This window comes from Anolis sagrei, chromosome 1 (assembly GCF_037176765.1).
Source record: "Anolis sagrei isolate rAnoSag1 chromosome 1, rAnoSag1.mat, whole genome shotgun sequence".
Classification (NCBI taxonomy): Eukaryota; Metazoa; Chordata; class Lepidosauria; order Squamata; family Dactyloidae; genus Anolis; species Anolis sagrei.
In genome coordinates, this window is record NC_090021.1 from 117,514,871 (window position 1) to 117,586,959 (window position 72,089).

Here is a 72,089-nt window from a genome sequence, read left to right on the forward strand (position 1 = left end):
CCACAAAAGGGCTTATAAATTAACAGAGCTCTAAGATTATTCATTTCTAATGCCAACTATAAGTGTATCATACAACCATTCAATTATCCACTGTGGGCAGCTGGCATAATAATACAATTCAGTGTTTGGCATTCCTAAAGCTCTTCTACTTTTCATCAAGCTACAGAATAAGTTATTTAATCCAAGTCTTTTTCTCTTCTTAAAGAACAGTTCTAAATAATGTCTGCAATGCACTTGGCTTTTGATTGGTAATGTTTGAAATGACATCAAAATTTGAGATTATTATAATTTTAACTACAACAGAACACCTAGATAAATATTTATGTATTTCATCTTTCTTCTGAATTTTTCCTCTGTTACACATTTTTTGATTGTACATACACACACAATCATATTTATGGCTTTAATCCAATTAAGACATTTTCATATCCTCCATTGAAAACTGGGACCCATGTGGTCAAGCAACATCAAAGTGTAGTCAAAATGGGAAAAAATATTAGTTGAGTCTCCCTTTTCCAGAAATGTGAAATCTGAAAGATACTATCAACCTAAACTTTTTGCTCTCATTGCCACTTCCATCCCTGAAGAAAAAAAGTGTTTTGGAAATATACTATTTAACTATAAGCACTGTTTTTTAAATCCATTAATTAATTACAGTTAATTAAGTCCTGGTGTTAGAAGTGTCATGTTAGAAGCAATCCCAGTTTCGGTCACTAGGTGGCAGTTCTCACTAAAGTAGTACATGCAGTCTGGCAGAAGGTGTTTTTAGACAAGGCATTTGCTGTGGAATTATACTGCCTCATTTATATAAGTTTATGGGATGTCCAGACAATATCATCTTCAGTTTGCAGTTCTCTCATGTTTTTCATTTGTTTGTCTCACCTGTTGCATTACAAAACCCTGTTTTTTTTAAAGATACTGTGCATTTTTTAACTGTACACACCCAGAGGACGTCTTTTTCAAGCCTGTTGTGAGGCAACCTCTCCCTCAAAGGCATGGAGCTTGAAAATTTCTCTGTTGAGGGACTTTAGTGATGCAAAAGTATAGGAGGAGTGCTTAGGTTTTCCAGCAACAATGACTTCACACACCTCCAGCAGAGAAAATTGTATAACCACTCAAAAGCTTCAGTGTTATGCGACTAAGGGCTATTCTAACCTATGTGAAGCTAGGTACTTTCTCTAAATCTCTCCAATGTCCTTAAATACAAAGGAGCCAATTCAATAAAACTATTTAAATTTAAATCTCATACTACTTTTATTTTTCAATTTTCCTTGAATTCTTTCTACTTTTATTATATCACTTCTCAGTATTATCTAATATGCCTATATCTCCTAGCACTTTGATTGAATTCATTCATTATTCTACTTTGTTAGCTTCAGATTTCCCTCCCATTCACATAGGTTTAAATCTCACTGAACTCAAGAAAACATATTCCTGGGTAGACATGTATAGAACTGCACAATTAGCCTGTAATTCTGTATGGGTATGAAGGATATTCCTTTCAACTCAAGGGGGGTTACTTCTGAGAAGATATCCATAAGTTCACTCTGTTAAAACATTTATATCTTTCCTTTTAATTTTGAGACATTCACACCAAAGCTTCCAAGAGTAAAACATTAAAATACTATGACATACAAAACTCAAAATCAATACACTATCAGGATTGTATAGCTTGAAACAACTGCAATAGCAACAGGACAGAGAAGCAACAATGTTGCTTCTGTGCTTTTATTCATTCGAAGCACAGAAAGTAAAGCTTTTAAATCTTGGCACACAAGCAAAGATCCCTCAGTGGATGTTCTGCTGCTAGGCACTGACCAGGATAGATTACAAAACATCAGCCACCAGTGTCTTAACCTGGAAAGAACATTATTTTAAGGATTATTTATCAATTACCTTTGAACATGATCTTAATGAACATCTGGGAACAAGTGGTTATTTGAGTTTGGCATGGGAAAAAGAGTGAAAGAAAGAAGATGAGTGTAAACTCCTTAGGATTTGCAGTTCATGGGTGCTTGACTCTCAAAAGAAACAATAACTAGAAGCTAGGAGCCACTGGTGGCACAGTGGGTTAAACCTCTGTGCCGGAAGGACTGAAGAACAACAGATCTCAAGTTCGAATCTGGGGAAGAGCGCGGATGAGCTCCAGCTCCTCATGCAGGGACATGAGAAAAGCCTCCCACAAGGATGGTAAAAACATTAAAAAAACCAAAAATATCCCCTGGGCAACATCCTTGCAGATGGACAATTCTCTCACATCAGAAGCGACTTGCAGTTTCTCAAGTCACTCCTGACATGACAAAAAAAAAAACCTTAAAAAACCTAGAAGCTTCCATCTTCTCCTAAGATGGAAGAAATCATGTGGTCAAAACCAGGAGTTAATTTCTGTGGCAACTGAATTGAAAGCTCAGTTCTGGTCCTCAAATCAAATTTATGAAGGAAGCATACATCCAGAGGCTCTCTTGTGCATTAATTCTAAAAATATGTTCTCTCCTCAAAGATACCATTTTCATACCTGGCTTCAGTTGGTGGATCTCAATGTCCTAATAACATGTAAAGTGGATCCTGGAAGATTGAACCAGTCAGTTTGCTCTTTCTTTAAATATTCCAATTGTTATACACACTTTTTATTTATTTATTTATTGCTTAAGGACATCATGAACCACATTCCAGAAATGACTAGTTTGTCCAAAAAAAAAAAAAATGGGCAGAGGTACCATATGGAGAAAATGGAGCCATTCCAGTACACAGTTTCCACCAAGTTCAACCCAGAGCTCAAAAATGTTACTTTTACACTTCAACTTTTTAAAGATCTGAGTCAAATATACATCACCAGATACACTTACCACTTCCCTCATTGGAAGATAGACAGATGATGCACATCCTTCCCAGCTTCTCCCTCCTCACTGATCCAGGCAGCTAAGGGGAAAAATACACATTCCTTCATCTGCATATAATTCATGCAGAACACTTTCATCCCTATTGTGGAATACTCCTCTAGGCAGAACCTCTGTCAAGAACTGGCTCTGTTTGCTTTCAGCTTCTATGAACAGGAGAAGTGAGGTGGGACAGAACAGACAGAGCTGCTGGTATGAAGAGCATTCCTCACATCAGTGACTCAGTCAGGAGCTGCTTACCAACATCTTCTTCCTTTCCCAGGGAGTAAGGAATAAAGGGAGAATGTGAGTCTTCAGGAAGAGGAAGAAACTTTCCAGAGGCCTCTCACAAGCCAGATGCTGAGAACTACTGGGTAGCACTGTAGGGCGAAGACAGAGGGATAACTGTTCTTCCTACATTTCTACCTAACTGACAAGTATGTGTGTGTGTGTACGTGTGTGTGTGTTGGGGGGGGGGGTTGAAACGTCATGAGAGGGAGTTGCACATGGGTGACAGCTTTGCGCCAGGGTTTCCTTTTTCTTTCCGGAAGGCCAGGTGAAGTGGATTGCTTCACCTGACCTTTATGATAAGGTATTGCATAAAGAGTTATTTCAGGCCAAATGCTAAATGTCCTAGAACTTTTTTCACAAATGGACCCTGGCCTGTCATGCCTTTTCTTGAAATGTCTTATTGCTCAGGGAAATGAGGAACAGAAGATTATGTAAGAAATGTTGCAGTGGCAGGAGGGAGATCGTGAATGGAGATGCAGAACCAAGGACTAAATGCTGAGTCCAGGAGCCTTCCTAAAGAGTCATCATGCACATGTTACAACTTGTGTGGGAAGAAGCTTTAGGAAAAGGGAGAGCCAGCAGGGAGATTTCTGTTTAACAAGTATTTCAACCATATCCTTATCTTCCCTGCGTAATCCATGAGCTTTTTTGTAAGCTCTCGCCACAGTATTTCCTTACTACTTTAGACACACAGAGGAAGGCTGAAGAAAATGCTGCTAAAGAAAGACAGCTGTTGTTAAATTTGTTTTTTCCCCAAAAATTCCAAGAAAACAAAGCACATGGACTATAGTGCTTTCAGATGGACTCTTTCTGAACAATGAAGCAAATGGCTTTCATTTTAAAACTAACAGTTCTGATTTTCTGCCTTATATTCTGTTTAAAAAGAAAGATTGATTATTTTAATTCTCAAAACCAATTGCTAGGTAATACTTTTCCATATCATTGTTACTTCTAAATATTTTCTCCATTCATGAAAAAGTCTTGTTTTCAGGTGGGAAAATATTAGCACATGCTCTGAGTTTAATGCCACTGCATCAGTTGTCTACTATATATATTTGACCAACTGCTACTGAATTTCCTGCAACAAGATTTTAAAGAGTATAATGGTTGTAAAATTCACACACCAGAAACCAGAATTATTTTTATTAATACTTTGAAATGAGCAAATAAAAGATGTGAATTACACAAAACAATTGATTAAAAACTAGTAACTAAGTATTTTATCCAACATAAAGATGGAAGAATGCATAACATTTCTGGGGTTTGAAGGCTGTGTTTTATTATTTGATTTTTAAAATTTATTGAATACCTCAAGATTTCCTAAGAGTACACATCACAGATTACACCATAGTTTATGTTCTCTTGCTTTTGATAATATCGGAAGGATGGAAAGATCCAACAATTGCTATATAATGAGATCCTCTGATATTTAGTGTCATTGAAATATTCTGAAAGTGGAGTGGCCATGTTTGGTGGCCCAGCAACAAATTCGTCCCCCTGGACCTGATGAAAGAGACAACCATCCCTGAAAATAAAAGGAGAAGTGACCAAAAGTCCACTTTTGCTTTTCAAGAAAGTGCAGTTTTTTAGAAGTTGCAGTAGGTGTGTGTGAGAGCATGTACTTGTTTTAAAGGTTGATCATATTTTTGAAGCTTTCCAGAATTGCAATTTGTTTTTATTTTTAGGATTTTTCTTTTTGCTAGTTGGGGTTATTTGGGGTTACATGAGTCACAAATTCACTTGAGGAGACAGATGGGTCAGCACACATGAACTAAACTAAGCCCCCATCTACACATGCTGTGAAATCCAGAATGATTTTGAGGGGCTAGAAATCACACACTCCTGATGCCTGCTGCAACATGCATTCACACAAAAAAACACATGTCAAAAAAGTCATGAGATCAGTGATAAAACATGCTGCAACTGATCCGTGTATGGACAATGCATAGTAGAATTTTGGTAGCAGCGTGTACATCACTTGTATAAACAGTGCCACTGATAGAAAATTCAGGTGCAGGGTGATTAAAATGCTGATACAAAGGACAGACCTCACTACATGCCTTTGGCATGGCCACCCCCACTCTTTTGTTTGAGTCATGCTTCCTGGGCAAGTGCACCCACACCATGACAGGTCAGAGTATCTGGAAATAGATGCATGACCTGCTGATGTACCTGCTTAACTACTGATAAGTCCATAGGGGTGAAGGAGGTAGGAGGGGGAGCTGCCAGATGGTGGCAATGGCCCAACATGTTAACATGAATGTTGGAAGTGGAAAGGGTCAGTGAGGCCCCTTTCACACTGCCCCTATATCCCAGGATCTGATCCTAGATTATTTTCTTATCCCAGATTATCTGGAAGTGGAGATTCATGTAATCCAGTTTAAAGCACAAAATCTGGGATCAGATACTAGGATATAGGGCAGTGCAGAAGGGGCCTGAGGTGCAGCAGTAGTCCCATATAATGGAAGGAAATAAACTACCAAGGGCAGCTCTGTGTGATGGCAGTGGCTATGAGAAGAGGTGGAGATGGGAGGCAAATCATAGCATCATTGAATTGGAAGAAACCTCATGGGCCATCCAGTCCAACCCCCCCCCCCCCCCCCCGAAGAAGCAGGAAAATCGCATTCAAAGCATGCCCAGATCAGAGAATTCAAAAGAATAAAAAATGTGGTGAGGTCATGAAAGATAGTGAAGGTAGGAATGGGTCTGGGACAAGATGGACTGAGACTTAATGGAGAGGAAGGAATTGACAATGCAAGGAAAAAGCAATACAGAAGGGGAAGTAAGGAAGAGACTCCTGAAAAGACAGATTAGGGCCCTTTCTACACTGCCCTATATCCCAGGATCTGATCCCAGATTAACTGTTTTAAACTGGATTATATGAGTCTCCACTGCCAAATAATATAGGATAAGAAAATAATCTGGAATTGGATCCTGGGATATATGGGTAATGTGGAAGGGGCCTAAGAGAAAAAGGTGGTGGAAATAACCTCCTTAGTTTTCCCTCTGCAGTGTCACATCCAACTAAATTCATTCACCACCATCCTCCATCCCTCTTGTTCATCCCCATCTGGCTGAAGGGAAAGAGAGGAAAGGAGGCTGGGAGATAGAAAGGTGGGAAACAAGCCACACAAATTATATCCAGTTTTCAGCTGAAGCAGAGCATGAGATGTGAAGACCTAACAAAGAAGACCAACCTCAGCTCAACCTTCTCATGCTGGCTGAAAATGATTTGAACTCTAATGAGACAACACATTACAGACACAGGTGTACACTGAGCAACTTTTTGATGTAGCCTGGACACAATGGTGTTGCAATGTGCCCCCACCCTACAAAGGCACTAGGAGTAAGCTTTGGGCACTCAAAGGCATTTTTGCCTCTTAAGAATACTGAGCTGACCCTCCTGACTGAACACTGATTCTGAAACTAGGAACAGGTTGAATTAAGAAATATAGGTCAGTTCTGGCAACATTTTTGTAGTCTTTCTTCCATGTTCTTTGTTCCTTTTCCCCCTAAGGGTTTCACTTCCTATTTCTCCATGCCTCATCTTGGTTAACATTTGTAGGCAATGTTCAATCTGATGTCCTTATAAATAAGTGAAGAGTCCAATCCTGTACAATGTCTACTCAGAAGTCACCCCCAAGGAATTCAATGGAAATGCAACACTCTAAGGTCCTTGTGCAGCAGACTCAATACTCTTTAAAGTCAAACTGTCTTGCTGGATAATTGTGGAGTTCCCCCTCCCTTGACTATATACAAGTATAAAGCATTTCTAGCTGTAAAATGACCCTGGCTAACCTTGTTAGCAATTTTTCTGATATCTTGTTTTTCCTTGCAGGGTTACTTCTTGGGCCTAAAGGCAATAAAGATTTCTTTTCCTATGCAGCAATACAATATTCACTATTAAATTCAAATTGGCCCAAGGCAAAACTATTTAATGGAACATTGAAATCAATGGCATTTTCACCTGATTTAAAATTGGCCCTGGGAGTCAAATCTGTTCAGCATTATACAGTAGGCTATTAGCTCCAAGGGTACTGGATGTCAATCAACCTCTTCAAAGTCTGGCTGTTATTTTGGAATTATAGAAGAAAATTCAATTCAATACTCATAGTCTAATCTATACGGAAAGTGTACAACTGCAATACATTTTTACACCAGCTTGGCATTTCATTTCGCTTTACTGGATTCCCCCTCGCACATACATTTTTAAATTATTAAAATTAGATATAAGCCTATATTCTACACTGGTGACTTAGAGTACACCTATATTGTGTAGAATCAATGCAGTTTGGGCCCATTTAAACATGGCTATCATGTCCCCTTTCAGCTTTGTTTTCTCCAAGCTAAACATACCCAATTCCCTAAGCTGATCCTCATAGGACTTGGTTTCCAAACCTACAGGGTGAGGCAACATAACTTCCTTTTTTCAAAACTTAATAAAACCCATTGTATGAATCAGAAATTTTTATTTTATTTTTATAATGTAGGTGCATACCTAAAGTTTTGTTTTACGTAGTTTTGAAGATCAAATTAGGTAGGTGACGTCCCCCATTCTCCATTCTCCATACACTGAGTAAACAGATTTCTGGTGTTTGTCATGACTCTTGCCAGCATAGCAGGCATTATGTTGGCAATTTCTTCCTGGATGTTGGTCCTCAAATCTTGTAGGGTCCTTGGACAGTTCACATAAACAAAAAACCCATAGAAAATAATCACAAGGGACCAAACCTGGAGAGTGGGGTTCGGCCACTCCAAATTCACTCAAAAAGTAGACCTCAATGGCAAAAGCACGCTCCTCACTGTTTCAACGCATGATGGAGACTGAACTGTGTCAGGACAAAACGTTATACTCCTGCCTCTCGAACAAGACCACTAGCGCTCCGCTACGTCTTCAACCGACTGAATGGCGTGCATTTTAAAAAAGGAAGTTATGCTGCCTCACCCTGTATTATCATTTTGATCACCCTCCTATTGATATGTTCCAGCTTTTCAATATATTTCTGGAATTGTATTATCCAGAAATATTCCAGATAAGGAATATTTTGTCTTTCCTCTAAAACTGTGACTCAAAGTAGCAATTCTTTTGGAAAAAAAGACACAAACTACCCTCCCGCCCAAATTAGAATATTAAAACATAATCCAATAAATTGTAAAATAAACACACAAATGCATTATATGTGATTAAAAACTGCATAATTAAAACATATCACTAAAAAAAGTACAGCATCTTCCCTATGGAAGCTTTTTTCCTTAGCAGGTGTGCAGTTGCCCAAATCCCATCTGAATAATGAGCTCTTTGCCCATTGGGAGAAGGAGAATAAGAAGGATAGTCTAGCTTTCCCTGGAGGATAGCTCCACAACATAAGAGCAACCACGAAGAAGGCTGACTGTACTTGGTTCCCCATCTCTTTGTTTATCCTTCTTAGTGGTGCATCTACACTGATGAAATAATGCAGTTTTATTTCACTGTTATTGTAATGGCTCTATCCTATGAAATCATGAGAACTGGAATTTTGTAAGGGCGTTAGTCTTCTCTGCCAAAGAACGCTGGTGCCTCATCAGACTACAACTTCCAGGATTCCATTAGCTTTGAGTCATTGCAGTTAAAGTGGTGCCAAACTGCATTAATTCTACCGTGACGTATACACTTGCTCGTATAGCTAATGGTGTATGTGTGTGTATATTTTAAAGTCGTCTGTCAATTTATGGTGATCATAGGGTTTTCTTTGCCAATGAATATTCAGAGATGCTTTTGCCAGTTCCTCCCTTGAAATATAGCCTACAGCACCTAGTATGCCAGTGGTTCTCAAACTGTGGGTCCCCAGGTGTTTTGGCCTAAAACTCTCAGAAATTCCAGCCAGTTTACCAGCTGTTAGGATTTCTGGAAGTTGAAGGCCAAAACATCTGGGGGCCCACAGGTTGAGAACCACTGTAATATGGCATCAGGCTCAATTTCCTTCTCTCCATATAGGAAATTCACTCTAATCAGCTCTTTATGGATCACCTTTGTTCAAATATCAGCTTCCATATCAAGTAACATAGGCCCCTTCCACACAGCTGTATAAAATCCACATTGAATAGGATTATGTGGCAGATAATCCAATTCAAAGCAGATATTGTAGATTATCTGCCTTGATATTCTGGGTTATATGGCTGTGTGGAAGGGTCCATGGACATTTTCCATTTTTAGGGCTGGTTGATTTATTCCTCAGTTGTGAATTTTTACAGAGCCTACATGGCCAAAACTGGATTCAAAATTCTTGTTTAAATAGGCCTTGGCCTGATCCTGAAAGACAGGATTATGTTCCTATAAAACTTCCTACTCATACTTTCCATAACCTGTTGGGACAGTTGCTATTTTCATCACCCTCTTTATCTTTTCCTTACAGTTGTGCCACTGTAGATGCAGATATGTCAAGAGCTAGGTAAAATGACTTGACTTGTGTCAAGAGAGGGCTTGTTTCATTTCCTAGGTGTCAGGACAAATGGCATTTAAAAAATGGACTCTCTGCCTACAATGCTACTTCAAAGGCCGCATACGGGGAAAAAATTACATTGGAGGGCAAGACCTTGGCGTTCTTTAACACAGTTCCTGATCTGAAATCTTGACGAGATAGCTATTTGCCAAAATTACTCTCTTGAAGTGTAAGGAATAAGTGCTTTGCTCTTTGGTCAAGAAGAAATTGTTAAGTCTTTTTATGCATGCTTAAAGCCCCACTGAAAAGCTGCTCAGAGAAAGAAGTGTAGCTGAATGCAACTGTTGGGTTTGACTACCTTATTAGTAAAAAATGTAACTAACCAGTTAGTCGCAATTAATTTGTCTCCCCAAACACATTGCATCACAACTGGGTTTTTTCTTTGCTTCTTTTGTCATGCAATTAAATGCTAAAGAACATTCATGTGTTCATGCAGTGTCTTCTGCCAAATGAAAACCAGTTGTGTTTTGAACATGATTGTCCTGCTCCTTAGCAGGATGGACTGGATGCCCCACGAGGTCTCTTCCAACTCTATGATTCTATGATTCTATGTGTTTTAAATGATTCTGTGATTCTATGTGTTTTAAATGAAAGGTTTGGGTTAATTTTGAGAAATGGGAAACTAAAAGTTAAGATTTAAAAGATAAATAAGACACCCCCAGTTAAGAGTTTCCCTTTCAAAAACCTGCCTAAATAATAATGGAGAGCAAGGATGAGGCCATGGAGGCCATGGAAGGACATTCAAGAGGATGGGAGCTGCCACTGAGGAACCTTCCACCAGCCATATAACCCAGAATATCAATGCAAAAATCCCACAATATCTGCTTTGAACTAGGTTATCTGAGTCCACACTGCCATATATTCCAGTTCAAAGCAGATAACTTGAGATTTTATTCAGCTATGTGGAAGGGGCCTGAGAAGGCTCTCTCTCGTGTCCTCACCAAGGAATCCTGTGATGGTGGCAGGACCGAGCCCCATCTACACTGCCATATAGTGTAGTTTTGAAAGTATAGATTCACATAATTCAATGCAGTTAAACTGCATTACATTAGTCTACACTGACCATATAATGGAGCTTCAAACTGTGTTATATTGCAGTGTAGAAGGGGCCCAAGAGAAAGCCTTCTCCTGCAGATCTTAGAGTTCCAAGCAGATTTATATTAGCTTTACCAATCTGATGCTTGCACAACAGAGTTGGATTAAAACGTTTAGACACCTGAAGCTATTAAGAGATTTTGGTCCCCTACATATACTGTACCTAAATCAGAATATACCATACAATAAAATTATTTTTCAAAATGAACGAAAATAAAAATATAATTTCTATTTTTGTAAATGTCCACTTGATTTGTGTTTGAAAGGTTTTCTCCTGCTTTTCTAAGTGCAAAGTATTTTTGGGGAACCTGGTTCAGTTTTGCTCCATATGGTCCATAATAAATCCAACTGCAGAAAATTTCCATGATGTCCTCCTTCTCTTGATGCCCTGAGCACATGCTTATTTTGCTTAATGGTTAAACCTGCCATGCCATACAAACAACACAAATGTCAATTTATACAGATTTAACCAATAGAAGTTATGGCCGTTTCCTGCCAATTAATGGGTGAGTTGTTATTATGGTAGATTTTGCTCTGACAGCTGGTCTTCTGTAAAATACAGGAAACTACTAATGGAAGGAACCACATTGCACTGCATTATATGAGTCTACACCGGCCATATAATGCAGCTTCAAACTACATTATATGGCAATGTAGATGGGTCCAAGATCCTACTGAAATCTTGCTTTAAACCAGGACTGAGAAAAATGTAGTCCTTGAGATGTGGTTGAATGCAACTCCCAGCAGCTCTATTCCTTTCTATAGATTATGGGAGTTGCAGGCTAATAACATCCAAAGGGCCAAAGGATCTTCCATTCTCACCTGGATCAAAACAATGTTATTTTATCATATTCATTTTCAACTTCTCATTAGTGTGACCTTGAAAAAAGATCCTTCTTGAGCTGCACCCTTGGTTCAAGGGGGCAGCTTTGGGTAGAAAGTAGCCTAAGGCTTGCAATAAGACACTGTGCTGAGTAATATGAGGAAAAGGAAAAGCAGGTCCACTGGGCGTGCTTTCCCTTCACGATAGAGCTTAAATAAATGCCAGGGGAGTTGTGCTTAATTAAACTGTGAACAAAAGCTGAGAACCATTTGCTGCATATATTAAAATCAATGTGTTAAGGATATTATGGCAGTGCAGGTTGAGTGTCACAGTGCTGTAGTTCAGAGACTACCATAACATTCCCCAGATGAGCTCTCATTCTATTGATACTGAAATGTTAGTTCCCAGCCACAGGCAAAGCATTCAGCTGCCAATAAGAGGCTGTGACTTAGGAAGTTTCAAAATACCTTTTAACTTGAAATCCATAACTACTTAACAGCAATTATATGATGTAAAAATAAAAATACATAGCCTGTACTTTATTTATTAATACTTACATCTGATTGGCCCAGGGGAAAGTTTTTTCTTTAAAAAATAGATAATATAAGTATTAGAATTTCATAAAAGCAAATTTTGAAGCAAAAGGAAACATACAAGCTGAATCCCATTGGTTAGACCCAAATAGAGTAGACCCACTGAATCAATTGCCAAGTCTCAGTGAATTCCATTGATTCACTGAGTCTACTCAAGATGGGATTAACAATTGGATTTATGATACAGGCTTGGAGCATTGCTCTTTCAGGACTTCTCTATGCTAGTTGTATACCTTGCATCAGACAAGAAGTCACTCCTGGATGTTCAGATGGTGACCAGGGACTTTCCATTCATGACATGGGTTAAAACCAGACTCTGGAGCAAAACTTTGGCATTAGTGTGGATATCTTGACTGGGTCTAATCCAAAATGGTCTACTGTCCACACCAGCCATCTTCTTTTCCCTGTGCTTCAGAGTGCAGGGAAAGAGAGCACAGATCAGGTTTGTGTCACTCTTGTATTGCTGCACCAAACATCAGCAAAGGGACTCAGCAATGGCCAGAAGCTCTCCAGATCTGTGGCAGCCTGGCAGTGGCAAGGTAAGGTGACAGTCCAGTGGGGCTGAAGTACTGGGTGGTCTTGACTCTGCTACAGGGTGGAAATGGGGCCAATCTAGACTACTGCTGCTTTGGACTGGCCTTGGATTAAGTTGCTTGTGTAGATGAACCCTCAGCTTCCATGGAAAGAAATGTCAAATCCACTCCAAACAAATATTGTCAGGATATTATAGTGTCAAAAATAAATCAAAACCAGCTTGAAGGAGTAGAACAACAAGAATGACAAGACACCAAAACTCTCTGGTTCTAACTATTTTGACCAGTGCTGTGAGTAGGTTGGACTTAAAACAGTGCCGGAGCTTTGGTCAAAGTTATTGTTTGTTGTCTTTTGTCTTCCTGCTTAGTTTCAGGGCTCATTTCACTTGGGAGATGATGGTAGGTATTCTGGGATATAACCCCAAATAGAAAGTTTGTCTTTAAACATCCAACCTCCCAGATGGTTTTTATTTCAAAATTTTATCTTCTTGTGTGCATGTATTCAAATAATGTGCACAAAAGAAAGAGGCATTTACTTGAATAATAGTCACAAATATGTTTTAGTCACTAGAAAATATAGGCAAAATTTCATTCAATTTCATACAATAGAAAATACAGATCATTCCAATGGAGGAAAGTAGTTTAAAAAAAGCATCACAACACAATAGAGAACTGAGACAGGACAATAAAGCTCCTGAGATTCTGAGAAAGACAGGGAACAAAAGTCAGGACACTCAGATTTTCATCTCCCTCTTTTTAGGTGCCTCGATTTCTTTGTAAAATTTGCAGCAACAAATTGAGTTCTCGCCATGCCTTTTGATAGACCATAGATTTGTTAGAACTCTTTTTACAAGCACACAGGCAGCTTTTATTTAGACATCTACAGTAGATAAATTTCTCTGAAATGTCTTAGAGGAAATATAATCTAAAATCTCCTCCAGCTATAGTACTTGTCTCCTTTTTATTAACATACTCTCAGACTTTTCAAAGTATTTTCTTCTAGCAGTGTTAATGCTCCAAGCAGATGGAATCCTCAGTTTAAAATTCTACTTGGGTATCATCCTAGATGAGGATATGTTGGTTATGGTCTGTACCCAGATCCACAAAGAGGTGTTATTAAACATTGTGTTTAGTGCTACACATTCTGTGTTAATGGGCTTTTATTGCTGGATTCTAAAGTTGCATTGTATTATGTTTAATGTATCTATGATGGGATCACATTCTTCTCTGGGATTTAGAGAACATGTTTTGCATGTTGATTAAGATACAACACGGTTCATTCTGCTGAATTATATAACATGTACCATTCAAAACAAAGGCTGGCTAAAGTATAGATTCTTTCTATTTTTCAAGGGGTAAGAAACTATGTGGTATTGTCCTTTGAATGCTGGAAGAAGAGTCTGGGAAGCCAGGGTTTGAATCAGCCAGATAGTCAGTTGATGTCCTTGGATAATTCACCCTCTTTCAGTCTAAGAGGAAGTCAGTAGCAAACCTCCTATGAAGAAATATTGTCAAGGAAACATTTATTTAAGATTGAAAACATGATGCGATTTTTTGAGTGTTAGACTATAAACCTCATCAGACAGAGGTTCTCAAGCTGGGTGACAATGGGGGGATTTGCCATGCAGTGTGGTGAATCAGTTGGGCAGTGGGGGGGGGGATCATTGCCCTGTGCCCCTCATCACCTGCTGTGCCGCTTTCTCCATCATATGGGCGAAAATGTTGCCACCCAGCTTCCCCCCATTCTTTCCAATGAGAACACAGAAAGCTTCCCATATTCACTGGGAAGTGTCCTAGCACACTGCCACAACACTTCCTCTATGGAGCTTCACTGGAAATGTGTGATGGCATACAGTGGGCTCTCTCGAGGAAGCATCTTGGAAGTGTCCTAGGATGCTTCCAAAAGACCATGTGATGAAGTGGTTAGATTCTAGCCATGGAAACTGACTGGATGACCTTGAGCAAAACATACTCTCTCGAGTATGCAATGGCAAACTTCTTTTGATTAAGCATTGCCAAGAAAACCCTTTGATACAGTAGCCATAGGTTGGAGTCAATTTGAAGACACATAGACAATAAAAACAAATGTTCATGCTCCCACACAAAGGCAAATGTGAAATAGAATCCACTGGTGTGTCCTGTGAAATAGTAAATGTAGAGATGGTGGAGTAACATATTGAGTCTTCAACCCTTGTCTTGTCTTTATAAGAGTTTTCTGCACAAAGGGTGAAAACTATTTATATAGATCACCTTTCACTCAATAAACTCAAAGTGGTGTACATGTAGTAATTATTTTTCTTATTCAAATAAAAATCATGTGAAAAAGGTTACAGGAGGATGCAGCGAGCTTCATAGTTCAGTGAAAGTTGTTGTATATACTTATGTATAAGTCATCCTCATGTATATATTGAAGGAAGGTTAGAGGCCCAAAATTATAGATTTTGATAAGATCTATAGAATGGTTAAGGAAATCTTTGCATGCTTTAGATGAAAGTGGAGGAATATGAGTAAACTATTTTCTACAAGTTTCAAATAAGCAATTCAGTAGACTGAGATCATTTCATATAAGTTCCTCTTGGTAATCAATTAGAGGTGTGGCTATTTGGGGAGTTGGGGGATGAGGGCATTCCTTCCTCAAGTAAGAACCCAGGATCCCACAAATAAATGTTTAAATTGCTAGCATTGGAATAACATACATACAACTCCAGTTTAAGCCTTAGAAATATGCACAGTTTGGAAACTAATAGGAAGGTACTAAGGGAAGGTGAGCATAGGAAACAAAAAAGTTCCAGATGTGAACGGTTTTCAACATCTCACTCTCTGCTATCTTGGAAATTTTATTGGAGGTTAGAATTCTTATTTTGGGGATGGGGCAATGCCATGATATTGTTTTCTTCCTTGTAGCTACACCTCTGTGTCATCCAAGAAGCTCAAGATTGCATTCCCTATCCCACCATTTAATGCTTACAGCAACACCATGTGTGTTACTTAGACTAATGGTCAGCTAAGAAATAGCAAGCAGTGACAGAAGGTGACCTGAACTCACTCCATTGATTTAATGGTTAAGTGGATATACAACAGAGCTTGCAATGTTACTTTAAAAAGAATGGCTACAATGACACACTGAAACCATCATGTTATAGATGAAATTGAAACCATCCAATCACTGGTCAGTTATGGATAGCTTCAGAATGTCACTGTATTCATTCTTCTGAAAGTAGCTGCGCCCGGCTCTGGTGTACAATCAAGACTGGAGGACCATTTTTCATTTGCTTCACAGAAATGCCATTGTGGGAGCATCGTCCCATCTCTCACCAGTAATTCTGTTTGTCAAAAGATAGGTTAAAGAAGTCAGAAATGATCAAAGCAGCCAAATGGCTTCAAGTATCTTGGAGCAGTGCTGGTGACCAGTGTTGTCATTAAACCTAGAGATACAATAATAGAGAAGGCTTCCCAACACTACTGTATGGCAGCAGCAACTTACTGTAACATTTGTTTTTCCATTTTTGAAATCTCATATAAAAAATCAAGGTTGGCATGCTTTGAATCAAAGCTCCCTTTGTGCTTGACATCATGATTTGCCCTTATGGTTTCTGAGCTCCAGAATGCCTCAAGCCAAGCCCTGTTAATAGCTAAAACATAAATGAATAGAAAAGGACATCTCTTGCTAATGGGACAAACAGGGATTAGAAAGAGTGAATCAGGTATGCTCCTTCTCTCACCTAAACCTTTTACAGAACTGGACTGATACAAAGAATTGGGGAAAAATAAAAGGAAAGACTGCATTAACTGGCATCCTGTTAATTTATGTATTTATTTACTTCCTATATTTATACCCCATCCTTCTTCCCCCGAAGGGGGACTCAGGGCTGCCTAACAAAAGCATCATATGATGCTAGCATCATAAAAACAACCACAGTGCAATCAAAATATTAAAAACTAAAACAACAATTAAAACAATTAATTAAGACACATCCATTAAAATCAAAATCCAAAAACCAGTCCGGGTTAATTCATTGCCATAAATTGTGTGATCTTCTTCCACTTACTGCTCACTGATCAAACGCTTGGTCCCATAACCAGGTCTTGATTTTCCTTCTAAAAGACAAGAGGGAGGTGGCCAATCTGATATCTCTAGGGAAGGCGTTCCATAGGTGGGGGGCCACTGCTGAGAAGGCCCTGTCTCTCATCTCCATCAACCGTGTTTGTGATAGTAGTGGGATCGAGAGCAGGGCCTCTCCTGAAGATCTTAAACTTCATGATGGTTCATGGCAAGAGATACGTTGGGACAAGTAATCTGGGCCAGAACCGTTTAGGGCTTCAAAGGTTAAAACCAGCACTTTGAATTGTGCTCAGAAACTGATTGGTATCCAGTGGAGTTGGCGTAACAAAGGAGTTGTATGTTCCCTGTATGTCGCTTTGGTGAGCAACCTGGCTGCCAACCGTTGGACTAGTTGAAGCTTCTAGGCAGTCTTCAAAGGCAGCCCCACGTAGAGTGCATTGCAGTAGTCTATTCGACATGTAACAAGAGTGTTAAAGATATATACAGACATATCTGGCAATGTACTTTCATTTTTTTAAAGGTGATGCATAGTGGATTCATGCATCAGAAGGATGCATGATGTGAGACTTTGGTTCATGTGGTAGACCATTAAATTCCACAAAGTAGTATGTGGATGTACATTGCTTTTTGCATTGTGCATTGCAATAGTGGGTTGTCAGTCATATACATTGACTATGTTGTGCTATATTGGTAAAAAGTATAGGGGTTGTGTAATGTAATTCCACTGGCAGATATTTAGGTAACATTGAAATGATGTAGGATCACATGCATTATTTCCCATGAACAGTGCAAGAAGGAGCAGAAAAAAGAGAACCACCTGGCATTGTGGTTCTCTTTTTTTCTGCTCCTTCCCTCTTTCTCCTCCCTTCCTCTTTCTTGCTTTTCCCTTTACTTTCCCCAGAGAGTGTCAAGCATTCTGAGTAGTAAATCTCCAGCAAACCTGGAAACCTGTTAGAAAAAAGGAGGAATCATTTCTGTTAAGCAAAAGGGAATGAATTATTGATCAGAAAAGCTAAGCAAGATTATTTTGGTAATCCAGAATCCCACAGCCAGCATCCTTCTTCAAAGGTGGCATCCAAAAAAGAAACATTTTCTACATAAAATGATCAGACATATAATAACATTGACACTTTTCTTAGTTCTAGGGTACCACATATTTCTTCTTACTATCTTGCAATGAGTGTAGGAGAAAAAAATGGAGTGAGTGAGATCTGCTCCCTTTCATATCAACTGGATTTATAGATCCATCCCAAGCTGTAATCTGAATTTTGAAGGAACTGTCCTAGGTTCAGGTTCAGAACCTGTATTGGTGATAGGATTGAGCACCTTGGATAGTTCTGATAAAGTTACAACAAGTAGACCACGGAGTGGATTCACTATTCTGCTAACATGAAAGCCAACAGCTGCTAGTACAGGACATGGAGGACATCTCACAGTGACCTCTTCAAAACTGGCAGCAACTCAAAGCACAGAGTTGGACATTGTTTCAAAGTATTGCAAACTCTTTGTTGCCCAGTAAAAACAATTTATCTTCTGTATTAACCATGAAGCTACTTCATCTGTAACCAACCCAAATTATTTGTCAATCTTTGCAACTCTATCTGGTTTAGGTACATTTTGACAATTATTCTAAGTATAACGTATACAGTGTGTTTTTTATTTTATATATTGTGTAATAATGCCATTTGAGTTATTGTTGTAGACTTTGAGTTACATGTGGTTTGTAAATATTCATAAAAGAACAATAAACCAAGGATACCACTCCTTGAGGCTGGCTATCAAATTGGTAGAAGCTGCTACAGGAAATTGGCCATTGCCAGAACCACCAGGTTTTAGTGTTTTTATCAGATGTCTCTGTTGAGTAATCCCTTCATATATGGACATAGGAGAGCATCTCTGTGGATGGGTAAACTCAGCTCAATCTCTATTTTGTTAAAAAAAATGAGGAATGCCATAATAAAAGATGATCAGTATTGAAAATCTCTGTATTAAAATGTGTATTTTGTCCATTAGTTCTTCTTACTCAGCCTTATAAAGTATTTTTTTTTTACATTTCCTGATTCTCATTCTCTGTGCATATGGGCAAGTTGCCTGGGCACTGCTAAAAACATAGGTTTAATATTCAATTGCACTGTTTGGAATTGGAAGGAAGGGTGGATAAACTCCTATTTCAAGTGGCCTTCTCCTTCACATAGGCATGATGCCCTCAACATAGTCAATGTCTCCTTTTCAAAGAAGTAGCTCTGTTTGTCTCTGGCAGCATGAAAAAGAGAAAGGGAAGGAGAAAAGGGAATGTAGCAGCCTCTTTAGGACTAACTGGTTTTTATTTTTGCATTACTTTTTGTGAATAAAAACTCACTTCTGTTGCAGAGACAATAAATAATTCATGTATCCTTCAGCATTCATGAAAAGTACTCATTCAACATGAAGTATTTTGGCCACATAATGAAAAGACAGGAAAGCTTAGAGAAGACAATGATGCTGGGGAAAATGGAGGGAAACAGAGGGGCCAACCATGGGCAAGATGGATGGATGGTATCCTTGAAGTAACTGGCTTGACCTTGAAGGAGCTGGGGGTGGTAACGGCTGACAGGGTGCTCTGGCATGGGGAGGAAAGTGTAGTTTGGGTGGCTGTGATGGAGTTAGCTGCACTTTTCTTCCTTTTCCCATGTGGTGGCAGAAAGGGTGATGGGGCAATGTGTGTTGCCAACGTTTCTGCCATCTGATGAAGAGAGGGAAAAGGTGCCAAAGCATCTTTTCCCATCCCCTCCATGTGATGTTGGGAGGAGGGAGGTTGCACGGAGTGCCACGAGCCACTCCACGCACCTTTCCTTTTGCCAGTGATTGCTGGTGCAATGGCATGGTCCAAAAGGGTCATGTGAAGAGGTCTAGAGTAACACTGGAGGACCTAGAAATTTCTACAAAAACTTTTAAATCAAATCCATGGATACTCAAATCTGTAACAGTCAAAACCAGACATGTGGAGGGATGACTGAGTAACAGGGTTACACAGTCTGAGTGAACCCAAGTGTCCTCTCTTTTTATTTATTTACCTTATTTTTATCCTGCCTTTCTCTACCCCAAGGGGGACTCAATACTTGTCAGTGTTCTCAGGGATGCTTCTCCCCTGCTACCTCTAATCTTCCTACTAGTCTTCTCTCAGTTTTCCTTCAAAATGAAACAAGAACAGATTAGCACATTGAGTAACATTAGTGTCTTAGAATGAAGTTCCTATAACAAAACTTTCCATTTGTTTCTATAAGCCATTGGTGCATTGCTCCTTAACGAGAATCTCTAACAGCTGTTCACACTATATATCATAATGCTCGCACAACTGTTATTGCGACATTGTATATCACATGTCATTCATATAAAAGTGCCTGTGGCCTCCTTCTTCCAATGTGATTCCTATCTGGACATCAACCCGTAGAGTTTTATGTCCATTTTTTAGTGGATCTCTGCACTGGCATCTTTTTCTGTGTTCAATTTTCTCTAGTGTTTTTGCCTTACTGTCTCGTTGGTATGGACTTTCTACCATATAAAGAATCTCTTTTTTCTTACATGGAAGTGCTAATTTCCTAAGCACCTGTACTCTCCAGATGTCTTTCTGTCATTCCCCGTATGATCACAATACCTGTGTGGTTCCAGTTTGTTGAACGTCATCCTTACCATTCTTTTATATGAATTCTTTTGTACGTTTTTTTAATTTGTTTTAATGACCCACCTGGCATTCTCATTTACTCAGAATTCCAGCACTGGCTATTTGCCTAGGAGTCTTATCTCTGTATAAACAATACTTTGGCGGACTGCCTGTACCTATAAAGCCATGCAATGTAACTCAAACAAGCTGAAATGGTCAGCTAACTAAACCACAACATTGGACAATGCCAGATTTCTCATAACACCACCTTACTATATTTTAAGTACCTATAAAGTCTGCCTCATTGAGATGCAGAAGTGACTTCAGTTTTTTGAAGGCTTTGACAGCGGTGTACAGGTGTGGACAACTTTGTCCAAACTGACAAGGTTTAAAATAGTATCTTGGCAACACTGCAGCTAAAATCCTACATGTGTGTCTATAGCCCATGAAATTCTGTGTCTTTCCACTGCCTGATATCTATCGAATTCTAGGAAGGAATCCTGTTGCTGTCACTTACTGCTTACCATTGAGGAAGAGATCCTCTTAAACTCTTTTGCCATTAGGACTGCTGACCGATAGGTCTATGGTTCCAATCTGGGGAGAGTGGGTTGAGCTCCCTCTGTCAGCTCCAGGTCCCCATGTGGGAACATGAGAGAAGCCTCCCACAAGGATGATAGAGCATGAAACATCTGGGCATCCCCTGGGCAACATTCTTGCAGACGACCAACTATCTCACATCAGAAGCGACTGGCAGTATCTCAAGTCACTCCTGACACAAAGGTTGTTGTTGTTGTTGTTGTTGTTGTTGTTACTGCCACCCATGGTGTCTAGAACAACCAAAGGCTGCCTCACTAATTGAGAAAGATTCCTGATATGCTGGCCCTCCAAAACAAGGATAGAAAATATTTCCTTTTTCCTACATTCATCACCCCCCAAAAGTCTCAAGTTCTCTCTGTTAAATTTATGAAGGCCTTTGTAGATTTTAATACGCTCCAAGCAAGAACAACATTCTGAACCCTCTGCTGTATCCAAATTCAATAGGCACAGTGATTTCCAATATGAAAAGGATAGTGTTGTACCTGCCTTTAATAAAGCTGATAAAGAGAAGCAGTAGGTCAGGCAAAAAAGGAGAAAGAAACTCAGACACGTCTGACTTTGCAAGGATTCAAGATTATTTTTAAAGCGCTCAAGGCTTTGTAGTAAAATGTAGCAGAAAACTTGTCTTCTCCCTACATTTGTTTTTTCCCCTTGCATTCCCCCTTCCATTTCACCCCGACGAATTTATGAAGAAATTTGTAAAATTTTGGAAGTGCTTTTTAATAAAATGAATCAAATAAATATCCCACTTGTCTGTAGAAGAGATCTCAAAATGACTTCTCATTTCTGCACTGGAGCCTACCTGAGCTTTGCATCTTTCTTCCCTAAGAGACATTTTCTCTCAAAATGGAAATTTCAAAAAATGTGTCAAGAACATACAACCGCTGGCATTCACACTCCTTCTCCACCTTCAATAACTGCTTTTCTCCCTCCGGTCTTTCCCCTTCTTCTCCTCTATAGGGGAAAAACAAAATAAACTTCAAGATCCATATTTATGCTTGCTGCTCATCTCAGGCTGCCATGGCTGGCATTACATTTGGGATAAAGTAAAATACAAATGACAGTTCCTGATTGCTAATTTACTTCCGGTGGAGCAAGATATAAAGCCAAACATATCTTTCTGTCATAGCTGTCAGTGGTTAGGGAAAAAATTGTGGAGACAAGTGGGTAAGCAAGGAGAAGGGAAAAGACTTTCTGCACCAACTCTGAGGTCTAAAATGAGAAGAAACACTTAAGTTACACCCTCCTTTCTGTGGCCTAAGACAGGCAGTTTTTTTTGTTAAAGGGTGGCTGCTCAACATGGACATTGATGGGACTTTGAAGCCAAAACAAGATTGCTACAAAAATCTATACAATATATGTGTGAAAGTGCACTTTATTACTGGTTTCTTCAGTGGCCGTGGTGGGCAGGGATTCATTGCTGAGGCTTAGATTGCTTAGACCAAAGGGACATTGTGGGGCAAGATGAATCCTTTGAACAAATACTGCCTCTGATTTGCTTTTTCTCCCATGAAGGCCTCTATTATAAGGCAGCATTCATGCAATTATTTTGCATGAAGTTGATTTTAAATGCCAAATTGTGAACGTTATGTGGAACAGATTTTAATCCTACCTTGTTTTGATGTCTGAAAGGGAGCAGCGCTGCCATTTAAAAAAAGAAATAGAAAGGAGATTCTTTCAAAGCATTTACTGGATAGACACAATCTGTCTCGGGGAATTGGAAGGGAATGTATTTTTAAAGCAGGCTGTACAGATACTTTAATGTAGTATTTCAGAATGGAGAATACTAAATAAAACAATGTTCATAGCTTCTATCCTCCTCGAAACAAATCCATATAAGCTAATATATTAACATATACTTGAAAACTTTTGATAAATATGTGTCTGTTTAAGAGCAATCCTACATGCCAATAAAATGCTGATTTAAAATGTATCAGACTCAATTAGGTTAAGGGGGAAAGAGGAATATTTTTACAACACAGAGGTCACGAGGATGGTAAAATCATATGAATAATCAAAGCAGTGTATCAGAATTAGATTTCTTGTAGCCTTTTCCTTTATTCAGTAATAATATTGTGTTTTGTTTGCAATGCATATCCTACTCATTGGTATATTAATAAAGCAACAACAACAACAACAACAACAACAACAACAATGATTTTGGCAGCCCAAGAACAAGTCATTAAAACAAATGCCATCAAAGCCAGAATTGAAAAGTCGACACAGGTCCCAAGTGTAGACTCTGCAAGAAAGTAGATGAAACAATAGATCACATCCTCAGCTGCTGCAAGAAGATCATGCAGACAGACTACAAGCAGAGGCATAACACCATTGCTCAGATGATCCATTGGAACTTGTGCCACAAATACCATCTTCCTGTGACAAAGAACTGGTGGGATTACAAGCCTGAAAAGTTACAGAAAATGAACATGTCAAGCATGCATGTAGCTGGGGGGGGGGGGGGCTTGAGGGGCTTCTAACTACGGTATTCATTTTGGGGAAAATGCTGTGTGCATATCAATAAGGAAAAGGTGGGAAAGACTGGCTTGGGAAGGCAGTGGGAAAGGAGGACTGGAAGCAGGAAAAAGTTGGAATATGAAGGGGTGATTGAAAAAGTGGGAAGATGAGGTGGAAATGGTGGGAAAGGGGTAGCTGGAAAAGTAGGACAGATTGGGGTGGGAAGGAGGCAACTAGGGAAGAGGGAACAACTGAGTTGCACGTTCCTCCAGATGTTGTTGGATTACAATTCCCAGCAGTTCTAACCAGCAAAGGCAAGGGTGAATGGTGCTCGGAATATATATTCTACTCCTGCCTTAGATTTGTCATGCCTCAGGGGCAGGCCTGTAGCCAGGATTTCGTTTCGGGGGGGGGGGGGGCTAAATTTTTTTCAGGGGGGGTTGGGGGGGCTGAGTCTGAGTGAAAGAGGGTCTAGCCTAGCAAACCTTTTGTATCATTACCCCAATACCCCCATGCATAATGGGATATATTGAGTATGGTGATCAGATCATGATATGAATAAACATAACAGTTTAAATAATGCACCAGTAAGGCCTTTTCGTGAACCACCATGAGAATTTGGGGGGGGGGGGGCTGAAGCCCCTCAAGCCCCCCCCCCCACTACATGCCTGCTCAGGGGTACAGTGACATGATTATTTTGGAGACCTGAATAATGGTTTGTTAAACAAGTTCAGCTCCCTTCTCCCAGTGTAAGTTGGACTTATGAAACTTCTGAATCCTTCAGAATTCAGACACTATAATGCTTTCCTTTTTGGACTTCGATATGAAAGTTCCAAATTTTTTATAGGCTAAGTGCTTCTATTTGTGTGAATGATGCTGCTTTTAAAGGAGCTGCACAGTTCTCTTGTTTTCTTCAGTCACCTTCCTCCATAAATATGCCACTTACCTTGAACCAGATAAAACAATTGCAACTCACTTGCTGGTGTAGTTTAGAGACTTAGTGCAAAATGCACCACTAGTCATATGTTTTTCCACCTCCCAAACTCAAGTTTTAAGTGCCACAATGGAATTAAGGCTCTTTGGTCCCAAAGATACAGCAGAGGTACTTCTTGGCAGAAATTGAAATGGTTTTATTATTGTTGCAGTATGAAGAAAACTCAGCCAATTCCTGCTTGTTTATGTCTGGCATTTCTCTAAAGATGCACTTCCAACTACTCCTGAATTTGTAGTGCGAAATATTTTATTGTATTTTCTCACCCCACTGCATGATTTATTTCAATCAGCAGAGCTGAAGCACAGATCACAAGTCTCTAGGCAAGGAGATCTCTTGTAAAATGGAGTTCCTCATGTATAAATTTGGAAATGGCAGGCAACTCTTTTTACCTTGTTGATTTCTGCAGCCATTTGCAATTCATAAACTATGGATTGCAAACCTGGATTGATGAGATAAGTGGCACCCTAGATGTCTCAAAACTGTAACATTCTCTCCCTCTCATCTCTGCTTAAGGCTGTGTATTTCCAAATTCCCGTGCCCAGTGTTGAACTTGATCATATTCCAGACAAACAGATTATGCTTCAAGGCAGGGAAAACATAAAATTTAAAGAGTAAACATTTCAAGATTAATCTGATCTAATATAGGCAGGGACCTAATCGCCAACAAATGAAATCTTATTTCCTTTTTCGCAACGTGGACTTGGTTTCGCCAAAGGGCCAGTGCCGATCAGCTTAAGATCCTATCTTAGTAATAAAACCCCAGAAAATTTCAGTCTGCGTCCATGTGTCTTGTACATGACAAATACAGATCATTGCTGTTGTTGATGGAATGACTTGATGAATTTTCATATGCTCACTGAGCCAGAATCGTTAGCCAGATCATTTTTCAAATGTAGTTTGCCAATTCATTTGAGATGCACTCAGTACAAAAGATGTTCATAGATTTCCCGATTCCCAAATTGTAACCTCACTCATGCATTAGCGCTCGATTTAGAGAGATGCAGGCAAAGACTATCTAGCTCTCTTGAAACAGCCAAAGGACGAGCAATCACTGATAAGAGCCTGGGATGTTTTATGAAGCAACAAAGCAACTGAAATTATTATCCCTTTACCAGATGGTTGAGACCACATTACTGTTCTCCTGGTGTCTCTTCCCACCCATCCTCCAGATAAGGCAGAAGGGGAGTGCGCGGGGTCCCAAGGAAAGGCTTTCTTCTGGAAAGGTGGGGCTATCAGGAGCAAAAGCATATGCATGTGTTATTATTTATAAACTTTATTTTTTATCTCAATTTTCTCCCCATAGGAATCAAGGCAGCTAACAGTGACATGACACATTGCAATAGAATTTGGGACTAATTTTATGAATATAATAATTTAAAAACAATTGAACTTTGTGTCATTAGTGTAAAGGTTATTTGTTATTATTTATAAACTTTATTATGGATCCCCCAGTGGTGCAATGCGTTAAACCCTTGTGCTGGCAGGACTGAAGACCGACAGGTTGCAGGTTCAAATCCAGGGAGAGCGTGTATGAGCTTAGTCTGTCAGCTCCAGCTCTCCATGTGGGGACATGAGAGAAGCCTTTCACATAGATGGTAAAATGTCAAAACAACTCGGGGTCCCCAGGGCAATGTCCTTGCAGACAGCCAATTCTCTCACACCAGAAACGACTTGCAGTTTCTCGAGTTGTTCCTGACACACACACACAAATAAAATAAAAAATAAACTTTATTTTTATCTTGCCATTCTCCCCATAGGAATCAAGTTGTTAAATTGAACTGCATTTTGGCTACATCAGTCTGTAGTGCAAGAAAGATCCTTGCCTGTGTTTTCCTCTTTGTCCCATGCAGGTTGTGAGCTTATTTATTGATTTAAAGAAATGAATGGGAATAATAAATGACGTTAACCTCAGAATCCAGAGGTTGTGTGACACATTTGTGTCATTCCTTCTGTACTTTAGAAAGAAAAAAGAGAGAGAAAATGCTCCTGTTCCAAAATGTGCCTGGAGCTACAATTCAGAGGGGAAAAAATAAAGAAATTTCCTTCACTCTCCAAATTTCTTGTTTTTCAGAGATTGAAAGATGAAAATTGTTCACAGGTAAAATTCTTACATGCAGTGTGTTCTCATTCCCTTGGTAACATTGCCTGCTCCTTTTCTTTGATACCTAAACTCTGTTTCTAAGTGTACAAGTTTGAAATGTGAGGAGAAAAAGAAGTTGTCTTTGAGAGGCACTCTTATTTGAGGAGCCAAGTCAGCATTTTGTCCTGTCTTCTTCGATTTACCCCTGTGAAGTCCAAATAAGCCAAAATAGACACAGCATACAAATAATTTCAGGGAAAAAATGATTATACTTTAAGACAAATAATTTACAGCTAATGGCAGTTGTCAGAGAGGTGTGGAGGGGAATGAAGGGCATGGGGCCCACAAATAAGAACTGTGCCTCCCCATGAACTTTTCCTGCTCCTGCAATGCAGAGAATGAGCCATTGTAAACTGTTTACACTTGGAATTCTTATATTTGCAGTTTCTTATATTTATTCACTTGATAAATTTGCCTACACCTCTTCTTTGGCTGCCTGAACTCAAATGAAGTTTTAAGTTTTTGTAATGCATGACCAGCTTGACCTTGAAGGAGCTGGGGGTGGCGACTGCCAACAGGGAGCTCTGGCGTGGGCTGGTCCATGAGATCATGAAGAGTTGGAAGCAACTGAACTAACAAACAACAACAACAGGAGAGCTAAAGAAAAATTAATGGAGGGGGAATCTTATTGGGGGATAGCTTTACTCCTTTTGTAAAGATCGCTCATTTATCACCTTGGTCCAGTCCTTGGTTTCATGCTAACGTTAAAATAGTGTCATGATAATTTTGATGGTTAGTTACCATGGAAATAACTTAGCACATTTCACTTTTTGTTAAGAGATCTGAAAAATTCATTTCAAATATACCATTTTCCTCTTATTTCAAACAGGTTGCCTGTAAACCACCACTTGACTTTAAGAAGTATTAATATATTTCTTCCTTTTAAGAATTCAGCAGAGTTCTTGGGAATATCAATAGAAGCACCTGTCATCTATGTTAATATTGCTATTCTTCTAATTGCCTAAAGCGCAAGGCATGACTGATTATGTATTTCCTATACACCTAAACAACGTCTTCTCGGTTTCCTAGTCGTCTTTGATGTTTTATTTAAAATTCGAGCCTGACTTATTATTTAACTTCGGTTTAGCCATTCTTTCTTTGAACAAAGAGTTTTATATTTCCACTAATCCTGATGTATTTCATACACTTCATTTGTTTTATTCATTTCCCCCCTTCAAATGTTATCTTCAAGATTATCTTCAAGAACAGGGAAACATATACAGTATGGCCCTTGTGTCTGTGGTGAATAAGAACCTGAACTTATCATGAAAACGGGAAACCATGGATAATAGCAAGCCCTATTGAAATGAATGACTTCCACCAGAGGTTATCATAGAGTCACCTTGGAGGACCTAGAAAATTTCCAGCTGTATGTGCATAAGTGAAACCATGTGTATTGGTCCTGTGGATACAGGGGTTATACTGTACTCATGTTACAGTCAGAAAGATGAGCAGCAATTTCAAGCAATGTGATACATATTCATGGTTACCAAATTTTGTACAGAAAGCACAAGCATACAGTGTATTGGTGGTGATAGGAAAAGATTAATATTTTCTACAACTATAGCTTAGATTTTTGGACCTCTTAACATTACCTTCTCATGTTCTCATAGGAATGTTCTCATAGGAAAGAACAGGCTGAGTGTGGAGGGAATCTGGGCAGCAATCCTTCTTCCTGAGGGACTGGTAAGACAGCAATGTGGGGTATGGGGTAATGAGTTCCCCCGCTGCCCACCTGATTCACCATGCTGCCTGGCGATTCCCCATGCTATTGCCCACTCTTTGGACCTCAATGTGATGAGATCCTACGAATCCTATGGTGTCTGGGTAATTCTGGAAGTCACAGAATTACCCAGGCTTGTTTCACTGGGAATTGGCATGTAAGGACTACATTTGTCCTTCTCCCACCAGTGAGTAAAGTATAAAAAGGACTTGTTATAGGGGGTCCTGCTTCTGATAACTGCAACATCACTTTCTGATGGAAAGGAGGTGTAAATATTATGCTTCTTATGCTCTTATTGCTAGCTGAATATATTTATTTCACACCATTCAGTGGTAGGCTCTTAAGATGGACTGGGATAGTATTTATTTTCACCTATGTTGATAGACTAAGGACCTCATCACATGGAGGCCACAAGGCCAGGGGACAACAAGGGAAACTCTGGGGCAGCTTAACACTTTTTTCCCTTACCATGGTTGGTCATGGGATCCCTTCCCATGATCTTTGCCCACTCTCCCTGGATTCCTTCCACATCCCCCTTGGCTTCTTCTACGAGTACACCCAAGTCCTTGGGGCTCCATGTTTCTGAGCTATCAGTCCACTGCCGGCCCACTGGTGGCACAGAGCCCATGAAGGGCCCCACCAGATGTAACCTTGCATCATCTGATAGGCTCCAGTGGACTCCATGCTGACAGTGGATCAGCAATGCCTCTGTAACTTCAGGTTCCAAGTTCATAACAGCAATTCTGAACACGAGCAAACATTTCCACATTCTGCCTGCATTATGGATGCCCTTATTTCCCTGAGTATACTGAGAATGAGAAACAACATAATGGAATAAAGAGTCATCTTGGAGAGCACAAGAGGTAGATGAGTGAGTGCATTTGTGGCCCTGTGACAAACTACAGCTCCCATCTTTGGTTCAACAAAATCTAAAGGTTCACATTTTAGTCCTTGATAAGAAGGTGTGACTGAGGCCCCTTCCACACAGCTGAATAAAATCCCATATTTTCTGCTTTGTACTGGAATATATAGCAGTGTGAACTCAGATAACCCAGTTCAAAGCAGATATTGTGGTGTTTCCTGCCTTGATATTCAGGGATATCGGGCTGTGTGGAAAGGCCCATAGAAGCACTCAACAAAGTAAAGTGCAGAAAGGAAGGGATGCAGTAGATGGTAGCTGTCTTGGCAAACAATGCTATGTGCTTTCCAGAACTGCATAACTTTATTTCTCTTGTTTGTAAAGAGCAAACAAGAATTCATTGACTTGACTTCTAATAGAGCAATATATAATTTATTAGTTAGGGGAAAAAACAAAGTCTATTCAATGTTGTTTTCACTTTTGGAAATAACTTCATTTCATAGATTCTCAGCAACTCTCCAAATGCTTGATCAGTAGAAAACCAAGCAAACTTAATTCACAATTTCAATTTCAAAGCACTTTGATTAAGTGAAGTCAGTACATAAGGAGGGAAACTATTTTCTCATTAATGATTCTTTTTATCATTTCTGTTATAAAAATGCCTCTAATTGACAGTACATATTTTCCAAACAGCCTGCATTATTAGATTAGTGATGTGACGCCATTTACATTAGCACACATGAGCAAAAATAATCCAATTTAATTCAATTTAATGATGAAAAATATCAACAAATGTCTAGGCAGTTGCTATTCAAGCATGAACCGAGATGTCTGAATTGATGCCAAATTAAAATAATGAAAAAAAGGCATTGCCAAAGCCACTAAAAATACACTCTTGGGATAAACAACTGTGCATCCTCATTTTTACATTTTATTTCAGAAGAATAAGCAGCAAGTGTGGCTTCTTCCTCCCCCATTTCAATTTTTTATTGAATTTCAAGTTGAGCTGGTGGAAAAAATATTCTAATATTGTTTACAAATGAAATAAAATAGTGCCATGTTTAATAGAAACGGCTATAGTTTTGAGCCTTTCTTGTCACTTTAACTTGTTGTGTCAATTTTGTGTATAATGGCAAGACTCTAATAGCAATTTCTCCACTGTTCAATTGAAAAATGTTAAACCTTTTTTAGGCCTACACAATCGCAATCCTGGAAGCAAGTACTGAGATCCTGAATTGTGCTGGAAGGCTGCAAAGCTCTGACAGATGCAGTTCTGATCCTTCCCTGAATAGTCAACCTACATCACCGGTATTATATTGCCTTCTTTTAAAGTCATTTGTTGGCTGGAATAAGACGGGAATGCGTAGGAAGTAGCTAGTTGTGTCTCAATAACTGGTCATAGGTAGACAATTCCATCTTCCCGGGCATCTAAAAAACACAGAACATTCAGAAAAATGGCTTTCTTTTTCTGATTGATGGTGGCTGTCTGGTAACCTTGCAATTTCCCCCAGCTACCGTGGGGAACACCTTGTTGGCAGACAAGTAGGTCAAAGGAGAAACATGCGACGTACATCCCTCTGCAACAATCAGAAAACCACATACGTAGATGTAATGTAACAGTCCATGGTGTATTGGCACCAACAGGAATCTGGACAGTGCTACTGGGCTCTAAAGGACAGTGTTACTGCTCTGTTGGGCCTGGCCCCATGTTAGTTGCCCTGAGTCCCTTTGGGGAGATGGAGGTAGGGTATAAAAATAAAGTTGTTGTTATCATTATCATGAGACATGCTGCATTATCACAGGATGTCTACACCCCACATCACTGGAGAAATTATACTGTTTTGCCAGTATTGCTCCACCTGACATTCGTCGGGAAGTAGCAGCCAATAATGAAAGGACCAAGGCAGTGACATATCCGGCCCACCTTGTTCAGAAATCAGCCAGCACGACAACACCTTAAATAAAAAAAACAGCTTGCAAAATCAACAGAGATACTAGCAGGAACACGTCAGCAAGCAAGAGTCCAAAAGTGGCAGGCTAAAAACTGAAACCTCAATCAGTGCCTGATACCAGATGAGAAACTCCTTCCTGGGCACACAGAAGACTGGGCAACTTGGAAGGTGCTGAACAGGCTGCACTCTGGCACCATGAGATGCATAGCTAACCTTAAGAAATGGGGCTACGTAGTATAGTCCACGACATGTGAGTGTGGAGAAGAGAAAACCACAGACCACCTATTACAATGCCACCTGAGTCCTGCACAATGGAGAACCTTCTCACAGAGACACCAAAGGCACTCCAACTGACCAGCTTCTGGTCAAAGGACATTTAGCATAATGCCAAGTTTTTAACTTTGTTTGTGTTTTTAAATACATTTTAGCTGTACCCTCAATTTGCTTCTGACACGATAAACATAAAGAGCATTTCCCACATAAATGCACAATAAGCACAATATGTATGTCTGGCTTGTAATGTCTTCCAATACTTGAAGATTTTCTATCTTGCATTGCGACACAGCATGACACAGCTCCTGATAATCAAGCAATAAACATATTTATGTAGCAATACATATGTCTTCGTTTTAATACTTTCCCCTTCTTGAAAAAAACATACAGAATCGCAGAGTCTCACATGAAGAGACCAATATGGAACAATATGTGTGCCTTGTTTGCAAACAATTCCAGTTCTTGAAAAAGCTCTATCCAGAACTATCGCACAAATTCACATAGTCACTACAAATACTTGTTAGTTCCAAATGCTTCATATCATATCTAACAGTAATAGCTTGTAGAATCATTTTAGTAATTCAACTGCATTGAAGATAAATACCATGTATGAAATAAATTATACCATTTATTTGCTTTGGCAATCAATGATTTCATTTTTTCCCCCATAAAGAGTTGTATGTTTTTATATTTAACTATATGTTCATTTGTGGGATTAACATAAAACAAAAACCACTGGATGAATTGACACCAAATTTGGACACAATACACTTCTCAGGCCAATGAGTGACCATCTCTCATAAATGCCTCCCAAAAACAGCGGAAAGAACTTAAAAACCCCCAAAAGATAAACAACAATAGAGTGTATGCGCAAAAACAACAGCTCCCAACATCCCCTAGACCAGGCCCTTTAGGGGAGGAGGATGCACCAAATATATTGCTTCCAAGCTTGCTTCTCCTTGGATTTATTTGAGAGCATCCCAATTCCTGCATATTTCCAATTTCCTATTCATGGACTGCAACTCCCAGCAAGATAAAATAGATTAGATTAGAGATGGATAGGTAGGTAGATAGATTGATCAGGAGGACTGCTGCTGGGGATTGCAGTCCAAGAATAGGTAGAGAATCATCGAATCATAGAATCATAGAATCATAGAATCTAAGAGTTGGAAGAGACCTCATGGGCCATCCAGTCCAACCCCCTGCCAAGAAGCATTCAAATAACCCCCAACAGATGGCCATCCAGCCTCTGTTTAAAAGCTTCCAAAGAAGGAGCCTCCACCACACTCTGGGGCAGAGAGTTCCACTGCTGAACGGCTCTCACAGTCAGGAAGTTCTTCCTCATGTTCAGATGGAATCTCCTCTCTTGTAGTTTGAAGCCATTGTTCCGTGTCCTAGTCTCCAGGGAAGCAGAAAACAAGCTTGCTCCCTCCTCCCTGTGGCTTCCTCTCACATATTTATACATGGCTAGGAGGGAAGAAAGGAGAGAAAGGGGAGGGGAAAGAAAAGAGGGGAAAGGAAGGGAAGAGGAGAAAAAGAAGGAAGGAAGGAGAGAAAAAAGGGAAGGAAGGAAAGAAGGAGAAAAAGAGGGAGGGAAGGTTGGCCACGGCGGATTGATACCAAATTTGGACACAATACACCTGTCAGGCCAACGAGTGACCATCACTCACAAAAACACTGAAAAACACAGCAGAAGGGACTTAAAAAGCCCCCCCCCCAAATATAAAAATTACATTACAACGCATGCATAAAACCACATATACACATATATACACACACAAAACACATATACACAGACTGGGCCACAGCAACGCATGGCAGGGGATGGCTAGTCTCTAATAAAACATAGAGACTTGAACAAATACATTCATATTTATTACAATAATTGTGTGTGTATTTGTTTGGGAACACTTTAAAAACAGATTGTAAACCACCTTGAGTCACCTTTGGGCTGAGAAAGGCAGTATATAAATACAGTAAATAAATAAATAAATAAATAAATAAATAAGTTAAATTATTCCCTACTAATAAAAATGTAATGCAATTTTGTTAGGAATGATCCATGTGCAGTTCCCTTATTTGCCACATTGATTTCTACTCCTGCTCATTTTCACCTCTTCACCATGCTGCATGTACATATCTGCTGCTATCATGAGAAGTGATGCAACAGAAAGCAAGGAATGGAAGGAGGGAAGAGAAAGTATGGAGTCTACAGTCTCGTGGTGCAGAGCATCTACAAGGGAAGGAAGCTACAGAGTGGCTGGATATATGATAGGAAAGACAAGAGATTGACATGGTTGTGGATGGAGAGTATATTAAAGGGGAGAGGGAGAGGGAGAGGGAGAGGGAGAGGGAGAGGGAGAGGGAGAGGGAGAGGGAGAGGGAGGGAGGGAATGAATGGGTCAGGTGGGAGGAATTTGGAAAGATAGAGAAAAAATACAAGTGCAAAGGAGAGAGTAGTTCATGATACAAAGAACTACTAAAACATTGTTTCTCAACATGGGGATTATGAGGGGGTTTAAGAGGGGTCACCAAAGACTATCAGAAAACACATATATCTGATGGTCTTAGGAACTCCTTTGGCATAGTCGTTTGGATTCACAGTGTCTCCGGATGTAGGTGAACTACATCTCCCTTAAATCACTGTCAATTTATCCCAAATCCCTCCAGTATTTTCTGTTGGTCATGGGGATTCTGTGTGGGAAGTTTGGCCCAATTCTATCTTTGGTGGGGTTCAGAATGCTCTTTGATTTTAGGTGAACTATAAATCCCAGCAACTACAACTCCAAAATGTCAGGTCTGTTTCCCTCATACTCCACCAGTGTTCACATTTGGGCATATTGAGTATTCATACCAAGTTTGGTCCAGATCCATCGTTGTTAGATTCCAGTGTTCTCTAGATGTATGTGAACTGCCACTCCCAAACTCAAGATCAGTGCTCACCAAAACCTTTACAGTATTTTCTGTGTGCCAAGTTTGGTTCAATTCCATCATTGGTGGAGTTTAAAATGCTCTTTGATTGTAGGTGAACTATAAATCCCAGCAACTACAACTCCCAAATGACAAAATCAACGCCCCACCAACCCCACCAGCATTCAAATGTCGGTGTATTTGATATTTGTGCCACGTTTGGTGCAATGAATGAAAATACATCCTGCATATGAGATATTTACATTACGCATCATAACAGTAGCAAAATTGCAGTTATGAAGTGCTGAGGTAATTTTATGGTTGGGGGTCACCATAACATGAAGAACTGTATTAAGGGGTCGCACATTAGAAAGATTGAGAAACACTGTACTAAAAGATGGAGGAGGATGGAGGAAATAGGATGCTAGTAATGGATCATGGCAAAGTGGTTTCAAACTGCATTAATTGTACAGTGTAGAAGAGGAGCAGTAAAAGAGAAGAAAAGCAACAGTAATGAGCCCTCCCCTAATAAAACCCACAGTTGCTCAGTAATATCACTATCAGTTTCTTCAACTTATTTCTGAATGACAATGAAATAATGTGTTGATTGCGTCTTTAAACAGACTTGTATTATACATGACGTACTTCATATATGCGTCACCTACACTGACCCAACCAAAACCTACTTTTCCCAACAGTCACTAGAATGAATGAAAGGGAGTGGTTCAACTGGCATTTGAGGCATAAGAGGATGATGTTTCCACTGACCTCCTGTCAGGCCCCATATACACAGGACACCCAACCCGGAAGACAGTGGATAAAGAGGGGGGGGGGTGGCTAGAAAACACACACAGAAAATGAGTACTTGATCACCAGACTGCGTGCAAAATGTGATAGTAATATTTTTGCACCTCCTGAAACTCCTGAAATTTCACACATTTACAAAGGTTATTGATCACTTCCAAAAAAAATAAATGTATACAGTGAAATACATATATATTACAATTTTTTTTCATGTCAGGAGCAACTTGAGAAGCTGCAAGCTGGTTCTGGTGTGAAAGAATTACTCGTCCGCAAGGACATTGCCCAGGGGACACCTGAAAGTTTGATGTTCTACCATCCTTGTGGGAGGCTTCTCTCATGTCCCCACATAGGGAGCCGGAGCTGACAGAGGGAGCTCATCCGCACACTCCCCAGATTCGAATCTGTCAGTCTTCAGTCCTGCCAGCACAAGAGTTTAACCAACTTCACCACCGGGAACTATCTTACAATGTGAATAGTTAATCTGCACAGAATTGGAAAAATATATATACAAGCATGTTTTTAGTGAATGCGAAATATTGCCTATATTGAATAAATCATTTAAATACATATCTAGGTTAGATAAATGTTTAAAATGTGTACAGATTTATTGTGGGAAGAAGACATGTCTCACAATCTAAAATGAAACAAGGATGACAAAAATGCCAGCAAGATCCAAAGATTCTCAACAAAACAAGAGAGATTATCACACATCTAACGGTGATGCCAATTCTCTGTTTTCAATAACTTGGGAGTAAGTTAAGCATTTCTGTCATGTTTGTTAACAGATTGTCATTGTTTGTTCAGCTCAAGAGGGAATAAAGCAAACCCTAGAGATGAGAAATGAGGAATTCAAGGAAAAGGTATAAATACTAGGATTGCTCATATGAATTTTTAAAGACATTATATTACAAATAGAATTCCCGTTTAAACTGGCAAAATGGACTGGTGGTCATTGCAACCTAAGCTCTATTGTATGCATGTTGTTTAGCAATAATTTACATAGATTACTTACCTTATTCTACATAGAAAAGGATAAGTCTTGCAAGTCTTACTTTCATTTTGAATGTTCTATGACCAGTAACAGAAAAAACAGACAGAACTTTATGCCTTTTTTAAAAAGGCACAAGAGCTATATGCCCCTGAAGTGAATGTGCTTTGCATGCTTCCAGCATTCAGGATTTCACAATAATAGTTACCAACTAGAAAACACGGAGCCCCCGGTGGCGCAATGGGTTAAACCCCTGTGCCGGCAGGACTGAAGACCAACAGGTCGCAGTTTCGAATCCGGGGAGAGGCGGATGAGCTCCCTCTATCAGCTCCAGCTCCTCATGCGGGGACATGAGAGAAGCCTCCCACAAGGATGATAAAAACATCAAATCATCCGGGCGTCCCCTGGGCAACATGCTTGCAGACGGCCAATTCTCTCACACCAGGCCACTCCTGACACGACAAAAAAAAACCCAACAAAACAAAACAAAAAAAACCCTTAAAAACAGAGCAGGGGAAAACTACCATTTGTGAACATTGACCCCAAAATTCCTGAATCCTAACTTTTTGTTCAAAGCAAATCTTCAAAGCCTTGCCAAGAATATATGGATCCGGGTGGGAGGCAGACTGCGTTGGATAATATGGAACGTTGGGTGTATGAATGTTGGATAAGCGAGACTGTCCTATAGTAATTGCGCAAGTGGGGAAACTTCAGGGGCTCTTTTTCCTTCATTTTTACAGCTATTAGGATGCAATGATAGAACATATTTACCACTGTTAGCCCATCCAGTTTCAGAACATTTCGCTTATCCATAGATTTTTAGAAAAAAAATTAAAAGTTTTTATAAACAACATTTTAAAAACTACAAGAGCAATCTCCTTGAATTTGCTAGACAATGACACAAAATAGCAGGAGATCGTTTCCCCCAACTTTCAGAATTATTCATACATTATTGATTTTAGGGAATATTTTAAGGTAGTGACAAAAATGTTTTTTTAAAAGCCACAACAGCTATCTCATTGAATATCTCCCATATTAACCAACAGAACTTCCATTTAGGAATTTCTTCCCAGGCCAGCACAGAGATTTATTTACTAGAAGTATCTGTCAGTCCTCCTCTTTGTAGATTCAACAATGTATTGGAACTCTGGCTGGCTGCTACTACAGAGGGACAAATCTCCCCCTCTCTTGAATGGGGCTTTCTGATCCTGAGCAGAATTCTGGGAAATGTGGTTTAGGGCAGGGCCTTTTGAATTCTGTGGCATAGGGCTCTCCACTTTCCCAAACTACATTTCCTAGAATTCTGTGCTTTCTCATTCTCTTTTCCAGCAAACTCTGCTTTCTCCCTGCTGCTTCCCTCTCCTAATTGCGAGAGGAATGGCAGCTGTTTTGGCTTTGTTTTTCTTGCTTGTGCTGAAAATGAAGCTGAGTTTGGGAGGCTTTCAAGGTTTACAAAATACAAAAAAATATTGGGTACGTTTCAATTCTTAATTTTTTGGTGTGGGCCATGCCCTTGTGTCAGATATTGCCTTGTAAATATGCATTTAACAAATTTGATCCAGCTTATGAGGACTAATGATAATTTTGCACAGCCTTATTAATTATACAATGTGGATGCACCTATAGTGTAGCTGATGTAGAATATTACTCATTGTTTTAACACTACCTTTAGTCTAGGCTGTGAGTCACATGTGGGTTCCGTGTTGAAAGAAAGGATTGATGTATATAAAAGAAGGAACCAGGAAAGAATGACTCAGTGTTCCCTAATTACATTTGGAAAAATTCCTTGACAATTTCATTTGTGAAGGATTTAAAATAATTTGACAAATGCCTATGTTAATAAAAAGTTGCCGGCTTTGAGGATACTGGAAGGTCATTTAGCACAGAAACATATGAAATTGCCTTGTAGTAAGTTAGATAATTGATTTATCCACCCAGTCTTGTCTACACAGACTGGTCACATTTTTCAAGAGTTTCATACAGGAATCTTTCCCAGTGTTTTCTGATGATGCCAAGATATGAATGTGAAACAAGTGCTCATCTTCAAGTTCAGCTTTGCTAATCCATCATTATTTAATTTTCTGATACATTTCTTCTCTAAGAAAGAAATGAGTAAATTGAACACATTTCTTTTCTCTTTGAGAATGTCTTGGACTGTTGTGGTTTTAAAGAAATATTCAAAGTTTGGGACTTATTTTGTACACTACTTTTGACCAAAAAGCAGCATTTACAGGGAATAATACTGATGCAGAAATGCCACTTTTTGTGCAGAAAATGCTGTATTCTATGCAGATAAATATTGTAGTAGGGGACTTTCTGCACAAAGTTCTGCATAGTGTTTTTGCACTAAAACCAACACTAGAAATATTTGTAGCATTACTCTGGAGATAAAATTGTATTTATATGCAGACCCATTGCTACGTGATTAGGCAATTTTTGTGTGTGTCAGGAGTGAGAAACTTCAAGTTGCTTCTGGTGTGAGAGAATTGGCCATCTGCAAGGACGTTGCCCAGGGGATGCCCAAATGTTTTGATGTTTTACCATCTTTTGTACCTCCCACATGGGGAGCCAGAGCCGACACCTTTATAATGCAATACCATCAGCTTGTTAGTTCAAATGTGGATTTCTTTAACATCTTGACTTTATGAACATAGACATCACGAAGGTGATAAAATGACTGAAATGCCTTTTCTAAATCTTGAATAAAGCATGATGTCTATGTTCATAACAGCATTGTGTGGCTCCTTGTGATACCAAGAGGATTCTTCTATCTACAGGAAAATTGATTAGCAAGTGATTATTACTTTCAGGAAAGGCAGTATTCACTTGACCAAGTAACAAAATGTATTCAGTCATACACAGCAAAATGATATGTGTGTATTTCTGCAAACCTTTCTGATTCCGAAGGTAAGCAATTTTGGAGAATGTAAGCAGATGACTGATGTAAGTAGAAAATATGGCATTTTTTCAGTCATAAACTGTAGGTGGCACAAGTTTTACATGGACATAAGAAGCCATTAATAGCTCAGTAAATGCCTTAGTAGGCAGAAACTGAGATTTTAGGCTATGGGAGTTTGTCAGAGAATGGACATATAAGGTCAAATAAATGTTGGTTACACAGGTCAAGAGAGAATGATGAGGATCAAGCAGAAGCACATCAATCACTGCACTGAGGACCTGAACATGGGTCAAATCCAATTACCAACTGCAGGTAAAAAGGGAGAAACTGAGACAGGGACCTGAGATATGCTTGTATCACAAAGAATGTATGAATTGTTAAGAACAAGTGCTGAAAAAACACTTTTATCGTGGATCGGATTAGCCTGTGGTCGACGACTGCTGACGACTGCTGGACCGACCACAGGCTAATCCGATCCACGATAAAAGTGTTTTTTTCTGGAAACAAATCCCTTCCTCACTTTAAGAAAATAGAAGGAAATGATGAATAAGCAGCACTATAGAATTAACAGCATGCTTCTTGAAGCAGACCACAATAAGTGGATTTTCCTTAAAACTTGAGATCTTAAAGAAGGGGATAAATCATGCGGAAAATATGTGAATGACACAAGTACATAAAAGAAACTAGTGTGGTGGAACATTGACAATGCGACACTTAGGTGACAGTCCCCCTCGATGGACTGTCACCTTGTCGTGGTGAGGGGGCTTGCGTGTTCCGATGAACCTGTGGGCACAACAACTGGAGTCGTGCACTCCCAGGAGTGGCCGCGGGGGAGGTTCCAGACCAAGCACAGTCCGAAGACCCAAAGACCTCAACGGCGGAGCAGGCGGAGGATAACATGGCACATGTTACAACGGCTGCGAAGGCGGAAGAAGGCTGCAACAGACTGAGAAGCCACGGTCATTGTGTTAAACTACATCACCAGTGGAACCTCATCTGTGAAGACTGTGTGTTGTTCAATTGTGCACTGACCTCCACACATTAAAAAAACCCACGCACAGGCGTCTTCCAAAGAAAATAAAAACCAAGCAACCAAAGTCCCATGGCGATCAGCGAGTGGCGACGGGGGCAGGACTGTGAAATCTGGAAGCCCTTAGTCACAGACTGGCACATGGGCGGTGGGTACGGACTCAGTCGTTCTACCTCAAGGTCCGAGGCAGTTGAGTAGTTCGGCAGCTGTATCCGCGACTGAGCAGCCCTATTGAGGACCCACTCTGCTCACCCCACACGGGGAGGGGGCTAGAAAAGGTGCCCTAAACATAGTCTGCCTCACTTATCCCTGACTGGCCTGCCGCATCCAGTGGGGTCACCATCCTGCGGCCAAAAAAGAAAAATGAACTTCGGTACGTGGAACGTACGGACTCTGATGGACAACAGTGACAGTGAACGCCCCGAACGCAGAACTGCCATCATCGCAAGGGAGCTGGGACGCTTCAACATCGACATAGCAGCCCTTCAGGAGACCCGGAGAGCAGGAGAGGGACAGCTGAAGGAAGAAAAAGGAGGCTACACCTTCTTCTGGAAGGGACTGCCCGAAAAAGGCCAAAGAATGCACGGAGTTGGCTTTGCCATCAGAAATGATCTGATGAAACATCTGTCCGAAGCACCCACTGGCATCAACGAACGACTCTCAACCCTCCGAATTGATCTTGCCAAAAACCAACGGGCAACCATCATAAGTGCCTATGCACCAACACTAGATGCTGACGAAGACATCAAGGAGAAATTCTACTGTCAGCTGGACACCGTCCTATCGGGGATACCTAAGGAGGACAAAATCATTCTCCTGGGGGACTTCAATGCAAGAGTCGGGCGAGACTTCGACCTGTGGCCAGGCACCATAGGAAAAGATGGGGTTGGAAACAGCAACTCGAATGGCATCCTGCTTCTCACCAAATGTGCGGAGCACAACCTTGTCATCACCAACACGCTCTTCCGCCAGAAAAACAAGTTCAAGACATCATGGAAGCACCCACGGTCAAAGCATTGGCACCTCTTAGACTATGTAATCACACGTGCCAGAGACCGCCGTGGCGTACTCCTCACAAGAGCCATGACAGGTGCTGACGACTGCTGGACTGACCACAGGCTAATCCGATCCACGATGGCTATCAAGATTGCCCCCAAGCGCAGACTCCAAGGCAGAAAGACAAGGCGCAAAATGAACACCCAAGCCCTTCAAGAGCCCTCCAGGCGAGCCCATCTCCAAACAGCACTCAAGGACCATCTACCCACAGTACACCCCGAAAATGTTGAGGAACATTGGAACAAACTGAAGACCTCCATCATCCAAGCCTGCGAAGAATCTATTGGATACCAAGCCAAGAAACATCAAGACTGGTTTGACGAAAATGACATCGAGATCCAACAGCTAATCGACAAGAAAAGGAAAGCCTTCCAAACATGGCAGAGAGACATCAACTGTGCTGCTAAGAAAAAGATCTACGCCAGTGCAAAAGCTGAGGTCCAAAGAAGAACAAGAGAACTCAAGAACATCTGGTGGACAAAGAAGGCTGAAGAAATCCAACACCTGGCAGATACCCATAATGCTCAAGGATTTTTCAAAGCCACAAAGGTCATCTATGGGCCAAGAAACCATGGCATACAGCCTCTACGCTCATCAGACGGAACCAAACTCCTGAAGGACCAAAAGTCAATTGCACTACGTTGGAAAGAACACTACCAAAGCCTCCTAAACCACAGCTCCAGTGTGGCCGAAGAGGTCCTCTCACAAATCCCGCAACAACAAACCAGGGATGAGCTTGCAGCACTGCCTAGTTTGGAAGAAGTCAGCAATGCCATCAGCCAACAAAAGAACAACAAAGCCAGCGGACCGGATGGGATCCCTGCTGAAATCTTTAAAGAGGGAGGACCTGCGCTGACACACCAACTCCACCAGCTCATAGAAAAAGTGTGGGTGACCGAGAAAATCCCAGCAGACTTCAAGGACGCCACCATCATCACCCTCTTCAAAAAAGGGGAAAGAACAGACTGCGGAAACTATCGAGGTATCTCCCTTCTAACCTCCGCTGGGAAAATCCTCGCAAGAATCCTTGCAAACCGCCTTCTGCCCCTCTCAGAAGACACCCTCCCAGAATCCCAGAACGGCTTCCGCCCCTCCAGAGGAACTGTGGACATGATCTTCACTGCACGACAACTCCAAGAAAAATGCAGGGAACAAAACCAACCTCTGTACATGGCATTCATCGACCTTGCAAAGGCATTCGACACAGTGAATCGCAGCGCTCTCTGGACCATCCTCCAAAAAATCGGGTGCCCAAGCAAATTTGTGAACATCCTGCGGCTCCTCCACGATGACATGATGGCAACAGTCTTGGATAGCAATGGCTCCCAAAGTGACCCATTTAAGGTGGAATCGGGTGTCAAACAGGGATGTGTTATTGCCCCAACTTTATTCTCCATCTTCATCGCCATGATACTACACCTTGTTGATGGGAAGCTTCCCACCGGAGTGGAAATCATCTATCGGACAGACGGCAAGCTATTTAACCTCAGCAGACTGAAAGCCAAAACCAAGGTCACAACAACATCTGTTATAGAACTCCAGTATGCTGATGACAATGTCGTCTGTGCGCATACAGAAGAAGATCTACAAGCCACTCTCAACACCTTTGCAGAAGCATACACAAAGCTTGGCCTGTCACTGAACATCGAGAAAACCAAAGTGCTGTTCCAGCAGTCACCAGCCGCCCCCTCTCCAATGCCAGAGATACAGCTTAATGGTGTAACATTAGAAAATGTCGACCATTTCCGCTACCTTGGCAGCCACCTCTCCACCAAAGTCAACATCGACGCCGAAATACAACACCGCCTGAGCTCTGCCAGTGCAGCATTTTCCAGAATGAAGCAGAGAGTGTTTGAGGACCGGGACATCCGTAGGGAGACCAAGGTGCTTGTCTATAAAGCTATTGTCCTCCCAACCCTGCTATATGCCTGTGAGACGTGGACTGTCTACAGACGTCACATGCAGCTCCTGGAACGATTCCATCAGCGCTGCCTCCGGAAAATCCTGCAAATCTCCTGGGAAGACAAGCGGACAAACGTCAGCGTGCTGGAGGAAGCAAAGACCACCAGCATTGAAGCAATGGTCCTCCAACATCAACTCTGCTGGGCAGGCCACGTTGTCCGGATGCCTGACCACCGTCTCCCAAAGCAGTTGCTCTACTCCGAACTCAAGAACGGAAAACGGAATGTTGGTGGACAGGAAAAGAGATTTAAAGATGGACTCAAAGCCAACCTTAAAAACTCTGGCATAGACACTGAGAACTGGGAGGCCCTGGCCCTTGAGCGCTCCAGCTGGAGGTCAGCTGTGACCAGCAGTGCTGCAGAATTCGAGGAGGCACGAGTGGAGGGTGAAAGAGAGAAACGTGCCAGGAGGAAGGCGCGTCAAGCCAACCCCGACCGGGACCGCCTTCCACCTGGAAACCAATGCCCTCACTGCGGAAGAAGATGCAGAGCAAGAATAGGGCTCCACAGCCACATACGGACCCACAAGGAAACCCATGATGGAAGACCATCTTACTCGTCCAACGAGGGATCGCCTAAGGTGAAGGGTGCTGAGATCCAAGTTCAAATTCCATACTCAGACATCCAGTTCATGGGCTGACTTTGCTGCAGTCACTCTCAGAAAGTATTCAGAGCTCACTGAAGTAAAAGTAGGATTTAGATGTAATTAATAGTGACTAAATGAGCAAACAGAACTCATGAACAACAAAATAAAACAGAAAATATGTATTATTTCATCTATTACAGATAGCGAACTGCATTAGCTTTTATTATCTATGCCAAGAAAAGTTTGTTCATTTTAAGCACTCATATTAACCATTAGCTAGTTGACAAATGATATTGTTTACACCATACATTTCTCTGCCATATCTTAATTTGCTCCAGAATACTTGCAGATACATAAAGCTGATGGGGCAACAGAAGGAAAGTAGGCCCTTGTGGCCTTCTAGGCAATAGACAACGAGTACACCTAACAGTTATGGTTAAATACTTCAAGGGTCCTCTGGAAATGCATTTTTTGTGTGTTTGGAAATAGAACCCATTAACGTCATTCAAACTGTAACTCAGTTGAATAACATAGGGTGAAGTCATCGGTCGTCATAGAATCCTACAGAGTTCAATGGGATGTACTCTATGGTTAATGTACTAAGATTAAAGCTTTAAGCTGCCAAGGTTATCACAAACATCTCTTCCAGCCAGTTAAAAAGCATCAAAACATTTCTTACTTAATGGCTTCCAGGAACTCTACTGGAGAGCAGCATTGTTTTTTCACAGAACTAATACATAGCACTAAATAAAGCTTTCATCTTCAACATGCTGTACAATCATGAATTAATTAATCCTCGCAGTATCCCTCTGAGGAAGACACAGATTTCCTTTCCCCACCTCCTCTGTTTCTGTTCAAGGATGGCGTTACATATTTCTTGCAAGCAGGATCCAAAAGTAAATTATATTTCCCCAAATCTGCCTGTCTCATGATGTTATCATCTTACATTGCACTTCATCCTCGTTTGTTGTGCCCTGGGGGGATAGAAAATGTGTGCGGCACTTAATTTAGCAGATGTAAGCCAACAATCCAGCACTTGCTTAGAGCTAATTGAAATCAATGGGCTTAAGTACACCTAATTCTTTGCTGAGTTTTGACTTAAATATCCACGTGATTGATGTAAGAGAGGGAAAGTAATAAAAGACCTGTTCCAGAACAATAATGTGTCCAGAAGAGCAATTTCATCTGGGATTTTTCTGTTTTATAGATTGTTTCTTCAGCTATGCAGATTTAGAGAAAAATGACTACATTTTGCAGTCATGTTAGTCTCTTTCAGCATAAACAGATATAAAGTGGAGCCTACAAAAGCTTATACTTTTTTCCATTAGTCTCAGGGATGTGAAAATAATTCTTGATACCTTTTTATGCCTGGCAGTAGTTTCTATTGAATTTAATGGAGCTTCCTTCTGAGTAAAGTTTATAGCATTGCAATGAACATATCTGTTTTGACGGATATGATCTATAGTCCCAAAACTACATTTTAATGCCCTATTCAGCTAGGAACCTTTGCGTGGTAACATGCTTATGTTAAATTAGTTAAGTTAAATAGATGATGCCCCAAATAAGTCTTCGTAGGCAGAAAAGGGGATGAATGATGGACTTGATTTCCACATGCCACATATACAATGATATCAAATTACTTCAACACAACCTCATTAATCTTTAGAGTTATGATTTACCTTTCACAGAAATACACCATGCTGTAGTGATCAGACAGCTTGACTGGGGCTAGATCTATTTTCTAGTCTCTACTAGGGGTGTGCACAAAATCGTTTTAGTGTACCATATTTGGGGTATTCAAGCAATCTGGCATTGAAACCGCAAAAACAAACATGGCTTCCAGCACATTCAAGGAAGAGCAGGAAATAAATGAAGCTAATTAACTGGATTATATAATAGCTCATGTAGAATGCTAATAGTTGATAAGAGCCACATGGTTGCATCACTTTAAAGTTTTTACCACCCTATAAACTTGGATTGGACAACTGTGGTCTTTGAGATCTTAGATTTTGGCTCCTACATTTTCTCACAACTGGCTATTCTGCTTTGAGGTAATGAACATTGCAATATAAGAATATCTGAAGTGATAGAAAATGTCATCTTGTCTATAGTGATTTCTAAAAACCGAAAGTTTATAGAGGTCACTATAGGTTTCTAAATTCATGGTAAAGCAACAGAACAGTGGCATTTGCATGTAAATTTCTTATTATTGCCAGCTTTGGTCCCTCCTGAAACCACTTTAATGCTTCTTAAAGAAGCAAATAAATACATTCTTTTTAAATCAACCTGCAGCATTTTACAAAAATGGAAATATAATTTTACCACCTTAAGTTTCACAAGTGATGAGAGCTGGTACAGCCTACAATGAGTATTTGAAGGTGAAAAATGACCCCCAGATGCTGAGTCTGATCACACCAGACTTAAGAATTTAGTCAGCCACTGTTTTTTTAGAATCAACCATAGTGGACTAATCAGACCACTGCACATAATCCATGTTGTTTTATAACCCATATGTCCCTTATAATGGATCATTTCTCTTTCTTGCTTTTAGAAGTACATAAAACAACAGGGAAAGTAAAATAAAGCATATATTTGTTTAAACCCTAGGCGGTCAAGGTGTATAGTGATATTTTTGCGGTAGTTGGGGCAACAAGAAGAGTAAATATTCTGGAGAAAGTAGAACCTTCATCTCCCTCCTTCCACGAAAGTTAGGGGAAGTTTAGGAGTTCTCTGAAACAACATGGAAACTAGCATACAGCTGAAATAAGTGGACATTGGAGAATCCCTACAAACCCTAATCTTGAATAGAAATAGTTTCCTCTTGACAATTGCCTTTCTAAATACTGTGATGTTTCATGGGTTCTCACACTATCTTATCTAAATGGAAGTGCTCCTTTCCTCCAAACAGAAGTACTGATCAGGCAGAGTATTTCTGCTGATGGAAGGTTTTTTAACCTCCCCAGGCTGTGTTTGCAACTGAGACCAGCACTTCCAGTGTCCTGACTGGTGACTTGGTAACTCTGGTGCACAGAGAAGGGAAATATGTAGAGGTAAAATACTTGGAGGGGGGTAATATTGGGTTCCGGTTGCTACTCTGCTGTAGTCTTGCATGTGACCTTCTTCTCTAAGGCTTAGAGTCAGAGCCTCTGAGGGTTGCACCAGATCCTTGTGAGGGCCACATGCAGCCCCTGGATTGCATGTTGTGTAAGCCTGATTTACATTAAGAAAAAGTCACTTACATTGGGGCGGGGTGGAAGGAATTGAAATAAAATAAATTATATATAATTTTGTTATTGAGTTCTTCCTATCCACAAGTTATTTTCCTTTTGGATTGTATCCATGTCATGGGAGTGCCAGGTTCCAGTCATAAATGTGGCACAGTTTCATCCAGATGGAATTGGACTACAGAAACCCTCTTTCCACTAGTGCAGTTGGTCTACTGATGGTTTTCAGAAATATGGATTTTCGTTGGCATATTTAATTAAGATGAACTATGTTGCAATGAAACTGTCATACCTGACTGTTCCATTTACTGTTCTGATCTCAGAGGCTTTATCTATTCAGAGTATAAACATTCAGTAGTCTCCTTATTGAAGTCCCTGTAAACTTTTACATGTTTCCCCTGCTTCTTTCTGGTCTTTTAAACATCAAAAGTACACTGATTAAATCATTGTATGTCATTTGAGCTTTATTATTTGCAAAGACAGTATTAAGAGTTGGATCTAAGAAGAAGTTCTAGGCCACTATTTCTGTATAGATGAGAGAAAGATCAAATAGGTAGAAGATCTACAAATATGAACATCTAGGATTTTGATCCAATATGAGTTCTTTGACTGGATATCTCTTTATATTTAGGCCCCCCAAATAGTAGGAATTTCTAGCATGACCAATTTTCTTCCATATCAGTCACTTGGAGTGCAAAAGACGTCTCTGAAAAACGCTTTTATAAATGGGTTTCTTAAGAAAATTTAAATAAATTATTCAACTCAATTATTATTCAAATACAACCATTTTCAATTATTCAATAAATATATATTTTAAAGTGCACATACTTCTTCAGCAGCTGAGCCTTGTTACACTGATAAATTATGTTTGTAATTAAAAATGAAAATGATTCTAACGGGAAGGAAATTGTTTGCAGAGAGGTGTAGAAATTGATTTTTTTTGTTTGAGAGGTTCACTGAATTTATTTTAATAAAGCAATCAAACAGAGATTGGCTTCCAGTTCTGAAAATGGCACATTTAAGGATTAGCTCCTCTGCACCAAGAGCAAGCCTCTCTTCTCTGCAAAGCAATTTGTGTTTATTTTAATTATGATTTGACATCATTACAATAGATACGACCTTGCTCAACATGAGACAAATCATGCATACTTAATATGAAAGTTTATATAAGAGATAATGCGTTGGAATAGAGGGGCCTATTTTGTAGTGATTTTGCCACAGTCTCAAAACACAACGAACAAATAGTAACACTGAAAAAAAAAACCCTGGGGTGCTATTTAGATTGACATCACATCCAAGCTACCCCCAGGTCTTGCTACTGTCTTTTAATTATTCTTTTTGTTAATGTGTTTCCCTTCAACAGAAAATCAGAAATTCAAAACTGGTAGATTCCTCTCACAGTAGTGTCAAAACTACTCTGTTAACGTTTAGCAAACTTCAAGAGTGCTTTGTACAAACCTAATCCGAGTGTGCAATTTGTGACTGGCAACAGAAAACAACAATTGTATCTGTCAAAGCACCAGCTTCATATTTCAGGGTTTGCTCGCACAACCATACTGGTAAATTAACTGAAGACGTGGGCTGCTTTATGAAGCCATTTGCTGTTGCAGAATGTGGTGCTTAGTGATGTACAAATCAGACATAATCCAGCCCACATAGATTTCAGCAGCTCTAGTGCTCTCAGCTTCTCTTGATAGCCTCAGAGCACTTCTTCTGTATTTTTTCACACTTGCTTTTGGGCAGAAAGTTATACACTGTTTCTCTACAAGGCCTGTTAATATGCAGACAGATACATTTCCACTTGTGCTTCTTCTCCCTTCTCCTTTTTTTGTGTCTGTTTCATCATCCATTGTTGTTCCAACAATTCACAGATGGAAATTAGATGATGACAGTGGGACAGGCAATATCAGGATATGCTCAAGACAACACATAGAAAGCTAGGAGAGGTGGTTTTCGCTTGAGCTTACTGGGAAGGGCAAGATTCTGTTCCTCCTCATCTACCAGATGAGTTAATTAAGTGCAAACTACTTTTTGAACTATGGCAGTTTAAGCTAGATTTGCAGCATTGAAGTAAGCCTTGGACAAAGCGGGGGGGGGGGGGGGGAGGAAGGGACAAGAAGCTAGAAATGTAGAATAGCAGACGATAAATCAAGGGCTGTGGTGGCACAATGGGTTAAACCCTTGTGCTGCTGAACTGCTGACCTGAAGGTTGGCAGTTCTAATCCACGGGACAGGGTGAGCTCCTGCTATTAGCCCAGCTCCTGCCAACCTAGCAGTTCAAAAACATGCAAATATGAGTAGATGAATAGGTACTCCTTTGGTGGGAAAGGTAGTTTAGCCACAGAGCCTGTTGACTCCCATTCCACTAGCACTCATGCTGGTTATATGACCAGGAGGTGACAATGCAGACACCTTGATTTGGAAATGGAGAACATGACCTCCCCCAGAGAAAAAGATGAGCACCGCCTCCATAACCGGAAATGAAAGGAGAACCCCCTGCCTTTGTTTGTGTGTCTTATTGTACTGTAACAAGACATTGAATGTTTGCTGGTATCTGTTTACACTGTTATCCATTCTGAGTCCCCATGGGGAGAAGGGCAGAATATAAATCAAGTGTTATTATTGCTGCTGTCAAATTGTGATAGTTGGAGAATTTGCACTACTTTCGAAAGCAACACAATATTTTCCAGAAGCACATGTGCAAATATGTCTAAACTGAGGGCAACGGATCTTTCTCAGCAGCCACAGATTACATTAATATTTGCATGCATACATGCATTTACACATTTGATTTATATACATGATAACTAAGGCAAAGTAGTTCCTGCATTGTGAAGATGCCATCTCTATAGAATAGGGAAAATATCAGCGGATTCTATGGTAGTTTCATCGGCATCTTTATGTGTCGGTTGGACACAGGGTTGTGACTATGACAACTGCTTCAGTTATTCCCAGTATGTGAGAACAATTCATACAGCTCAGGAGGTTAACATTCAGCTCCTTTTCATTTGAAAATATTGTTTACTTTTGAAATCTATTTATATTACACTGTCAATCTGTTTTCTTTGGTGAAGATAAGCCTGAGCTGGAATGAAAATTTGAAAAAAATGGGGGGGGGGGGGAATACAATTCCCAGAATCCCCAGCCAATATGAAGATGATTGAAAGTTTTAGTCCCCAAAAGTAATGTTTTCAATCTTTATTTTGAAGTTGTTGGAAATAGTGCCTTGAGCCTTTTCTTTTTGATCCCTGGCCATGCTGGTTGGGAAATCCTGGGAGTGATAATCTCCAAGTTCTCCTTTAAGTTAGTTGGGGCATTGATCACTTTTGAGTGTGATTGCATTTTAAAGAGACACATATCTGTAGGATTATTTTCCTGGTAGAAATTATAAACGCGATATGGATTTTCCATTCAGGGATCTGTGTCATGAGACCTCCAGTTTGTTTTGGCCTAGCAACCTCATTAGATAGAGCTGTTTTCAGCAGCATATGACAATTCTGCTGTAGTTTAGCCATGGAGCCTATTGGCTCCCATCCCACAATGTACAGCTACTTCCAGCGGGGCTCCATGGCTAAAGTACAGTGAAACCTGTGTATGCTACTGCAGTGGCAACATATGAGGATTCTCGTGTTGCACTGGGAACAAGGGGGAAACTGAGCTGCAGATGCTTCCCCCATGGGATGGGACCAAGGGCAAGTCTGGTGATGTGGGGCATGGGGTGATGGGTTCCCCACACCCCCTAATGAGCACCACTGGATTCACCACAATCTATGACAATTAAATCTCTAAAAAGCCCATGGCATTGAGTCTCATAGACACAAAAATCCAGACACATCCTGAGTAGACTCCTGTTGGCATTCCTACACTTTGGTGAGTACTATTAGTTATCTTGGGTTAGGCCAGCTTTGATTCACTTCAGGCAAAATCAGAGGATGCTCCAGAGTTTGCTTGAAACTCTGGAGTATCCTACGGCTTTGAGGTGGTATAGATAGATAGATCAGGTCCAATTCTCACCAGTTCACTGCTCACGGGGGGCACCACCACCACCACCTTTTCCCTATGCTCACCAGTGCAGGGAAAGGAGGATGGGTCATGGCCATATTGCCACAGTTGCTACTCCCAGATGGTCACAGAGCTCTGCGCAAGCTCCTGGCCAGGACAGAAGCCCTGTTTTGACATGAACAGAGACTCCTGTACAACCAAGAACAAAGTGAGAGGATTGGTTCCTCTTTCTTCCTGGTGGCATGAGTACCTCCAATTGTGTCAGAATGGGCATCGGTGGCTACCAGTAGCTTGCACAGTTTTCTGTGACTGGTTGACAGCGGCAATGACAACATGGAAGATGAGGTGACAGTCTCAGCCCAGCTGGACTCATGTGGACACCAACCTAGTTCTGCAGCAGGGTGCTTTTAACTGCTTCTGGGGTCAGTCAGGAACATTCCTGCTCCAGGCAGGCTATGAATTTACCAGCCAGTGTAAACTTACCCTTGGTGAGCTTAATTACAGCCAAAATTATTTTAAATTATACCTCAAATTTAGTGGAGCCTACATGATGCAGCTACAGACCTTTGCAGGTCAATGCAGGAAGTTATTAAATATCATCTGAAGCATGCAAAATTATTTCAAGGGGAATGGTTGTGAGAAAGCAATAAAATTAAAGGGGATGGAGGGGGGATATTTTACATTAAACTGTCTGAGTGTCAACGAGGAAATTCTTGTCGTTTACACTGACACAATCTTTTTTTAAAAAGCCCATAATTTTTATGACATTCTTCAATAAGGCTTTCAAAAGTACACACTTTGTTGAATCAAATGATCACTTAGAGTGGAGTGATTTGTATCCCCTTGGAATGAAAATGAGCAGCCAACTGATTTGTGCTTATTTGTACTCTGCCATTCCTGGCAGTTACATTTCCACATCAGCTTCAACTAAAAGCTCCAAATGGAAGATAACTATGTTTCTGAAGTCTGTTTCAAGCACAGAATCTCATCATTTTAAAAGCACATTCCCAGCTATTACAACTGCGACTTGCTGAAAATTACATTTATTACTTTTTCACCTTCTTCTTTTTTGGTCTCAGCCTTATCAGAGGAATAACTTTTTAACCACTTGACTGAACATCTGACATTTTCAAAAGTAAGTGTGTCTGTGTTGTGTCATAAATAACATCTCGAGGCAGAGTACAATGGGATTCAGATCTAAGCAGAAGGGCTGGAACGGTAACAGTGGCAACAAGAAAATCACCTCCATTCAAGGACAAGCATAAAAAGGCATTGTATTCAAAACAAAATCTTTCCATAGCTTTTCCTTGTAACAGAAGTTGGAGGGGGGAGAGATTTATCCGCACCACTGAGGATCAAATCACCTGCCATTGTTCTGAAGGGTCCCATCAATAAAATTTGACATGTTGCTGATTGCTCCATTAAATCACCAATGTGGTCTTGAATTGTCTCATCAGGTCAGATGACTTCTTTCCTCTCAACTCCCATTTCTCTGCCAAATACGTAATATGGAAAAAAAATTCTTCATATTTTTTTGATAGAAGCCTCTTTTGGTGAAATCTGTACTAAGAATTGGCATTGTTGTTATTATTACATTTGTCTATTGATTTTCCTCCAATAAGCTAATGGCAGTGCACAGGGCTCTCCTTCTCTTCAGTTTAACATAATAAAGAAGAGTAGGTTAGGTTGATGATGATGTGGCCCAAGGTCAATCAGTGAATTTCATGACTCAATCAGGTTTGACAGCTGGAGTTCCCTAGTCCCTATTTTGGAAGAGGCTCTCATTTCATTAAAAACTGAACAGAATGGGAGCTTATTCAAATAATATTTATTAGAGGACTGGGATGCTTCTCGGTGTGCATACACCACTCAGTTTGCAACCCATATAACCAATGATGAAGTAGATCAACATGTAGTAGGAGTTTAACAATAGCCCACACATTTCCCATAACTCAGATAATGGCTGAATAAGAAAACAACATCACCTCTAGACAACATGCAAGTCTTTGAGGAAGTATTCTGGGGGATAGGGGAGGGATTTATGACCCTCAAGATACTGTAGGATTCCATGTCCCATCAGTTCCATCCAAGGGTTCAGGGATTATGGAACATGCTGTCTAGCAAAGTTGAGAGGATAATAAGGTATCTACCCTTGATATACCAAATTGAAAGTAGATTTACTTGTAAAAAATGGAGACATCAAATGGACCAAAGAATATGGTATTTCTGTATTCTCGTCTTGTTTGATTGGTAGAATGCATTTCATTGCATAAGATTGGACTGATATCAGGGAGCCTGGGTTTGAACCCATTCACTAAGTCTACTACATAACTTTGAAGCTTTTATAATCACTCCTACTACAAAATTTGACAGGCTTGATGTAAGGATAAGACCAGAAATCCCCCATGCACTGAATAGTTGGAAAAGGATGAAGACACAAATGTAATTTGATATATACTAGTGTATGGGTAAACCAATACGTTGAGGACAGTTTGCAGCCAAGATTATGGATTTTGAAAGGACTCATAGGTTTGTCAAGAGTCATTTTGCAGAGTGGGGGAATTGTCAGCACCACCTCAGGGGGCTGCCACTCCTGCCTTTTATTGCCTAGGCATTCAAAAAGTCCAGAAACAGGATGGACTAAGCTCTCTCCTTTTGCTACTCTATTAGAAGGAATTATTTTTTATATATATATAAGAGTTAAGGTACAGTACTTAAATTGACCTGTGGATAAGTCCACCTGACTTTTAGGAGTTATTTCTTTGACTAAAATATCTAGACTTATAAACAAGTACATATAAATAGAGAAGTATATGTGCATTGTTATCTCTGAAGAATTATTCTGAAGGGACATTCTTCTACCCAAAGAATATGTCTGTGTGGAGAAGAATGATCACGCTTGAAGGGCAAATAGATACATATGAATTTTATAAATGGCATGTAGACAGGCACAATTCCATGTTTAGTCATTTTCATCTCAAGTTTCCATAATGTGCTTACATTTTTTATCTGGTTTGTTTGTCACATGGGGTTTTATTTCAGATACACTTCAGAACCCACACTTGGATTATATTCCTTTTGCTATGCTCCCTCCAAGGAATTAATCCTTCCCTTTGGTACTTGAATCCCCATGAATCATTCTCTGATGGATGTCTAAATGGCATATGATATACACACTTTAAAAGATAGTGGCTGTGCTTTGTTTTGTCATTTAAAAGGTGGCACTTTTTGTTTTACATCTCAAAATTCGTGTGTTGTGTGCTGCATATGCAGATATTATTTCATTGAGGTCTTGCTATTGACTAAAGTTGAAAACATATGGCCAAGATTCTGCATCATGCAGGTATCCTCAAACTGCAGCCCCCCAGCTGTTTGGGTCTCCACCTCCCAGACGCCCTAGCCAGCTTGTTCAATCATCCAGAATTCTGGGAGTTGCAGGGCTGTAGTTTGAGGATCCCTGAGCTATGATGGTCAATTTTACAATGACAGAACTGTGTCACTAACATGATACATAAGCATAATAGATAATGGTGATGGGACAAAATGGGGCATTGTGGAAGATGCCCCATTGCAGAATTCAAACTTTCGATGCATAATGGTGCATAGCGAAAAGTAAGGACATTTCCCTAAGTGGGAGCAGTGAACTTGTGATTTTCCATGGCACTCTGTTCTGGATTACTAGTGCCTTGAGCTTCTGTTGGAGACAGTTGTTCCTCCTCTCCTTGTGCTGTTATTGTGCAAGGACAGTGTGTCCCACATTGCACATCATAACAATTATGCAGTGCCCACTTTGTCCACTCTACTCATGCAGTGGTCCCACAGAGCAGCTACAAAAATGTTTCCCATCTGATTTGGTTTACAACATCATAAATACTCAACAGGATGCCAGGCATTTGTGTACTTTATATATCACGGTGAACGTGTGATATATAAATAAATATGAGGGCAAGAAAGCATTTGGCCTTTCGGTATTTTGGCTCACACCACTCTTTCGACATGCTGGCTGGAGATTCAGGGAGCTTAAGTCCAAAACAGGTCTTTATTTCAAAAAAGATTGTAGGGAAATCTAAATCTCTCCAGAATATGCTAACATTCATCCCTTATTGCCATTTATAATCCACATCTGTTTCCACATGTTCTCAAATAAGTAGTTGAAGGGGAGAGGCAATAAAAATGCAAGCTTCCTTTTCTTTATTTTTAAATGCTTATTTTAACTTCCAAGGTTCATTGTTTTACACATTTTGCTTTCTATAATAAAAGAAGAGCCATTTCCCATTCAGCTCAATAGCAGCTGGATTTAATTAGGCTTTTCAAATATTTACCTCTTGCAAGCCCTCAAAATTCCTTGGCACTGCTCTATGCCAGAATTTTGTTGTTTTTGTTTGCTTCCCTTTCAATCATTTCTTTTCCTCCAGAGGTAAACAGCCTTCTCTTTTCCTCTCCATTAGTTTCCCTCCAAACAGGAAGGTTTGATGTGGGCTTTCCCCTCATTTGACTTTCATAAACCTCCAACCACTCCTGTCGTTTCATTTCTCTTTATCTCTGCCACCCTTGTGTTTCTCTTTTACAGTGCAGTCATCTCTGTTAATTGGATATTGTTTTTCTCTTTCAGACTATGCTACCTAAGTGTAAATATTGCTGTTGCTTACTCAACCGAGCTGAGGACAACTAGGACTAATGCTTGAATCAGTGCCTAACTGTAGCATATGCTTCTGATTTGGACAGGATGGATGCTTAGGGAAGATTGCAAAAGAGGGAAGCATGAGTGTAGCACTACAGTGAACATTAAATTATCTAAGGACTTGAGACACCACACCAACAAAGTTGGAGTATATTCTTAATTCTTTTAGGCATTGCAACATTGTATCAAATAATTGTGAAAATTTGTAATCAATCACCTAGATCAGCTACTTACTTAATAAGGCCTGTCTCCTGGACTGTCCTCCACAAGCCAGCAGATACACTGAGCAAAGGAAGTCTATTCACTGGGTTGCTGTAAGTTTTCCAGGCTGTATAGCCATGTTTCAGAATAATTCTCTCCTGACGTTTCGCCTGCATCTATGGCAGGCATCCTCAGAGGTTGTGAGGTCTGTTGGAAACTAGGAAAATTGGGTTTATATATCTGTGGAAAGTCCAGGGTGGGTGAAAGAACTCTTGTCTGTTGGAGCTAGGTGTGAATGTTTCAATTGGCCACTTTGATTAGCATTTAATGGCCTAGCAGTTTTTAAGGTCTGGCTTCTTACTGCCTGGTGTCATCCTTTGTTGAGGGGTAATGAGCTGTCCCTGATTGTTTCTTGTCTGGAGTTCCCCTGTTTTTCAAAGTTGTTGGATTTTCTTAGTGGTTCTCTAGATTGTTTGTAGGTTGTGTTTGCAAATAACTAGGACATGGCAGTTTTCCTTCTTTTTCCATGGCGAATTGGATGTTTGGGTGGATGTTGTTAAGGTTGTCCAGGAACTTGTTTTGTTCTTCTTTGCTATGGCTCCAAATGGTGAAGGTGGCAGCCACATATCTGAACCATATAGTTGTCTTTTTTGTTGCTGTTTCCAGGGCTTGTTTTTAAAAGTGTTCCTTGTAGAAATTTGCTATGACTGGGCTGAGAGGGCTCCCCATAGCTACTCCATCTTTCTGTTAATAGAATTCATTTCCCCACTGAAAGAAGCTTGTGGTGAGGCAATGGTGAAACAGGGCTGTGATGTTTTCTGGGAACTTCTGGTTGTCTGAAGTATATTCAGATGCTAACTGATGGGCAAGGAGAAGGATGTTTCTAATCCCTCCTGCCAGTGACTGAGGTTGTGCTTAGGAATTGTGAAAGAAATCCTGCATCTGATGGTTGAGCTTCACCTACTAGGGAGAATGGGCTATAAACATCCTCCTCCTGTGGCCCTATTTGCAGCAGAACAGACCTTCATCACTCAAGATGCTTGTTGACTATTAAGGTGGATTTGCAATATGAATGCATAACTGCAATATATAATGTCAACCAGCCTTTCTTTCATAATCTGTGTCACTTCATACTCCATATATTCTTTTGAAATAAATGAGCTAATCATGTTGAGTTGTCTGAAACTTTCACCTTTCTCTTATTTTGTTTAGAAAATAGAACATTTCTTAAATTTTCTTAAATTGTGTGGGTTTTATTAAATATACACCTAGAGAATAATTAGAATGAAATGAGGAAATGAAGCCCCTTGTTGTCCAGCATACAATAGTTTTTGGCCGGCTCTTCAAAGATTTGCCATGGAGCCTGGAATGAATGCATTTGAAGACCTATAATGACATTCTATTGACTAAAACACATTTTATGGAGACTGTCCTTGGTAGCCAGAACCCTGGAATTTCATGAAGACTGTTCTTGTAGATAAGAGACTCTTTGCTTCAGAATCATCACCATACACATTAACAAAGTGACAAAGAGTGGCAGATGTGTTTTATTCTCTCTACCTATTTAATTAACCCTAAAACAGAATATCTGAAAAAACAGTACTTCTAATATGTAACAAAGAATGATAAGTAGACAACCCAGCCCACACATCCATGATGGAAAGCTAATTAACTAAATGTAGGATTCAAGGCAACTGACATTCAGTCTGATGAAAGTCTTCCATGTTGCTATGCAAATAAGTGGATAATAATGAGAAAGATCAACTGAAAGCAGAACACTCAGGAGAAAAGAACATTGTAGAACTGCCACACCTTAAATAGGGTGTGAACATAGTCCTATGAGAGGTATAAAATTTCTTATAAATAATTCAGGGCACATAAAAATTCATAAAGCACTATGATTCACAGCAAGATAATGCTGGTGAAATTCAGAAGTTTGGCCTTAGCATCAGAGATGGAAAATAACAAGCATTAGTTTTTGGTTGTTTATACCACATTATCCTACTGCTTAGCAGACTCATGGACACATTCTGACAATTAAATACCAGCAGAAATAGGAACAATCTGGGGAGTGGAGGAAACTGCTGGAATCAATTTTTCAGTAGAGCTGGTGGAATGTCCTCATCTCTGTATGTTGTAATCAGATTGAAAGACTGCTGCCAGGTGACATTTTTGGAAAGAGACCAATGAAGATGGGTCTTCAGAAGAATGATGGAACGACCCTGCTTCCCATTTCATTAGGAGTTTGGAACTATTACATGAGAACCAAGGAACTGGCATATGAAGAGTCATATGATGAGCAGGTTGTCTGAAACAGTTTGCTATAACAAAGAAAAGTATGAGCTTGGATTGTCCACTGAGCTGAGACTGGCTGTGCCTTGTCATGTTGATTGCTGCTGAAAATAGTAGCCTTCTGATGTGTCTTACTTAAAGGAAAGGATGAACATAAGACACAAATCAACATTTAGATTTTGGCACAGTCAAAAAAGCCATGATGTTGCACAGACACCAGATGATATACAAATGTCAATTAACAGGAAAAAGGAGCTTGTTAATATAACAGATGAGAAAAGATGTGTATCGGTAGATACAATTGACTTGTAACAACTCTGCAACCTACACTTGATGGGGGCATTCCTGGGTTTGCAAATTAGCACTTCTGATTAAATGTGCCAGAAAAATATTGTAGAGAAAGAATAATGAGACATTTGGTGAGATGTGATCATTTGCTGAAGTTGATGAGGCTGAAGATGATAGCATTCTTTTAGAAAGGTAATGCACAGTGCCAGAAAGGATGTTATATTTAATGAAGATCAGATGCAGTGCACAGAAGTGGAGAGAGCATTAGGAATGTGTTGATTTCAGGGTGATTAGAGCGAGCTCTACCAAGAGGTACCATAATAAATGATGTCTCAGATTTCAACTTCTGTTTTTGAAAAGTAAATGTAAAGAGGCATATAGAGAGGCATTGCCTTTTTAGAGCAAGACAAAATGCCACAACAGGGTAAGATCAGCAGTCCTCCATAAATGCGTATTAGAAAACAACATTAGAAAACAACATCGTGGCCTTTGTGTGTCTACTTCACCCTAATAACTACTTTCCCTTCTAGTCTCAATCTCAAATTTTACAGTCATTTCAAATCTGCAAATATAGACATATATTTATCATTTGTGTACACATAGTGTAAAGAGGGGGAGGGGATGCCTTACATATTAGAACGGTTTTATAGAAGTGCTTGCCGTCTATCAATGATAAACTTGTGGGATGTAAAATGATTACATCCCACTATAGTAATTGCATGGTTGAGTTCATAGTTTAAGACATCATTCAGCAAAGTAAATTTCTTGCTTTCATTCAAAAACTTGTGAAGTCGCTGACATTCTTGAAGTGCCAATGGCATCTTATGCCTGCAAAACCATCATGTAATCATCCTGCTGGTTGGGGAATAATTGAAAGCAACTAAAGTAGCAGTTATTATTTTTCTGTTGGTAAAAATGTTTTCTTTGAAAACAAAGAGCAATGAAAAATTACGATGTCTTTGCAGTTTGCTTAAAAATATATCCACTAGACAGACATGATTTTTAGATTGCAATCCTGTCTAGGAGTATATCCCAGCTCAATTCTGTTGTATTTAGTTACATTTAGTTAACATACTGGGATTAAATTTAAATCTTGACTGTTTGCATTGATTTCTATAGGACCTAAATGTAATTTAGAGCCCTTCCACACAGCGGTATAACACAGAATATCAAGGCAGAATAGCCCACAATATCTGCTTTGAATTGGAATATCTGAGGGCCCTTGCACACAGCCCTATATCCCAGAATATCAAGGCAGAAATCCCACAATATTTGCTTTGAGCTGGGTTGTCTGAGTCCACACTCAGATAAAGTGGGGTTTTCTGCCTCGATATTCTAGGATAAAGGGCTGTGTGGAAGGGCCCTGAGTCTACACGGCTATATATCCCAGTTCAAAGCAGATAATGTGGGATTTTATTCAGCTGTGTGGATGGGGCCTTAGATAGAGTGGATCCTTTTATTATTCTTATGTTTAACACATTACAAAAATAAATCAACATTATATAATATAGTGAACACATGATGGAAGTCTGTCAATAAAATGCAGCATTATATAGCACTATGGTGAGAAAGTAAATCCTGTATTTATATCCAGACTTGGTTGCTGTCTTACTGTTCTGTTGAATTTCAATTTCATAAATCAATAAAACAAAGACAGTTTTATAGCCTCGGATGCCTTTGAGCACAATGTAAACTTTACATCCTACAAAAGTAATTAAAAATATGACCATAGGGAAGGAATATTCTGCATGTTTATTCATTTACTTAAGCTTCCTTTGCACTAAACAGCAGTAGATTATACTTTTTTTTCTTTATGGAGCTCAAGCTAGGTTGATAAATTTCATGGGTTTGTCATGGTGAAAATATTAAATTTCATGCTTTGTCCTAGATTAATGGAGAAATCATATTAAAACTGTGCAGACAGTTCACAGAACCAAAACATAATTTCAAAAGGCAAAGCCAAGCCAAATATTTTGAAAAAGAAAAAGAAGCTAACAGATGCCCTAAAGAGGTTGGATGGCACAGTTTATTTTTAGTGGCATAAAAACTGGTTTTGCTCCATATAAGTCAGCCTATATAGGATTTGAAGCAGCAGGCCAAAGAAAACCAAGATTAAGAAAGAAGGAAGGAAAGAAGGAAGTAAACCTAAATAATTTACATGAAAGAAGCCACAGCTTTTATGGAAGGTGTGTAATGATATTTTTAGGGTAGGTAGCACTATTTTGTTTCCAGGGTCTCCTAAGAGACATGTAGCCAATATGATATTCAATTAAGCGCTACTAATGTAGGATTGTTGCGGTTCAGTTTTATGTACTTCTTTTCCATAAGAACATGTAAGAATTGTTCACAAGATAAGATGTCATCATCATTTTATCTATTAAAATATTTCTAACTGACCATATATCAACAACAGGGGCCGTGGCGGCACAGCAGGTTAAACTGCTAAGCTGCAGAACAGGATGTGATGAGCTCCCATTGTTAGCCCCAGCTTCTGCCAACCTAGCAGTTCAAAAACATGCAAATGTTAGTAGATAAATAGGTACCGCTTTGATGGGAAGGTAACGGTGCTCCATGCAGTCATGCTGGCTATGCTGATCCTTTGGCTTAGAAATGGAGATTATTTATCTTCTATGTCTACAGCACATGGTGTCTATTTCCCAACAGTGGGGCACGGAAGAAGACCCCTAATAGGGATATAAGGACAGAGAAATATTAAGGTTCTGATACAAATTTATTCCAAGCATTCCATAACAATCCAAATGAATAAATGACACTAGTAAAATGATTAAATTATGTACTAGGTATCAATTATTGATATATCACAGGCTTTTAAAATGGGAACAATTACTCACGTGAGATGTAACCCTATCTAAACCTCTAACACAGTGTTTCTCAACCTGGGGATCAGGACCCCTGGAGGGGTCGCAAGGGGTTGCCAAAGATCATCAGAAAACACAGTATTTCCTGTTGGTCATGGGGTTTCTGTGTGGGAAGTTTTGCCCAATTCTATCATTGGTGGGATTCAAAATGCTCTTTGATTGTAGGTGAACTATACATCCCAGAAACTACAACTCCAAATGTCAAGGTCTATTTTCCCCAAACTCCTCCAGTGTTTACATTTGGGCATATTGAATATTCATGCCAAGTTTAGTTGAGATTCATCATTGTTTGAGTCCACAGTGCTCTCTGGATGTAGGTGAACTACAACTCCCAAACTCAAGATCAGTGCCCACCAATCATTCCAGTATTTTTTGTTGGTTATGTCAGTCCAGTATGCTAAGTTTGGTTAAATTCCATCATTGATGGGGTTCAAAATGCTCTTTGATTGTAGGTGAAGTATACATCCCAGCAAGTATAACTCTCAAATGTCAAGGTCTATTTTCCCCAAACGCCTCAAGTATTCACTTTGGGCATACTGAGTATTTGTTCCAAGTGTGGTCCAGATCTATAACTGTTTGAGTCCATAGTGCTCTCTGGTTGTAGGTGAACTACAACTCCAAAACTCAAGGTCAATGCCCACCAAACCTTTCCAATTTTTTCTGTTGGTCACTGAAGTTCTGTTTGGTTCAATTCTATCGTTGGTGGAATTCAGAATACTCCTTGATTGTAGGTGAACTATAAATCCTAGCAACTACATCTCCCAAATGACAAAACCAATCCCCGCCAGTATTCAAACTTGGGTGTATCGGGTATTTGTGCCAAACTTGGTTCAGTGAATGAAAATACATCAGATATTTACATTACAATTGACAACAAAATTACAAAATTACAGTTATGAGGTAACAATGAAGATGATTTTATGGTTGGGTGTCCCCACAACATGCGGAACTGTATTAAGGGGTCATGGCATTTGGAAGGTTGAGAACCACTGCTCTAACATGTTTTAGTTTCAGAATGAAACGTTTCCATTATTGGGTTGTTGTAGGTTTTCCGGGCTATATGGCCATGTTCTAGAGGCATTTTCTCCTGACGTTTCGCCTGTATCTATGGCAAGCATCCTCAGAGGTAGTGAGGTCTTTTCCATTATTTCATGTGTTTGAATTTTCAAATCTTGCATATCCATATTGCCAAAATTCATTTCAAACTTACAGTATATAAATATTCTCTTCTCCTTCCTGAATATCAAGCAAAAAGTGGGTGCTAAAAACAATATCATATGAAAGTTGAGTGGCACAACCTGGGATTACAACCAGATACAGTGAAGACATCTGCCCTTTGCGCTTTGCCCCTCTGTTGCTGAGTACGCATGCCCAGTGTGGAAAACATCTCACTATGCTAAAACGGTAGATGTGGCTCTTAATGGGACATGCCGCATTATCACAGGCTTTCTGCACCCTACATCACCGGAGAAATCACACTGTTTAGCTGGTATTACACCACCTGATATCTGTTGGAAAGTAGCAGCCAATAATGAAAGGACCAAGGCAGTGACATCCCTGGCCCATCCCCTGTATGGATATCAGCCATGCCTTAAATCAAGTTCTACTCCCAACTCAAGAACAGGAAACGTAATGTTGGTGGACAGGAAAAGAGATTTAAAGATGGGCTTAAAGCTAACCTTAAAAACTGTGGCATAGAACTAGGAAACCCTGGCCCTTGAGTGATTTAACTGGAGGTCAGCTGTAACCAGCAATGCTGCAGAATTCGAAGAGGCACGAATGGAGGGCAAAAGGGAGAAATGTGCCAAGAGGGAGGCATATCAAGCCAACCCTGACCAGGACAACCTTCTGTCTGGAAACCAATGTCCTCACTGTGGGAGAACATGCGGATCAAGAATAGGGCTCCACAACCACCTATGGACCCACCACCAAGACACCATATCTGGAAGACAATCATTCTCGAATTACGAGGGACTACGAGCTTATAGACATACATCGAGTGCCTACTTGTATTATCCAGCTACAGTTCTAGGTACAGGTTGAAATATGTTTACTGGATTTTGGAATGTTTGCCTATGCATAATGAGATGGAGATCCATGTCTAAAAACAAAATTCGTATTTCATATACAAGTTAAACAAATTGCTTGAAATTGATTGCATATGTAATATTTTAAAAATTTGTGCATGAAAAAGTATTGCTCAGAAAGCAAAGGTTTCACTATTTCAGTCACCTATGTGGACACTTTTGGAGTTTAGGGTATTATGGAATTTGGAATTTGGGGTAAGGGATGTTCAACTTGTATAATGTGCTTTTGCATCTACCATAGTATAATTTCCAATTCTCTTTCTCTGGGACAACATCCCTTCTATCATTTACTATGAGATGAAAAGTATCTATTTGCCACCAGGTGCTCCATGGACATTTACAAATCAAGCCTGAAAGCAACTGCTATCATTCTGTTCTTTGTCCCCAGCATTAGATATACTCTGAGACATATTGCTTCTTCTCTATGGGGTTTCCATTTCTAGCTGCCACAACTGATAGTCACTGATAGACCTATCTAAAATGATTACATCTAATCTTCTTTTAAAACTGTTTACATTGGTGACCATAAAAAAAATCACAGGGGAACAAATCCTATAGGTTAATTGCTTTTCTTTCTAACTAAATAACTTGAACCTGCAATCACAGTATTTCACAGAATGACCCTGTCATCTTATGGTTTGAGGAAAGTGGATAATTTCTCTCAAACCCTCTCTAAAAACTATCCATGAATTTTATCATAAAGTATGATTTCATTTCTATCTTTTTCCTCTTCTTCTTCCCTCTCCTCTTCCTTCTCCTCGCCCAGCATAACCTGCTTAAAATTGTTATAGAGAAATCATAACAAGATTCAGCAAAAAGTGGACAGGCTGTCTTGGAGATTTTAGGAACTTCACTTAAAAAAAAAGTCTCCCAAATACAGCTGATAAAATGATAAATTATGCATTTTAAAATTTCTTTTCTTTAACTTTCCAATTCAAAATTTGTGGGATGCCCTAGATTTATAGCTGGGATTTCTGATGACACCCCATCACCCAAAATGAGATGACCTCTAGTCTGTGTAGGAGATGGTTGGTGAGATGGGACAGTAGAGGACATTATATCAAGGAGTTCTTTAAGTCTGTGGCCACTTTGTTTTGAATTGGATCTCATCCTGTTTATCTATCTATATTGAGGACAACCCTTCATAGTTGGCAAGATGTGGATAATTGAAACAGAGAATTTAGTCCAGTATTTCAATAAAAGTGTTATAATATGATGCAAGTTGAACCTTCTAATATTTGGTGTTGTGGTAGCCAATGCCACTCCAGAACATCTCCATGATGTTGATATACTAACAGATTCTGTTCAGATAGAGGGAGCAAGTGATGGCACATCTCCTTTACACACCACGTTTGTTTCTTCCAGGAAAATGACTGGATAGGAAGAGATAGCTAGACTGGCCATAGTCATTTTTTTTTATTCCTGAAGCAGAACAGAAAATGATGACCCTCCCTGCTCAACCTCTAAGACCAAGATGACCCAGGAGTTTAGGCTAATTGAGTGTTTGGCACCAGAGAGAAAATCTTACATGCTTTTCTCCATCTTTCTAAAAGTTAAACATAAATACAAAATAATAATAATAATAATAATAATAATAATAATAATAATAATAATAATTTGAACATCTAACAACTGACTTTATGATACTCTCAGTCTACAAAATGAGACATCTATCTCACTTTGTCTAAGAATATGGTGTGATGGTATTTTTTTTGAGCAAGACAGAAAGAGGTCACCTTATATGTCCAAGGATAACCTTGGAAAGGCTTGGCTTCTCACAAAATACAGAGGGAAAATATGAAAAAGGGGGGAAGGCTCCTCCATATTTTGATCAATGACTCAGACTTAATGATATGCTTTTGCTTAAGAGCTTTGCTCATTTTGCAGGGGGAAAATAGGCTGAGAGAAGAAGATCACACCACAGTGAATCTGAATCAGGAAATACCAATAAGATATGACTGCTTCATTTATTTACCCATTTAACAGTATAAAGGGAATGTTGTGCATTTCCACTTGGCAACATGACTATTATCTTGTCAAGTTGTGCAGAAAGCTTCATATCCACAAAACTATTATGAACCAAATGATAAAGGAACAACTAAATCAGCTCTAATGAAAGAGCAGCGCCATTTGGGATTAGGTTAAAATAATAGAAAATTGTTAAAGCAGCCACCTCCGTTTGTCTTTGTAACAGTTTTCCTTGTCTTCATAAATAGAAATTATAAGTTGCAGGATAAGAACAAAACATGCATCAATTTGCTATGCAGGACCCTTTCCCCATTTTACTGTCATTTAAAATTTTCATGCTAAGAAATGAATGCCTGCGTCAACAGAGACATTATTGGGCTGTTCAGAAGCATAGATAATCTCTTAAAAATATCCAGCTGAAATTGCTTAAGCTAGATATTGAATGATTTGTCCTGTATGAACTGAATTCACATAATTTGCATGGACTAAAGATCTTGATCTGGAGGCCAGTGCCTCTCTTCCACCTCATGCTTAATCAATATGCACGATTTAACTCAATTAACCTTCATTTCAATAAGCACTGCTGTGCCAGGCCTTTAAATTAGAGAAGCTAAAGATATTCATGGAGAGGTACTCAGTTGTGCATTTCTCTCACAAACAAGAACTTGCTACTTAGCTCGTAGCACCACAGGCTTCAGTAGGTTGATCGCAAAACAAACTGTGTGGAATCCATTTAAAACCAGTACAAATTGTAACTGACTAAGTCTTTATCCACAATCTCATCTCATGTCTTCACTGTATCCAGCAAAAATGTCTGGCTTTATCTAAAAGAAAAGGATTATAACAAACGGAAGAGATGATTTACTATAAGGGGTAGACATAGGGATTTGAGCATTATTTAATTGAAAAGAGTGATGGAAGATTATAGCATTAACTGGGAGGGAAGACTATATGTTGAAATTGATGAATTTATGAAAAATTGATATAAAGTTAGACTTGTTTTGATTAGATAAATATGAGTAATGATCATTTCCTTTTTGCAAAACAAATTTTGTGGTTTTGGATATTTTCTGTTAAATGGAGGTTGGCTAATAACAATATACTGATATCTAATAGTCACTTCCTGGTGGGAGTAATCATTTCCCAGCAACCACTTCACCCACCTCTAATTCCTCCCTGCAACAATACAGATAACCAAATACTCCATACTCCTTAAAGTCCAAATTTTGTGTAAAAACTTGATGTAAAAGGCAATTTAAACAAAATAGATTAAACCCAAAGAGGTGCATTGTAAACAAATGATCATGGATGTTGTGTCAGGATCAGAGTACAAGCAAGTACATTTTAACACATGTACACAATCAGAATGAATTATGATTTGTAAGCTGCTCTGAGAGCCTTTGTGGCTGAAGAGCGGAGTATCCGTCTTCCAAAGCAGTCACTTTGTTCTCAGCTCAAGAACAGAAAACGGAATGTTGGTGGACAACAAAAAAGGCTTAAAGCTGTGCTTAAAGCTAACCTAAAATTTTGTGGAATAAGCACTAAGAATTATTTATTTATTTATTTACTTCACTTGTATACCGCTCTTCTCAGTCAACGGCGACTCAGAGCGGTTAACAACCAGTATCAACAATACAGTACAAAATCATTAGTCATTTAAAACAGTAATATCAATTAATTAACATCAGGACATCAATACAACAATACAGGAAAACAACAATCCATCACGTCTCATCAATAGAATCAGCATCCGATCTCGTTGTCCATTAATCCATATTCCAGTAATCAATCAATTGCACTGCTTAGTTGAAAGCCTGTTCGAAGAACCAGGTCTTCACTCTCTTCCTGAATGCCAATAAGGAGAGGGCCGATCTAATGTCTGTAGGAAGGGCGTTCCACAGCCGGGGGGGGGGGGCACTACTGAGAAGGCCCTGTCTCTCGTCCCCGCCAGGTGTGCTTGTGAAGCCGGCGGGACCGAGAGCAGGGCCGCCCCACACGATCTTAACGTCCTAACTGGTTCATAGGAGGAGATGCGTTTGGACAGATAGGTCGGGCCAGAACCATTTAGGGCTTTAAAGGCTAAAGCCAGCACTTTGAATTGTGTCCGGTAGCAAATTGGCAGCCAGTGGAGATGGCGCAACAGAGGAGTTGTATGCTCCCTGAGTGCCGCTCCTGTAAACAACCTGGCTGCCGATCGTTGGACCAATTGAAGCTTCCAAGCAGTCTTCAGAAGCAACCCCACGTAGAGAGCGTTGCAGTAGTCTATACAGGATGTAACCAGAGTGTGAACTACCGTGGCCAAGTCAGACTTCCCAAGGTACGGGCGCAGCTGGCGCACAAGTTTTAATTGTGCGAATGCTCCCCTGGTCACCGCTGAAACCTGGGGTTCCAGGCTCAGCGATGAGTCCAAGATCACACCCAGACTGCGAACCTGCGTCTTCAGGGGAAGTGTAACCCCGTCCAACACAGGCTTTAACCCTATACCCTGTTCGGCCTTACGACTGACCAGGAGTACCTCTGTCTTGCCTGGATTCAATTTCAATTTGTTCGCCCTCATCCAGACCATTACAGTGGCCAAGCACCGGTTCAGGACCTGAACAGCCTCCTTAGAAGAAGGTGGGAAGGAGTGACAGAGTTGGACATCATCCGCATACAAATGACATCATACCCCGAAACTCCGGATGATCTCTCCCAGCGTCTTCATGTAGATGTTGAACAACATGGGAGACAGTATTGAACCCTGAGGAACCCCACAAGACAATGGTTGTGGGGTAGAACAGGTGTCTCCCAATAACACCTTCTGAGAGCGGCCCTCTAGGAAGGACCGGAGCTACTGCAAAACAGTGCCTCCAAGGCCTGTTTCCGCGAGGTGTCCCAGAAGGATACCGTGGTCGACGGTATCGAAGGCCGCTGAGAGGTCCAGCAGAACCAACAGGGACACACTCCCCCTGTCTAGTTCCCGGTGAAGATCATCTACTAAGGCGACCAAGACTGTTTCAGTTCCATGTCCCGACCTAAAGCCAGACTGTGCCGAATCCAGATAATCCGTGTCGTCCAAGAATACCTGGAGTTGTGAAGCCACCACACGTTCCAGGACTTTGCCCAAGAAGGGGAGATTGGAAACAGGCCGATAGTTGTCGAATTGAGTGGGGTCCAGTGATGGTTTTTTCAACAGCGGTTTTATTATAGCTTGTTTTAAGCTCGCTGGAATATTGCCTTCCCGAAGGGAGGCATTAACCACCACTGTTACCCACTCGGCCAATCCCCCTCTGGCTTCCTTCAAAAGCCAGGATGGGCAGGGGTCTAGGATGCATGTGGTAGGCCTCATTCCTCCAAGTATCTTGTCCACATCCTCGGGTTTCACCAATTGAAACGAATCCATCAAAACCGGGCAAGCAGATGCTCCAGCTACATCCTCAGAGACTGCCGTTAATATGGTATCCAGGCCAGAGCGGATCAAAGCACTTTGTCTGCGAAGAACCGAGCAAAGGCTTCACAGCAAGCTGCTGAGTTGCCAGGGCTCCCATCCTGAGTGGTGGGATTTAAAAGGCCTCTGACAACTCGAAACAGTTCAGCCGGACGGTTCTTCGCAAACGCAATAGTGGCCGCAAAGAAAGACAGTGCTCGATTTGGCTCGCTCGGATACGAAAGCCACACGCTCTCTAGTTCCCTCTTCCTTTGCTTCATCGCTGCCAACTCCTCGTTGAACCAAGGAGCTGGTTTAGCTCGGCTACTTGAGAGGGGACGTTCTAAGAACTAGGAAGCCCTGGCCCTCAAGTGCTCTAATTGGATGTTGGCGATTGCCAACAGTCCTATTAAGTTTGAAGAAGCACAAATAGAGGGCGAAAGGAAGAAATGTGCCAAGAGGAAGGTGCATTAAGCAAACTTTATAATGACTATTTTCCTTTTGGAAATCTATGTCCTCAATGTGAAAGAACATTTGGATCCAGAATAGGTCTCCGTAGTCACTTATGGACCAACCTCTAAGACGCTATGCTTGAAAGATTATCATGCTTGGCCACAAGTGATCACCAATGATGTTGATGAGTACACTAAATAAATAGACAAGCCCCAAGATCTGGTTTCTTATTTACTTGTAGAATTCCTATAAAATTTCATTGAAAATCAGGCAACTTAAGTGTAGGTGATGACAGTTGTTCTCCTGCCTCCACATCAAATTTCTGCCAAGCTTTCCATGATTCATTCTTTGTCTCAGCATGTGGCTTCATTTTTTTTCTCTTCATGCAGAGACACTACATTCAGGGCTAGCCTTGTCAGTAGCCAGAGTGAAGCAGAAGCCTCAGTGGCAGTATCCATAGTGATAGAAAGGAGGGACAGGAGGTTGTTTAGGTGACAGAGCCATATACCTCATAGTCCGCCTTGTGCCCCCTAAGGCAGTCTGCTGCTCTCAAATGAAATACTAGTTCAACTGTTGGCCTGGCCACTGGCCAGCTTCTGTAAATGGAATTGGTTGGTTGAAATGATGAGAGATTTTTTTCTTTTGCCCAAAAGAGAAACAAATTAGGACAGTTCTGAAAGAACAGGCAAAAAAGTTGAGTCTCTAGTAAGAACGAAGCTGTCCAAGAGTTTCCAGTTGTTTCCTGGCTTTAGGTACAACGTCTACTGGTTCTTTTATCTATGAAACCGTTTTTAAATGAAAGATTTTTGATTCTATTCTATTTGTCATTGATCTTCTCCTTTGGGTTTTACACAAATCTAACATTTGCCAAAATATGCAATTCTATGCTTTTCTTTTCCATTTCTGACCGAACAACTTAACCATTGGTTCATCCCATCAAGTATGAGGTCTGCCCAAGGGCTGCTTGTGGGCTCTTGGTATCCAGTTCATTAGTCACCATGTCTGTCAGTTGTCTTTTGTTCATGCTATATGCTCTGCCCATCTTCTTTTTGCATCATAGATCTCAATGACCATGTCGTGTACCCTGGCTATTTGACACAGCTTTTTGTTGTTGACTTTATCTCTTATTGTCATGCCACGCATCCTTCTTTCTATTGCTCTCTGAGTCACTGCTAGTTTTTCCTCCTCTAACTTTGTTGTTTCCCATGTTTCAGATGTGTGTGACATTGCCAGAAGAACTGTAGAGTTGAAGATACCTGCTCTGACCTTCATTGACAGCTTATCATCTCTTAGCACGGTCTGGTTTCAATTAAAAGCCGTCCAAGTCACCTTTCATCTTCTTGCCCATTCTCCATTTGCCAATTTATTCAATTGCACTGGTTGTCCAAGATATACACAATCAGTCAGTTCCTCAATTTCATTTCGATTTATAATGATGTGGCCCTTGGCACACTGCTCATTTCCACCAAAAATCCAGAAGATTTACAACATGATCTCCAACAACTCGACTCTCAAAATCAGTAGGACTGGCAATGAGCTTGAAGAAAACAATATGGATAAATGGAAGATTGGAATACACTGCCATATAATGCAGTTTGGAACTATAGAGCTATATAATGTGAATTAACTTCACTGAACTGCATTAGATTGGTCTACAGTCATTATATGGTAGCGTAGATCCAGCCATAGACCATTATAAACAGCTGGTTCCACCAACACTGAATAGTTTTACTGGATTAAATATCTCACTCCTGTCCAAACTCCCAAACTTTACAACAGATATTGGAAAAGTTACATTATGTGATTTCTTCAGCCACCAAGGTGTGGTTAATAATATATCATGAAACTACCCAAAACCAAGAAAAACCCTACTGGATTACACTAAAACACATTTGCAATTTAGTCCGAAGAAGAAAGTCCCACTGTGCTAAATGTGTCTTATTCTCAGGTAAGTGCTATTAGATTTCATATTAGCCCAATATTATCTTTGGCATCTTCATCTTGGATGGTATGCACTCACTTAGCACTACTGTTGTTAACACAATATATTTGTAGAATTTGCTTAAACCACTTTTGTTTAATTTCTCAAAACTTTTGTGCTTCTCTTTCTGTTGCAATCCTTTGTAAGAGCTTCTCTGCACACTAAATAATTCATTCTTGAAGAGGTTGCTTTACCTGGAGATAGAATGTGTTCCTGAACTGCAAAAAGGGACTGAGTTTACAAAGATGCCTAGTAATGCAAACAAGCAGTCTGAAAGTGCAAATATAAACAGAAAAGTGAGTAAACTGTCAGCAGGAAGTGAGCAAAGCTGATGGCAGGTGACACCCCAATGGGAATAATCTTTCCCCCTTCTCTCCTAGGGAAACTGCGAACAGCTAGTATAGGAAACAATATATAAGAAAATAGAAGGAGTAAAAAATAATATAAGAAAATAGTGACAGATGAAGAAACAGACTCCAAAACTGGCACAGGAATGCAAAGAGAGGGAGGGGTGAGTGGAGTGCACTGACACGAAGAAAATAAACACACTAAAATAAAATTGGCAGGAAGAAATGGACTCTAATGGCCCAATGTAGCACTGTTGTGCCCCATTGTTCTGGCTGAGTGACTCCATTTCTTGTGAAAGAGATTCAGACGTGTAAATATAGAATGCCCAGGATGATTGAAGAGAAGCATGGGGAGAGTAAATATAACAAAATATAAAGCAGAAGTGGGTGGAGTAAGTGAACACTGGAGATTACATTATTATTCTGCTCAAGTAATCCTGCAGTGACCAACATGTCTAACACACCATCTTCTGCTCTTCTTTTTTCGTAGCAATTTGGCACAGAAGATCCACTGTTGTTAATACTGATGCACCCATGCAGTCTTACAAACCTCTGAAAAAGACTAACACTCAAGCTGCATGGAAAAACAATGAACGCTGGTGTTGGTACCTAGCCGCAGTAAAACAAAATGTTCTGTTAAACTGGAGAAAGCAGAAAG